General features: G+C 40.7%; 1 protein-coding gene across 7 annotated transcripts; it reads right to left on the reverse strand.

Moving 5' to 3' along the window:
- Nucleotides 1-30,431: 30,431 nt before the first annotated feature.
- ASB7 (ankyrin repeat and SOCS box containing 7) lies at nt 30,432-60,634 on the reverse strand. Of its 7 annotated transcripts, none has more exons than XR_015259906.1 (6): nt 60,538-60,634; nt 55,013-55,109; nt 51,564-51,824; nt 44,490-45,095; nt 33,934-34,190; nt 30,432-30,788 (listed from the first exon to the last, which is right to left on the reverse strand). XR_015259906.1 is itself a non-coding variant. In XM_086757363.1 (5 exons), the coding sequence occupies exons 3-5, from the start codon at nt 51,772-51,774 to the stop codon at nt 34,051-34,053; spliced, it is 957 nt and encodes a 318-aa protein (XP_086613489.1). In that variant the 5' UTR covers nt 51,775-51,824; nt 55,013-55,109; nt 60,538-60,634; the 3' UTR covers nt 32,391-34,050. The 7 variants fall into 7 exon arrangements, 5 of the variants coding, with proteins under 5 accessions (XP_086613489.1, XP_086613491.1, XP_086613490.1 ...); XR_015259905.1 differs by having other exon boundaries at nt 33,930-34,190; XM_086757363.1 differs by lacking the exon at nt 30,432-30,788 and having other exon boundaries at nt 32,391-34,190.
- Nucleotides 60,635-61,213: the final 579 nt, after the last annotated feature.

Consider the following 61,213-nt stretch of genomic DNA (forward strand, 5'->3'; position numbering starts at 1 on the left):
AAGCACTTTTCATGCTTGAGTTTTAGGTTTTCAGAGGGATTTTTAATTTTTTCTTTTAAGAAAAAAAAAAAAAAAAAAAAAGATTTTTTTGAAAGAAGATCAACGACTTAATGAAAAAAGTCTGAGATGCAAGAGCAAGGCTATCGCTTCAAGAGTGCTTCCAGATTTACATAAATAACATTCCTGCTGCATAAACATCTTGGCAGAGGCAGAGCATCTATCCCCCTCCTACTCTATTGGCCTCCACTACATTCTGCATAATATTAAAACCCCTTGATGGTAACATGTTCTCGGCCAGAAACAAATCATTAGTTTGGATGAGGGCATCAAACTGCATCTGCTCTGTTCCCTGAAGCTCCAAGTGCAAGAGATTTAGTAGGGAGGGGAGAGGATTTCTTTGATAGAGGGATTTAGAAAAACGGCAATTGATATAATTTTAAAGCAGATACAGATATGAGGGGACGTGTCTTCTACAGACAAGGACACATGGGAATGGTCTGGTATAATTAAAAGTGGAGATGGGTTCAAGCTGCGGAGTTTGGAGGTGGAGCCGAATGCTCAAGTTTTTTGGGTCAGAGCTTTTGTTCTGCCCGCTATGCACGGCTAAGACAGTCCATAGATCAACTTTATCAAGAGTAAGGGGGTAAATCCAGGCTCATCTCTAAGCAAAAAGAAGAAAAATATTGTAAAAAGAGGGAAGTTATGGACAACTGCAGGAGATCCTACTTGGCTGGAAGAAAGCTGCAGTGAGGGAGCTGCCCTCCACACCACGGGGCCAGTTCAGCCCTTGGCATCGAGCTCACGGAGCTTCAAGAGCACACCACCACGCTGCAATACAAGGCTCTTATGGTCATGGCTGCTCCCATCATTGCCAAAACACCCTGCAAGAAGGCAGTGAAGAGGAGCGGTATGGATGAAGCCATTGCCTGTTTTTAATTCACCTCTAGGTTTTCTTGCACAGAAAGAATTATTTTGGGGTGAGTTCTACTCTTTCTAGAAAGCACCACATGGCCAAAGCCACCCAAAGCAACTCCTACCCACCAGAGCAGTAAGTGATTGATCCTACGAGAGGAGAAAATCTCTTTTACCAGGAAAATCAGGGAGAGATGAGGGTCTTTTTCCTTTTCAATCCAGTCTGTATCTCTCAGGCTTCTTTCCCCTCCAGAAACGGCTAGCTTTCTGCTTCCTCACCAGTTCTCCTTTAAGCCCAGGAGAACATCCTGAGTGGATCTGCAGGGACAAATGATTTCTTGAAACATACTGGTCTTAATCAAATGTAATCTTTCATGACAGGACAGAACAGCCCGGACAGCTATTAGATTTAGCACAGCTACTCTGAGCAGCACTGTTATGTCAAAATTATGCAACCATGGCTTTGATAGGCTTTGGGGATTTTCTCAATGGTTCCTTATGAGCCTGTTGGTGCCCCTCACATTTCAATGACCACAGTATGAACATTAAATGTATTTCCTTTCCCACAGCTGGATACTGTCCCATCTGTTCCGAGACAGCCAAAGTGTCAAGCAAGCCAGACAAGGCAGACAATTTTTCATGCAAATCTGTTGACTTTAGGATTTTTAAATGTATGTCTTTTTAATAACTCACAGATTATCTCACAAAAAACCCAGGTCATTTGCAAGAGTTCCTCCAGCAGTCCTTGGCATCGTTAGCTCACATTGCAACGCACATATATTATTCTCAGAAGAAAACCTGGCAAAAGGACAGAAAGAAATGCCATGTATAGTCAAACTAATGGTTTAGCCTGGGATGTTGTATCTGACAGCACTCGGTCTGGATGCTTGAGAGGGATGCACACAACCCCCTAAACAGCTGCACCCTCCAACCGCGCTCCAGCTGTGCAGCACAGGTGGAAGGGAGAAAACCAGCTTCAAAGCATTGTACCAAGCCCAGGTAGGGGGATCAGGATCTTGTCACAGGCATGGGCTTGTTCCCTGGAGAAGAGAAGGGTCCAGGGTGACTTTATAGCAGCCTTCCAGTACCTAAAGGGGACTTACAGGAAAGATATAGAGAAACTCTTTAGCAGGGCCTGTTGTGACAGGACAAGTGGTGATGGTTTTAAAATAACAGGGAGGTAGATTCAGACTGAACATAGGGAAAAATATTTTTTACAGTGACAGTGGTGAAACACTGGCCCAGGTTGCCCAGAGAGGTGGTGGATGCCCCGTCCCTGGAAACATTCAAGGCCAGGTTGGACTGGGCTCTGAGCAACCTGATCTTGCAGAGGGCTGGACTGGATGGGCTTTAAAAGTCCCTTCCAACCCAAACCATTCTGCGATTCTGTGATTCCCTGGCACCTTCACCCATGCCCTCCTGTGCTAGGGTGGCCAACTCAAGACAACTCTACAGATAATATTGCATGGCATGGGGAGCAGTAGCATCCAAAGAATCACATCTCAAAATAATTTAAACAAAGCCAAGGAAATAATCTGTTAAATCAGCCAATATTATGGGCACCCAGCTCAGTATAAGCGTAGATCTCACAGTTAATTTAATCCCAAAAAGCAGCCAATCTCACAGCCCAAGACCAGCCTCTGCTCAGCACTGACTGTGACTCATTTACTCATCAGATCTCTTGAAGCAAGGTAGGGATTTGAACAAATGAAGTGCCTCGTGACTATGAAACACCGCACCACAATGACACAGAAGAGCCTTTCTCGCCTCTTGATTTTCAACCCACCATTTAAATCCCCTTGCTTTTTAAAGAGATGCTTCACAATAAAACAAACTGGAAGAAGAAGCTGGCACAGCATCCTGTGATGGAAACCAAAGATGTTAATTGCTTTCCTCTCATACTTTAGATGATAACTTTGCCATGAGGGATGCAAGACCCCCACCTGACAGGAGAGGTTGTCCACACTAGCTTCCAGCACCTGCATTTTGTGACCTTTTCCCAGCAAAACCTGCTCTGGTTGGCACCCAGACCAACGGGTCTTACCCCGGGTCTGGTGAAGGACCAAACCAAGGAGAAACAGATACCTAATTCAGACAGACACGTACCTCCCATACATTTGTCCAATTCCCTCCTTAAAAAAAAGAAACCCCCCCCCAACAGCTTATTTGCCGAAACTCTTCTTTAAAGAGAGTTTCTGCATCTGCGTGATGCAGAACAGCTGACTTTATGTAACAGTTGTGATGAGAAACAGTTCATTGCCGAACCGCGATTTCATGAGATGCCCCTCGTTCAGAGCTCAGGCATCTGCCCCACGTACGTGCACGACAGCCTGGCTGAGAAGCGCAGGGTTCGCTTCCTTTAAACGCCTGGGGCAGATCCTGACTCAGAGATTCCCTCCACGTTATTTTCCACAGGAGAAAGCAGGAGTTATTTTGCAGAGGGTCTGAACAGACTAAATGCCAGCTTCTTGCTGGTAAATACCACTTCCAACCTCACTTGCAGTCTCCAACAGATGTTTCTGCTTTTCAGAGAAATGGAAATTTTATGGACCAGTTTCTCCTCCTCTTGTTCTCTAGCAGGGAGCAGCAGACCCAAAATGCCCTCAGGAACAGTGGTCTCCTCCTAAAACGCACTTCAGAGTAGTGTCCCTAGCCGACCAGGGGGACAGAGTCAAACCAGTCAGTTGTGGATTGGGTTCAGCTGGAGAACCAGACATCATCTGCAACCAGAGTTGCATAAAGGTTTCACTTGTCCAACAGCTTTCACTGGAGAATCTTAAAATGCCTCTCCAAGGGTGAGCCAGCGGCTGCCAAGCTGGGTAGGGAGCCCAGGGCTTCACACAAAAGATTTGAGAACTGCTGCATTGTTTTTACGCCCTTGTTTTCGGCTGGCATTCATTACAGTTGGAGAAACTGAGGCAGGTGAAGTCATTTGCTGGAGGATGCACTGAACCAGGGCAGAGCTGGGACCACGTCCACTGGTGCGCTCATCGTGAGACAGCGCTTCCTCAGCGAGAGGAGCCAAAACGCAGAGCGTGCGATGGGACCGAGACAGGGAAAACCTTTGCCAATGTAGACAAAAGTACGGAATAAAAGGGTCTGACGCGCATCCTGAGAATCCACACTTTCCCCTCGCCAGACCCTCATGTCTCCGGGCTCACCCAGCCGGCATCTCCCCAGACTGCTCAAATGAACCGTGCGCGCCGTAATGCTCCTTCGGCAAGAGCCAAACAAAAGTTGGGGAATCCCATTGACTCACACCTGTTTTAATTATTATTTTTTTAAAAAAGGCCCAGGACTTAGTGAATGAGAATATTATCCCATGGGGATTGAGAACACAATGGAAACAGGAAACTTTTTTTAAAAGCATTTCTGTGGAGATATTATCTCACTGCTGTAGGACACAAGATTTACTTAATTGCAGCCAAGGAAGTTTTAGATTACGCTTTGCAATGTCTGCAGGAGAGTCTCAGCTATCACAGGGAAGGCTCCTTGCGTGGCCGTTTCTTTCAAGAAATGTGCCTTTCCCTGAACATGTTAACTGGAGGGGATTTGGTGATAATGCCAGCAGGTTCAGAATAGTTCAAAGCCTTAAATTAGATTCAGGGCATCACAACCCATGATAAAGAATATAAAATTCCTTTTTTTTTAACAGATGACATCCTGCTTTCTCTCAGTGAAACACAAGCCTCTATTCAATGCCTCTGAGAAGTCTGAGAGGCTAACAATCCTGTTTCTGCTTCTTTTTGTGTGCATAAATATGACCAAGACAGGGGCAATGCCTCCAGGCACCTCCCCAGCAAAATCCCTCTTCATTTTCCATGCCAATTGTCCCTAGGAGGACTCAAATCCGTAAGAAGCCAAATCTCTCGTCACATTAATAAACTTATAACAGTAAGTCTCCAATCCTTTTACGTGACACACATCGTGACTTTCAAAGATGGTCTAACTCCCCATTATCTATGCTTGATTAAGTCCACTTACTGCAAACGGCTATCCTGCCAACTGCTTCATCTTCTGCAGGGTCCCCCGGTACTTGAGACTTTAATACAGTACTTGAATCTAATCCCCACTTCCCATCCCCCCTAAAAAATGCACAAGCTGGAGAAAATTGAGCAAAATACTCAGCAGTTTTATATAGCCCTAGATGGGACCAATTTCATCCTAATTGGAATCTAAGAATCCAGGTTCCCCGTACTGCAGGAATGATGGAAATGGATTCACTACAGGCCTGTGTCCTAGTGTCCCCATTTTTTACATCTTACACTTCATATTACTACTCCCATGGCCTCCAGTGTTCTTGGACCACACCGGCCACCACCGTGGTTGGTGTGAGCCAACCATCTCCAGCATCTCAAGGTGATCAGCATTTGATGGTTGAAGTGACCATCTATGACCACTTCAGCTCCTCCAACCTTGGCTGTGATGGAAATACTACAGCTAGGTCCCCATTATTCACTCAGTTGCCAATTCTACTGAAACCTGCTAAGGACGTAGCAGGTCCTCTATCCCTTTCTTACGTTGTTGAACTGGGTTACTGGGTCCAAATAAACAAGGAGGAACTGATGGGTAGAAACATGAAAATTGGTTTCATTTTAAGAGAAAACTCAGATAGTTTCCTCAGTTCTGCATGGGAACAGCAATCGGCTGTTTTCTGTTTCAGCCCAACTCCTTGTTACCACCGTGCAGCCCCAAGGAAATCAGACCAACGACAGGATCATTCTCCAAGTGTCCTGGCAAGTGACAGTGGTGAAGGACAACAATGAATGACCAACCAGGTCTCTGCGTACCAGGGGCTTCTCCAGTGGACCATGGAAATACGGGTCATACCTCCAGCAAAACTGTGGTGAAAGGTGTTCAAAGTAATTGTCAAAACTGTACATTAGTTTGCCACAATGGAAGAATTGATTTAACACTGAAAGGTATCAACTCCAGCCTTTGGAGCCTAGACACACTGTTAACTGAACAAGCTCAAACTAAGCAACCCAACTTCCTCGGATTTCTGTTCATTTAGGAAGGATGCAAGGTTATCGAAATAGCAACGAGATGACGGGTTCAACAGCACAAACCCTATGCACACGTAGGTTGTCTATTACTATGTTCCATATAAAATAGGTCAATAGGTCACAAGCATAAGCTCCCAAAATCCCCAGGTTATGCCCAAGGAATCATTCCACTTCTCTAAACACAATGATTTAAAAAATCATTTGAAATTCAGAACTTAAGAAAAAAAAAAAGATTACTAATTTACAAGAAAGAAAGTGAAGAGATGTTTGTGTTTACTTTGTTTTGAAGAAGAAAGCAAAACTTAGATCCAGAAGCACTCACTGGATATGAATGCCATTATTACATCTGTTCTATCCGAGCTGCCTGCAACAGTTGCTCTTATTTCCCCGACACAATAAAAACCATGAACTGCATGCCAAGTGGCGAGTGTCCCATGACCTGCTAGAGCTGCTGAGTTTGAAGCTACCGAGAGGTTTCAACAGCTACTATGAAATGATGCAACCAATTATTTCCATGTATCAAGGTATCCATGTATACCATGTATTTCAAGGTATCAAAAGAAGAACTATCTTTCAAGTAACATAAGAAGAGTAAATAAGGATTAATATTTACAGCCTCATCACTTCTTTCCTGATGCTGGAATCGCAAACTAAAGTGTTTCTACAGCTTCTTCTGTAGACTTCTGTAAGCTGCTGTGCCCTTGAACGTATCCCCACAGCACAGTGAGGCTTTGATGCTCCCACAGGGACAGGTCTGTTTGACCCCGACCCTGACCATCACCAAAGTTCCCTACCAGAGGTTTATCCAGAGCAATGCAACAGCAGTCCAGATGTTCAGCTGTGTCCGAAAAGGTGCCCTTCCAAGGGGTTGGAGCTCTGACCTTCCTTTTGAGAGGTAGCATCACCAGACCCCAGCACTGTTGGTTCTGCTTCTGAATAGCCCTTTAAATACATCTCTGAACAGCCAGAGAGACAGGTTCCTCTTTTCTTTTTTTTTTTTTAGGACACAGTCCAGCAGGTTGACTGTTGTTGACTTTCACTGGCACTACAGTGAGAGTCCCATGTTCATTTTAAGCTTGTCTAAGCGTTGCCTGCTGACAACCGAGGCTGATCTATCTGCTCCTGGCCTCTCGTCCTCCCTCCCTCCCTTCAGCCAGCACCAGGTTTTGCACAGTTAGTAAAAAAAAAAAAAAAAAAAATTAGGCAAATCAAGCCTCATATCTACTAGCCTTCTGATGACCACACGGGTATATGGGTTTTAGTGCTGGCATGAGAGGGTGGGTGGAAATCCATGACTGGGATGAAGAGGGAAATTGAAACTTGGCCTTTTGGCAGCATCTTCCCTTTTTATCAACTTGAACTGCCCACGAAATACCACCTGACTGAAGTCACTGGCTGCTTTTTGCAAACTCAACCTTCTGCAAAGTTATGCAAACAAGAGAGGAGTTTGAATGGAGGTGTAAGCAGCAAGTTCATTTTTCCAAGCCCCAAAATAAACAAGAAAATATTTATTTTTGTTCACGTTCCAAATCAAGATTCAAAAAGGATCCTCTTTCATCCAGTTAATTCTTCCTTGTGGCCAATATGAGGAGATACGTCCTATGGGAAAGGCTGCCCTCCATCAGCATGTGCAGCCATTTTAACAATGTAATTTTTTTTTTTTTTTTAAACCCCCAAAACACTAAATCAGAACTACCTGGGCGTTCCTATGGTGACCTGGCTCATGGCTGCACGGCTTCTGTCAAAATTCCCAGTGTCTTTACTTTAGACCAGAAAGACGACACAAAGCTCTTCCCCCTCACTACTGTCTACCACTGATCAAAAGTCAACGGCTTATTTAGCACCGAGAAAGCCAATTCTTGTTTCAGTGGATAACAATCCTCTTCAGTTTCTGCATCAACATCATGTAAGTTTGCTCTTAAAAACAAAGGATTTTTTTATACTGATTGAAATATATCAACACTTGAGCTTTCAACATCAAATTTATTATTAATATAATCTTAATTTAGTGCTACAATCACAAGTGGTAAAGAAAACATATCAGAGTCATCGTTTGTCTGCAAGTCATATGTATTTTTCAAAAATAAATGAAGTGAACTCTGCTCTCTCCCTCTCAGTTTCCCCTGCCACAACCCCCACAAGCACCCTCAAGCAGGGAAGAACAAGCCATAAAGCAGAACAAAAACCAAAATAAAATTGAAACCTGATAAGGCCACATTCTCAGGGAGAAGCCATGTGTGAGATATTTTTGCTTAATTATTTCAAGAAACGTATGGCCCCTTGGCTGTCACCAAGGTTGGCTTTGTCGGGCTCCTATCATGCCAAACGGTTGTGCAGACCATCGCTAGATACTTCAAGTATTTGAGACCCAGTTTCATATTCTTCTTCCAACTTTTACACTGAATTAGAGCCTTTACTCGCTTGCATCAAGCCCTTTTTCTGCTCTTGTAGGTGTTAGAGACGTCCCCTTGCAGAGATGTGACACTTGGCCGGTTCACATGCACACACTTACGCTGTGGCTGTCACCGGTTCCAAAGCAAGTTCTCCTCATGTTTTTCAGTCTCACCAGGCCTACAGAAAACACCGTACAAAGTCTGATTGCAGATAAGTAATGACTGTAGATTATGGCTAAAGAAATACCTCGGCAGGAGGGCATTCCAGTGCCCGGGTGTCACCAGTCATGCCTCAGTGCCTTGTACATCTGGTTGAGAAGACAGGTGCTTTCAGCCCTAAATTATACAGGATATTGAAAAAGCACCCACTGATGATATTAGAAAGGGAGCTGCTTGCTTTCCAAAGAGATCGTCATGGAGCTGAACTAGCTTTTAATATCTAGTGGGAATAATGACTTGATTTTTTCCTCCATTACACCAGCAATAACAAAAAAACCCTTATCCCAAGTTTGAGCTCATTAATTAGCTTTAATATTTCTAAGTGAAGCAAATTAGAAGCACAGGGGTAGGGGAAGGCATAGCATTACTGAATGAAACAGCAGAAAATATTTTCTTATTAAGTGAGACTTTGCCGTTCAGGCACCCATGTTTCGAGTGAAGAGCACTTACCTCTCAGCGAGTCTGGCAAGTGTCATTGAGTGCTGGAAATCCAAGACTTGAGATTCAAAAACCAAGTTAAATTACAGCTTTAGAGTTTATAAAGCCATTCAGGAACACGCTTGCTCTGCAGAGGATCAAAAATTCTGCAGTAGGACAAGATGGACTACCACAGAAGGACTGCTGAAAGCCAATCTAACAACACTACAAATGCCTTAAAAAGTCTGGTTTCCAGCCACTGACCCACATGGCTGAATGGGGCAGAAACCCCTCCACCGGCAGCAGCACACCCATAAACTGGATTATGGCATACAGACTCCCTCACCAGAAGCAAGGGGAGGTTATCACGTAGAGCAGTAACAGCACAGAGATGCCAGCACAGCTCGCTCTTCGGTTCAAACCTGCCGGGGACCCCGGCCTGTACGACTGCTCGCTCACCATACACAGTACTGGCTACGGGACTCATCCGTAAACCCGCACCCAGATTTACTCTGGTAGCAGAGACCGTTATGCGACACTGATTTTTATTTTCTTGGCTCTCACAGCATCGCTGTCACAATAACTGCCTGAACTTCTGGGTCGAGAAGCCAGGTAAAACCTAGTTTGTAGCACACACAGCAACAGGAGAAAGAAAGGCATGAACAGCTCTTCTCATAAATAGGCAGAAACCACCACAATACTCGTTTAAACCTTATCCCATGACAAAAAATAATTACTAGGTGACAGCTCGAGTTAGGGAAAATACGCTTAAAAACTACAAACATCTGCTAAGCTGGCAAAACAAAGCCATTTGGGGGGAAACAGGAACTAGAAATCCAAATTTGGTTAAGAACGAAAACAAAAGCAGTAGCTTGGATATTTTCTCACTCTTGTAATCACTGTAGACTTTCTTACCAGTTATCGTTTTATACTTTAGAGGTAACTGTTGCTGGTGAAGTCAAAGGTGGCACAGTTCATTAAATTAAGATGCTGAAGTTCAGCAGAAAGGCAGTAACGATACCTCTGTACTGCTGCATCTTTTTCACAGTAAGTGATAACAGAATACACTTGCATTTGTGAGAAGGGTACGATAAAGTAAGCTGCATCACAATAAAATACTTCTATCACAACAATAAAAGGACACAACCACTGTGCTGTCAGACGTAACGCCCTAACGCCCCGATGGGTTGCTATGCTGAGGTCAATATTAGTCCTGAGCAGCGCAACACAGGAAAAAACCATGTTAGAGCAAACAAGGCAAAACGCACAGGGTAAGAGCAAAAATGAGATCCCACAAGGAAAAATGAGAAGGTTCGGGTGAGCAGAGAAATCTAACGGCACTTTTAGATGGAAAAATATACCAGCAAAATGAAGTTTCAGATGGGACAAAGAAAAAAGGAAAAAGAAAAGAAACCCAGAGCGGCTTGCTCTGCGAAAGCTTGTTCCAGACAGTCCATTTTGGGAGAAAACATGCCTTGGCGAGGGGAAGCAGGGCAGGCCGCAGTGTTTACAAACAGTATGTGAGGAGGTAGCTTGTAACCGGAGCGGTGCGGAATGTCCCTTGAGGAGAGGAAGGGGGGAAATAAATGAAGAAATATGGTAAGTTAATTTCCTGGAATAATGCTTCTTAAATCTTTCTTAACAAGGCATAGATTATGCCTTGTGAAATGTGAAAATAATGCCTCTGACAGGAAAAGGAATAGGAATTCTTCATAGGAAAGACTCATTCTTCCTATGAAGCGCTCACTGCTACACGGCAGCTCCCTGTAGAGCCGCACGCGCTAGGAAAACAAAGCCAAACACAGCTGCCCTGGGTAAAATCTGCATCCTGTGTTGGATTTTCAAACCAAACACTTTAAGAGGTTGCAGTTTTGTGGATGTATTTCATTTTCTTTGCACCACAGTAGCCATACTGGCATTCCCAACCAATACAAACACGAGCATCCTTAAGGTAAAAGTTCACATGCAAAAGGAATATCCTCCATTACACACTGGAAAACTCAAGATATTCAACACTCAGTCTGTTTTCTTTCCACTACAAAGTCTAAAATTCTTCTGTGATGAATCTACTTGCCTATTCTTACTACTACGGGCTGCAATAGGGATACGATGGTTACTTTTTTGGTTCTTTTTTTTTAGATTTCTTCATCCCTTAAGTTGGGACTTTCAAACTTAAAATCACACAAACACTCCCATTTAAATGTTTATCCAAGAGAAAGATTGATCAGTTGTTCCTTCACTTTGTTTTTGAGGTTTCTTTAAGCTACACAGGCTCTTGTCTACCACTACGCTCTCAGCTCAAGTGGCCATCCTGAAACTGGACTGGACATCCAGGCACTTACAATCCAAACTTCACTCCTCCTTACACGTCCAAGCACTTATCTTGTTTATATCTCAAAAGATGAATTTCCACCCCAACGTACATTTAGTTTATGAGAAACTGCTTCAGTCCGCATGACTTTCCTCGTAGAAGCGAAGGGGTCCTGCCCTCCCATACGGCCTGCTGAACCGCGAGGGGTTAGAGATGAAATCATCCAAACCCTTCCCATGAAACTCTGAAGTGACTCAAAACAAAACAGCCCACTGGAACAGAGGCAACAGGGCTTGAAGGAGCTGGTGGAGCCCCTGGATTCCAGAGAATAGCTTAACCTCATAATTTTAGTGGCTGACTCTAGCTGAACCAGGGAAAAAACCAAACACAAAGAGCGAGGCGTATTCATCACCAGAAGAGCCCGTCGCCAGTAGCTGATCATGGATGTACAAAAAAACGCCTGTAATAAAAATTTATGATACTGTGAATTTCATCTACCACAACAGTAACACAAGCAATGTAACGCACATGGAGACAACCACTACTGATGGTGGTGACCAAATCAGCTGTCACCACTAAGGAAAGAATTCTTGCCATTATAGGGAGTAATACTTCAAAAACATCAGCACAACGTTCAACAGCCATGACGAATGCAGACAGAATAGAGAATCCAGCAAAATAAGTGCTGCTATTCTGTTTAGTAAATGCACAGCTCACCCATGCCCCAAGCGTGGTATTCAGCTCTAGAGTCGCCCTTCCCTACACCTCAGGAGATTGTAGTAAAATGGGAAAAGTGATAAAAAAGACAGGCTGTGGGCAAATAGAAGAGTACGTGACTGATGACTGGAACGGGAGGTGAAGCATGAGGGCAGCTGTGTCACATGAATTGAATGGAAAAGATGAAGCAGTAATGATTCACTTTTTTTTTTCCTCATAACATGTAAAAAAATTAGGGGAAAACCAATGAAATAATCAGGCAGAAAAGGAAAGTATGTTTTTGTACACAACAGTCGATTGTGGAACTCATTGTCATGGATGTTTTGGATGCCAGATTATAAGGGGATTTGAAAAGAGCAGAGGAAGTGAGGGCACACGATGTGGTGAGGGCTGTTCAAATGCAGGGATGGAGATGCAACGAATGAACAAGAACCACGAGAAGGGATCGGAGAGCTGACACATGCCCTCTTCTTACTTTTCTCTAGTAACAATCACTAGCTACTGTCAAAGTGAAATGGGTCTGTTGCAAGTGAAAACAATAAATTATTAAGGAAGGAGCTTCTGAGAAGGAAGCAGGATATCCATGTCCCCTCCATGTGATCCCAGCCGGCTGCAAAAGCTCAACGGCGCTCAGGGGCCTCTGACTCCTACAGCCACCGCCTCCACCTCCCTTCCCATAAGAAAAAAAATCAAAATTGCTGTCTATTTTTCAAAGCTCTCAGGAGATTCAGTCCCTGTGTTGTCCTGATCAGCCCAAAAGGGGCTGCTGCCTATTCTAGACTCACTTTTTTTAATGAGCCAACTTAAAAAAAGATATAAAAATAAAAATCAAGGAGGATTTTCACAGGACATGGCTTTTCCGTCAGTATTTTGCTATTACACATACTTGCAGTCTGAAATAGGCCCAGACTAACCCACTCAACCTTCTGACACATTTTGTTTCATTTATTTTAATAATGTGTAAGAATTCAAAACAACTCTGTTTTAAAAACTATTAGCCACATAATCTGGTAGTCTGGTTCTTGGTTTTCTACTTAACAATATTTTAGAAAACAACACAAATTGAAATCTGGATTTTAAGTACCACATACAGCCCTCAACTGCTTTTCAAGAGAGTTTCAAAACATAATTTAGACTTTTTTTTTCCCATTACAAGGGCATTAAACTATTAAGCCATTGTCTGACATGAAGGATTACAGTTTTAGAGTTTGGCAAAAGACTGATTTTCAACTCCTAAAAATCAAGGGACAGCATCCTTGCCACACTTTGGACACTGCCAGAAACCACCCGTGCTGCCGGTGCACGGGCATTATTCACCTTGGCTTTCTTCAAGGCTTTTGCCGTATCTCGTTGCTTCTTCTCAGTGTTGCTCTGCTCCCACCTCCATTCCTGCCTCCGCCTTGTGTAACAAGAACGTTCTATCATTTAATACTTCTGGGTTCTGGTGAAAGAAGTCCACCTACTCTAAGACCCTACATGACAGTACAGCTAATTTACTGGTAACGAAGACAACACACATGAGGAAGGAGAGGGCCAGGAGGTGCTATCTGCCAGGCAACTACCCTGACTGGTGAACAGCTGCTGGTTGGAAAGGAAGCTTTGGAAGTTTTACAAGGATCCATTTTCTTTATGTCTGGAACACCGAGATAGTCCCATACATAACCAGAAGCAGAACTCATTGCGTGTACCTGCCATCCCCAGACAAGCTGGGAGCCCACTTTTAAATACATCACTGTGGTTCTCCTACGTGGAGATCCCTGTCCTTTGGGATCAATTTCCTTTGATATTTAGAAGACCCCAGTGTACAATATGGATCATGAGGCATCACTTTCACAAAGTTTTCAGTTTCCCAGTGAAGAGAATATGACTTGTACTCAGCCCCAACCACCCCTCTCTCCTCCCTGGCCCCCCTCCAGCCACACTCAAAGCCTCCTCACAGGAGACAATCTGTAAACACTATGTCAAACTAGTCAATACTAAGATAATTAGACACTCACTGCTGGCCAACTGGTCTTGGAAAGGTGAGAAAAGATTAGCCCACATTTGCCAGATGTGCTAAGCCAGAATATTATTAGTATGAGACATTTCCCTGAGGGGGGCAGGGAGGATCTTTTTAAAGAGCCTCCTAAGCACAATTATCTATTAGCAGGTTCTATCATAAAGTACCAGCACCTTGATTTCAGCAGTTGGATGAAGCACGTGCAGCCCTGGTTTCTTTTTATAGTTCTGAGGATTGTGATGGAAAGATGTTGGATAAACAAAGGTTCACCTGGAATTCTCTTCATTTATGTTGACATGGTCTATTCTTTTTACTTCTATAATTCCTTTTTTTTTTTTTTTTCTTGTCTTTTTCAGTAGGAACTCCAAACAGCTTCCCCTTACGGGAGTACCTGCTTCAACAAGGGTGATCCTGAAGGAACCTGAAGGTGCACAAGTCCATGGGTCCTGATGAGATCCATCCGCGGGTCCTGAGGGAACTGGCGGATGAAGTTGCCGAGCCACTGGCCATCATATTTGAGAAGTCGTGGCGGTCTGGTGAGGTCCCCGATGACTGGAAGAGGGGGAACATAACCCCAATTTTTAAAAAGGGGAATAAGGAAGACCCAGGTAACTATAGGCCGGTCAGCCTCACCTCTGTGCCTGGCAAGGTCATGGAGCAGATTCTCCTGGAAAACATGCTAAGGCACATGGAGAGCAAGGAGGTGGTTGGTGACAGCCAACATGGCTTCACCAAGGGCAGATCGTGCCTGACCAATTTGATGGCCTTCTATGACGGGGTGACGGCATCGGTGGACAAGGGACGAGCAACTGACATCATCTACCTGGACTTGTGCAAAGCTTTTGACACTGTCCCACACGACATCCTTCTCTCTAAACTAGAGAGACATGGGTTTGATGGACGGACCACTCGGTGGATAAGGAGTTGGCTGGATGGCCGCACTCAGAGAGTGGTGGTCAACGGCTCAATGTCCAGGTGGAGACTGGTCACGAGTGGCGTCCCTCAGGGGTCCGTGCTGGGCCCGGCCCTGTTCAACATCTTTGTTGGCGACATGGACAGTGGGATAGAGTGCACCCTCAGCAAGTTTGCCGACGACACCAAGTTGTGTGGTGCCGTCGACACGCTGGAAGGGAGGGATGCCATCCAGAGGGACCTTGACAGGCTGGAGAGGTGGGCCTGTGCCAACCTCATGAAGTTCAACCAGGCCAAGTGCAAGGTCCTGCACCTGGGTCATGGCAATCCCAGGCACAAATACAGGCTGGGCGGGGAATGGATTGAGAGCAGCCCTGAGGAGAAGGACTTGGGAGTGCTGGTGGATGAGAAGCTTAACATGAGCAGGCAATGCGCCCTTGCGGCCCAGAAGGCCAACCGCATCCTGGGCTGCATCAAGAGGAGCGTGGCCAGCAGGTCGAGGGAGGTGATTCTCCCCCTCTACTCTGCCCTGGTGAGACCCCGCCTGGAGTACTGTGTCCAGTTCTGGAGCCCCCAGCACAAGAAGGACATGGACCAGTTGGAGAAGGTCCAGAGGAGGGCCACAAAGATGATAAAAGGGCTGGAGCACCTCTCTTACGAGGACAGGCTGAGAGAGTTGGGGCTGTTCAGCCTGGAGAAAAGGAGGCTCCGGGGAGACCTGATAGCGGTCTTCCAGTACCTCAAGGGGGCCTACAAGAAAGATGGGGAAAGGCTGTTTAGTAGGGGCTGTTGCGATAAGATGAGAGGTAATGGTTTTAAAATAGAGGGGGGTAGATTTAGATTAGAAATTAGGAAAAAATTTTTTACGATGCGGGTTATAGAACACTGGAAGAGGTTGCCCAGAAAGGTGGTGGAGGCCCCATCTCTAGAAGCGTTCAAGGCCAGGCTGGATGAGGCTCTGAGCAACCTGACCTAGTCAGGGATGTCCCTGCTCCTTGCAGGGGGTTGGACTAGATGACCTTTGAAGGTCCCTTCCAACCCTAACCATTCTATGATTCTATGATTCTATGATCCAGGTGTGTCTGCTCATGAGAGCCCTTATCTCAGTGCCAGAACAGTTCCTGTCCTCCCATCCCAAGGTATCAAACCTCGTGCATTTTTCTTACATTTACCACCAGTGAAGTAGATGTACAAATTCCCTGTCCAGTTTTTGCTTCATTTAAAGTTTGAAATCAAGTAAATGGCAAGTAAAATCTCTCTTGGTCTTTTGAGTTGTCTAAAATATCCAGAAAATCTTTTCCCCACATCTCAATTACAGCTCTCAGTCCCCCTCACTTTCCTTGCCTGTAATTCTTACTGTTACCTAGAGAAAAGTTACCAGAAATCTTGATCTTGAGTCCTATCTTGCTGTTACTCATCCTTCACCATGTTACACCTGGACTACTGAAATATCTGTTTAAATTATTCCAGGAACTCTCCAGCTCACTTAAACACTTGGAGTCTGGAATGCTTTGGCCAGAAACATCTCATTTTCCAGGAAATGGATGATATCATCCCATTATCTGTCAGCTGCACTGCACTGCCCATCATCCCCAGCTTCACAGCCCTCTGCTGATGTACTCTCTCATCCACCCACTGGACTCCACTGTGAGCAGACGCAAGAAATTACAACAGTATAGATAAAATTCTGCCATTTTCAGGTATTTAGCTGAAGCCATCAAAATGTACCCCCCTACACATTCTCTTTGCTTTCCCTGGAGCAGAGGAAGGGTGAGCATTGACCTCCTTGGGGACACTGGAAGGTTGTGTGCCCCCAATATAAGTGTTTGAGCAAAACTACCCACATTAGAATTTCAATTGATTAATTGCAACATGAGCTTCTTGCATGAACAGCTGCTCATCCCAGTCACAGTTCTGCTGAGATGACTTCAGGCAAGACTGGGGAGAAAAGTAATAATTTGGGGACTGTTTCTTCCCCTCAAAACTGTTTAAGCCAAACTAATAGGACGAATCCCTTTCCCTACAAATGTTGCCTTGCTGAAATGCTCAGAATATCATGGCTGTGACCATACCGCACCAAATGTGGTTCAGTGCCTCTACAGCAAGAGACCTGGGAGATGCAATGAAAAGCCCGTAACACCCTCAGCAGACCTCTCTTAGTGACTGTGCATCTTGAAAAGTTCACTTTTCCACCCCACCACGGCCGGGACAGCGAGTGGCTGATAGCAGTCGCGGGCATTTTCCAGCACGCAAACTCTCTGCAGGGCTGATGCTTCCAAGAAGGGCTTTGCAAAGGCACAACTCACTTCCGAAAATCCAGTTCTGAGAAAGGCAAGGACATGGGAACAGATCAGTGAGAGCAGGAAATGGGTTTCAAACTTCTTATCTCACAGGGTTATGGCTTTTTGGGAATAAATAACTAAATTGAGTTTATGTATACTAAATTCAGAACAAGTACATCATGGTATTACTCACAAGCAAGCCAAGTGTTCCGAGCTTTCCTTACCTTGTAATAGCAGCAGCATCTGGATTCTTGCAAATACACAAAATGACAGGGAATAGAGGGGAAGCCTTTAATCTTTTTTTCCATTCGTGGTGGTTTTTTTTCCCCTACAGAAGTGTGTGTGTACAGGAAAGCACACCCTTTGATTAAGAAAGCACTGCATGCTCAGGCAACAGAACAGATCCTGAAGTCTGGTTTTAGCAGGACTAGAGATTAAATTAAAATACAGCACAATATCACTGGAGCGATGAGGAGAACGGAAGCATCACAGGCAACCAAACTGGGCCAGCGGGGCTGCTGCACCTATCCCAGAGCGGCTACCCAAGACCAGAGAAAAACCTCGGGAAAGCCTGGGGAAGGACTAGAATGGGATAATTCATTCAAAACCATACACTGCGAGCACACAGCGATGAAGTGTACCGAGTTACCCCTGACAGCAAACCACATGGACCAGAAACATCTCCAGCGCACAGCTACACACAGCAAGGAGATCACAAGACCATTTCCTCAAATGTCCTCGTTAAGACAACTGCACAACCGCCATCAACATGTCGCAGACTATCACCGTGCTCACACCACACTTAAGGCTCACGTTAGGACAATTTGCCCAGCAGCTGTTTTGAGGAGAGCTCGTCTGAATAATTATTTATGGGTGTATTGCATCCTTCAGTCTTTTATTTCACCCTTTTGGAACAAATTCCTTATGTATGCTCCTACTGTCCACAGCTTATCTGGAAAGCTCCCCTGCCACTTGCAGCCAGCTGGTGTGACTGAGCAAAACACCATGACTCCTCTTCTGGATCAGCTTTTACAGTCCCACCCTGGAGGTCTTTCTCCTTTATCTCCAACTCTTCCTTACTTCTTTTCAACATCTGGGTAGCTCTCCCGAGGCTCCAGAGATACGCGCGCACATCCTGTTCCTCCACCTCCCATGACACATTGTAGTGAATACCGAAAACACATGCTCCAGTATAATTTGTTATCTCATGCAGAGCCATTAGCATCGGCTTCCTTCCCTAGACGGAGTCAAGTCAAGCTCACAGACAAATTTTCCAGGTTGCACATGCCACATGTCTCCTTGCTCCTCCCATGAGGGACTATCCTTCCTGCTTATCAACCTCAAGGAAAGAGAGCCAAGCTTAGGGGATCTCTCGAGATACTGATCTGCCTGTCCTGTAACGCAAAGCAGCTTATTAGAGTCATCCGGACAACTCCAAAGCCATATAAAACCAACACAGATTGCACGCATTCCCCCCAGCACCGCCGCACCTTGCAATTCCTAGTAATAAAAAGGTAACAGCGCCGATGGGACATAGTTTGGAAGCTCTCCAGCCTGTCTCAGCTGAAGAACTACCCAGGGCTCTCGTAGCTTACACCAGACGCCGCAGGCACAAGGGATGGGGGAGAAGGATGGAAATCACCTACTCTGCAAACCCAAGGGAGGGTTCACTGTGAACCCAACAGATTCATATACTCTACATGAGGAAACAGAGCTTTGACGCACTGGTCAACATGCATCCTGTCCTTTTTTTTTTTTTTTTTTTGCCAGAAGCAACAAAAAACTGTTAATCTCTTCCAGTTCCAGCTAGAGTGGCTGGCTCTTTCACACAGGCTCAGCGTCTGCAGCTCTTGAGGACACAAGATCAAGGCAGTGGCTGCCGCAGATGACAATGCAAGAGTTTCCCAAGCTGGGCTATTCTTTGGCTCTGTTGAGTTGGTTTTATCCACAACACAGAAAAAGCTTTCTGAATACAGGGAAGACCCTGGTGAAATCAGAGGGGCTGGTAACATCTCGCTTCTCTCCTGTCCCAGACCCAAGCTAGAAGCCCACCAGTGGCAATGGGAAGACCCACTGACTTCACCCGGCTGTGGCATAAAGCCTCAGTACAGAGAGCTGACGGGGATGAAGTTCTGGAAGCACGGAGGTAGCTGACATCCCAGAGCATGACAAGGCACTTACGGTATTTGCATACAAATGCTATTTGCTTGCTTATTGCTTCATTTGCTGCTCATAAGTCTTTTTAACACGCCCTTTAATTCTGTTATTACAAAAAGAGTGCACGCCAATAGCTGCCTGAAGCGAAGTCAAGCAGGGAAGAACCCATTAACCACTCTCCTTAGATTTAAAAAGAAAAAAAAAAAAGTTAGAAACCCTCAATAAGAAACGGTGGTTTGAGGTGAAAACCCTTAGGATTGAAGCAACCGTTGTAAATACACAGCCCTGAGTTACAGGAGCCGGAAGGCAGAGTTCAGAATGTAAACCTTAAAATTAAAATGGACTGCTAATTAAGAGCAAGCTTCGTTATAGAGATTATACATCTTTAAAGACTCTTACTACGCATGCACATTTTCATCCCCATGCACAAACCAGCAAGCTATAGCAAAATGCCCGCAGTCTGAACCCATTCGTTCCTCGTCCTTCCCGACCCTAATGATCATTATATATCTCTTCTGTTTAGTCTAGAAAATTCAGGGTCAGCCTTTGCGGGGGAGCCATGAGAAAGGAAGAGCCATGGCAGTGCCAAAATGACACCATGCCCTGTCCCGGGCGCAGGCGGCTGCCAGCAGTGGTCCAGCACCGATTCCCAGGCCTCAATGAGCCTCCTCGTTCCACTGAGCAGTATGAGAGCTGCAAAAACAACCTACTCAAAAACTGCGAAGTGACCTTGTCTAAAGATTATCTGTCAAATCTCCTCCTCTCCCTGTATTTTTAATGAAAATAAATATTTTCTATAGTAGAAATATCATGTTTTCGGACAGATAAACAAGCTGGAGTGTTGAGTTTCATGGATGCAGACTGGCACATAATTAGACACAAGTATGGAAGTAACTTGTCAGATTTTAATTCTTGAGAAAAACTCAAGTGTTGAGATAAGAAAAAAAGAAGTATTTCTCAAGTCATGGCCTCCTATTACTCCCATTATTCGCCCTCCTATTGCCACCTGTTATTTTGAGAAGTCTTTAAATACAAGAAACACATAACCACGTCTTATATAAAGCAGACCTATCATCTATGACGTTATTTCGCTACTACTAAAAAAGTATTTTTAAAATGTACAGTTAGTCCAGTGTACAGAAACTTGATTTACTAAAACAACTTGACAGCCTGAACTCAGATTTTTCCAAGCTTCAGATAATTACCTTGCTGTTGGAAATTGCCCCTCAGACCTCTACAACTCACATCCAAAGCCAGGCAGACATCTTTTATAACGACATTAGGCTGCTCTTTAAAACTTCTCTTTCAACACAAGACAATCAAAAAGGACAAAATAAAGGCCTGACGCATCATCCCGGGTTGTATTACCTGAAGGAAAACTGTTGGTATCAGCTATGGTTCAGCAGAATGAGTTATGGAGAACAAAGTTAGCGTAACACATGCAATCCGTAAGGAGCCGGGCAGCCTGTCTGGTGCAGCAGCAGCACACAAACACTAGCACTGAAATATGCAGCTCACTGTCACAGCTAACCAGGGAAACGTTATTTATTTAAAAATTTTATCTTGCCCAGCCTACCAATTGTAGTCTTCTGCACCGAATCCTTCAGGAGCAAGCACAGCCCGAGCCTACTTCTAATCTCATCTCAGTCTTAATTATTACTTAACATGTAGGACTCTGTTTGATACACCAATATTTTTTAACCTTCTAGAGGCCTCCAGTTACTCTACAGAAGATGAAAAATGCAAAAACGGCTTTTCATTTCTAGCCTTCAAGAGGAAGTCTTTGCTTTTGGATGGGAAGGGTGAAGAAGCAAGCAGGCCTCAAACCTCACCAGGCCGCGCACACGCAAACCCCGCGCTGCGAAGAGGCATCCCCCTGCACATGCTTTTCATGAGTCACTGAACAACTTAAGAAAAAAAATACAGTTGGATTTAAAGCCTTACATTAAGGAAAACAAAGATTTTTCAGCTGAAGGAGCCAGTATCTTTGCTCAACAACTTCTATTTCCTTGCACGGTAAAAAGAAGTTCTGATAACTGAGTTTAGACAACGTATCTCTGATTTACACTGAATTCCAAACAATGCTTGCAAATCTGATGGTAGCTTAGATGTTAACTTTTGACAAGGGCAACTGTAACTTATTTTGGCATAAAAAGCCCAATGATGCAATCAGTGACAGTTTTATTCACTCAGGCACACCTATTCTATATTCCTAATGTAGCTATAAAACTGCTGCTCTTGTTTTCCGCGCCGTGCGCCTTTTCCACATCGTGCTGAGAACAGAGAGCAACCATTTTGCTCCTGAAACACATGCAGCATGGGACTGAGAACATAGACATTTTCATCTCTATCTGCTGGAGACTTTTTGTTCTTCTGAGTTATGCTGTCTCAAAGGAGGCAGGGAAAGGAAAAAAAAAAAAGTCTTCCTCTTGAGTACATATGATCACCATTCAACACACTATCAAAAATTAAGGACTCAGATCACAAAGCATACACCCAAGAATGAGTAATGGTCTCATTTTCCATCTGTGATACAGTGCAAGAGCCAAGGGCAAACCATTGACGCTGGAGTGTTTGGACCAGTTTAGGTTTTGCCTTCTGCTCTTGTGAAAGGCCTCCCGTTGAAAGCCTCTAAACAGAACTTTATAAAAGCGGCTTTTCAAGGTTCAATAGAAATTCAAATGAACTTAATTCCTTTGTGATGGATTTCTGAGTCAACTTTTCCAAGGAAAGGGAGAGAAATATAATCAGAAAAGGAGGTTATTTCTATTCTGAAAGAGACCAGATCTCCACTAGTCATCCTTTATCTTGTCATCTTCCTGACCACAGTGTTGTGAAAAGCCCATAAGCAGAAGCAGGAACAAACATCAATGAAGTACTGTGATCTTTACATTGCTACGTCCCATAATGAGGAAGGGAAACCACAGCATCTTTCAATCCTGCCTCTGTTACTCACACCAGGCCTTTGACAGTACACAAAACATTATGCAAAACCAAGTAATTCTTGGTAGCTTAGGAAGATGCATTCATTATAAGGCAGAAAACTTTCATTTCAGTGTCTTCTTGTTGACTGAGCTGACAAAACCCGAAAGAATGCGCCACAGGACCACAGCTGCCCTATGGTGGGAGGAACGTTACATGGGGCATCAAACAGTCCTGCTACCCCCTCTTCACTGGGGTACACCATAGCTCCCAAGACCAGAAAGTTGGATGCACGGGGAGATAGGTGGTGGGGATGAGGGAGGGTTGTACCCAGTCCTTAGTCCTACCAACATGCCATTGGCATGCAGCTCGGGTAAAGTCACAACCTCCAAGACTCAGTGGTGCCAGTCTGCAACAGGTGACAATGCTGCTCTGTTACCTTGACAGCTTTTGAACTCTACCCTTTAAGACACATTTTCTGGGAATCTGCCTATCTAGGAGCTGGCCATCATCACATGAGATACTGCAAAAGCACAGTGCTTTCTAGTGAAAGTTTAAAACAAAAAAATATTATCTCAGTAACTGAAAGAAAGGCTGATTTGAATTTCTAGTCTGCACATTTCCTTTACTTTCCAGCTAAAAGAAAGAGTATTTAGAAACAAGGGTGTTGAGCAATATGAATCATCTTTAAAGTATTCAGTTTAATTAGACAAGGATAAAGAGGTTTAAACAATGTCACTGAAATCTAATTCTCCATATTAACCTCTGTCATAAAGCAGAAGAGTGAAATCAGTAAAAGTGAAAAAGTGACGGTTTAGCTAAGCTTATTTGTTACAGCCACTGCTCTTGAACAAAGTGATTTTTATGGCCATGAACCTCCGTAAGAGCAGAAGTCAAGGTCACGATAGCAATACATCATTCCCGGGGAAGAACTGTACTGTAGCCTCCCATCTGCGTACTGCAGGAACAAAAGGCAGCTGTGACTAGCTACTTTGAGAATAAAAGCTACTTAAAAAACATGATGTATCTATGCTGCTGTAGGTTCTGCTCAGACAGGTGAGTCAAGGGAACTTCACCGAGTGTCAGGTCATCTCCTATCTTTAGGAGATGTCACACTACACAGAGATCAACAGCAACCTGTATCCAGATTTAATTTACACTTTATAATAAAAACCCAAGTTTCTTCATAGTATACAAACCCGATATTTAGGATTTCAATTCAAAGTAGATTTTTTTCTTGCAGAATAGTTGACTTTGCTGATGCTACAATGTGTTTGGGAAAGAGATGGGAGAGGACATGGACGAGGACAGGAAACAAGAGAGATGAGTCTTCAAAAAACGAGTTGTACATTTTCTTCCGCATGGACAGAAAAAGATAGCACTTAAATGCTATTTCAATTCAAGATCAGCACAGCTTTATGCTTCAGTGAGAGTGTTTCTTCCAGCACCAGCTCTGAGCATACACAAGAAAATATTTTATGGGTGAGCAAGTAGAGCAGCATCTGAGGTTTCTGCCTATGGGGACACTTTTGCTTGGAGGACTTCAGGTTCTCTTGACCTAGCAGATAGGTTGGAGGGGGAGAAAAAAACACCCAAACACCCTAAACCAAAATCCATGCATTTTTAATGTTCTTCTCTAGGCAACCAAGTAGCATTGCTTCTTCAATACGTCACAAACAAGTGAATCCTCCCATGAAGGTTTGGTTTTGTAGTGCCTTGTCAGAATCAAACAACCTCAGTAAAGTGGTGGCTCTGTACCATGCAAATATTCGATAAAGAGCATGGCATAAGAGATGACAGCAACAAAGTCTCATTAAAAGTCTTCATAAAGTCTCATTTTAAAGAGGAAGTCTGAACGGTAATAATTTACTACTCTCATAATTATACAAGAGAATGGTATCATCAGCAAGATGAAAGACTGTACAGAAAGACAGCAACATTCATTACTTCCCAGCTGAAATCTGAAAGACCCAACCTGGAAACAAAAGCTTCAGCTCTCTGCAGCAGGGTAATTAAACACAGAAGTGGTTGAACAGTACAGGCTTTTGATTTGCCATCACATGGACCTTAAAGGTGCAACCAAATGTCTTTCCTGATGATAAACCTTCATCCAGTTATCAGGATAGATTATTTTGCTCAAGTAGATAGAAGTCTGACTTTTCCTTCTGGTCTCCCATGACCCACTGAAGAAAGGAGACCTGTCCACACAGAGCTCAACGCTCCCGTAATACTTTTGGCTGTCTATTAAGAGTCAAGGCCATACCACCTTTGGAACTTTAAAGCAGCGTTCTTATCCGTACAACGGCTCTGTTCACAGCAGAAAGGCCTGGGGAGGTTAAGCATGGCGCTTTTGCTAGAGGAAAGAGCTACTCCTAGTTGCTGGCGAGGTACGGTTTCTGACTCCAAGCCATGGGCTTTGTAGTGCAAAGGACAAAGGATGATACAGTCCAGATGTAGCTCAATGACAACCAAATTCTCACCAGAGGGATAGAGTTCTGCATGGCACAATTCACTACAAGTGAAAACTATGCAAGCCAAGAGAAAGACATAATCTAATTATTTCTGGTTTCTCAGGACTGCGGGAGAGAGGGAAATTTAAAAGCAAACAATGTCGTGTTGCTCAACAGAGTGCTGCAATATAAAGAAGTGAAAATTAAAGCACTGCAAAAACCATGTCAATTTTCAATAGATATGGCGCTAACATACATTAATATTTCTGACAAGCCAAGAATGCCAGATCTCTAAGCACAATATGAATCACATTAGAATTAAGAACAGCTGAGCCTGCACAACAGATTCTGTAAGTATTTCCGAAGCACAGGAAATACTCAAAGCCAGCAAGTTCAGCTGTATATACGACCGTAACTAATAACTGCTACACTACATGTAGCTGATAAAAAGCCACTTTATTGACAAGATAACCACAAATTAACAAATTACTAGATAAGACATTGAACATCTGGGCAAAATGTAGGGGCCATTAAAAATGCCCTTTAAAACAAGGGCTCTGCTCTCATTAAAAGCTGTTCTCTTACCAAGACAGAAGGAAGGCCAGCGAATTGCGAAAGCAATTCAAGTTCAGCAGAGTTTTTCTTTGCTCAGCATGGCAGATTTCAAAAATTTTGGCAAAATGTCTTAAGGGGAAAAATAATCAGTGTTGTACCCAGGCTTGGGAAGAAGAAAGCACAAAACTAAAGACTCAATTAGCAGCAGAGGTTGTGTGAAGCTATTTACCAGGTAAGATTGAAATTGCCCGTATCTGGATAACCTTTCAAAGAAGTCTTATTTGGAACAGTTTAAAGTGTTTTCTAATATCAGTTGATAACAACTGATGAGATGCTTAAAGAAAGCCACCTAATTTAAAGTACTTGGACATGAACAAATTAAAAGCAGAGTTACAGGACATGGTACTAATAATGCAGATATGTGACTGCAAGATTTTGTTGTGCCCTTAGTCAGCTTGATCCATTAAAAAAGTAACCGGTTGTGATGACCAAGAAGTTTATCAAGTGTTTTTGAGTCTTAACACAAGATAAATCTGGGATGAAACATTGTCACCAAAGTCAATGAAAAAGCAGGGTAAGATACTTTCGTTTTCTAAAAAAGTATGGATCTAGCCAAGCAAGTAGATTAAAATTAAAAAACTCCAAAGTATATAGGAATCCTGAACAGTAACAGAAAAACTTAGCACCACATTAGATTTTTCTCGCAGATTAATAACAGCTCAATAGCAAACTCACCTACACTGTGACAAAGGTGTGATCTTGCCCCCCAACCACCGCATAAGGCACGCATTACAATTATCACTGCCACCTTAATTGTCATCACCACAGTCTTCTCTTCCTCACTACCTTTTCCTTTACTCACTCTGCCTTCGTTCTGTGAGGAAATGGTGCAGAACAGGCTGACACAGTAGGAAACTCATGCCCCTGAGCCAGGCAAAGGACAGAGGGGACTGACACCCCACACTGCAATATCCCAAAGTTGTGGTGCTGGCACATTCCTCTGCTGGAAGAACAGGAGGTGTAAGCTCCCAGACATTTCCAAATGACAACAGAAAAAATGTACTTCAGACAATATCCTACCTCCCCTCAGTTCCGCTCTATGCAATTCAGTTAACATCTGCTTTGTATCTGCTTTCACAGCATCCCATTTTCCTAACCGCACAACCTTGAGTCCATGCTCCTGGATGCCAGCTCAGCTTCCTGCCCTACTTACACACTCAACTTACACAAATAAATATATACGCATTGTTTTCCTACTCAGTCTAAATATCCTTCCATATGCTTCACCCAGACTCCTTCCCTCGTTCACATGCCTGCAGAGATCACTTCGTCCTCAGTGCTTCTGAGCCCTGCCAAGCACTTGATCTGGGATGGGTGAATGTAACTGCTATGCGATGTCCAGAATCCCACCATTCTATTCATCTGCTAGGATGGTTTCCTTCGGAGCAAGGAAAGTCTCATTCCCTGCCCTCCTCAGTGACCTGGCGTGGAGGGGAGGTTGTGAAGAAGAAAAGGTCAGCACTGATATCTGAGACTAAAGCTGGAAGAAGGTGGGTGCCCATAAAAACAAACACCACCAGAGCTCAAGGAAAGGTGCTCAGAGAACCAGAAGAGGTCTGAATTATTTTTTCCAGATAGGTCACAGGTAAGTAGGGAAAACAAAAACAAAGACAAAACAAACCAACAGAAACTCCATGAGCACGAGTCCTTTGTTCACACATGCAAGAGGTAAGGGTAAGCTCCATCCCGCTGGGTATCTGCTTTGAATGACTTTTCAGGGTCAGCCTCTGAGATTGTGTAAGAGTTTTGTTATAATTTCTCTCTCCGTGGCACAGTTTTACAACCCTGTAATCACAGCATTAAAAGGTGGGAACACTAGTGCAAATCCCCATCCTTAATTGCTTTGCCTGGTTCGAGTGAGAACTTGAATTCAAGTCTTCCACTCAACAGGAGGGTGCCTGAACCCTCAGAACACAGTGATATTTTTCTGGCTCACTAGCTATTAAATAGTTCACACAAAGCAGAAAAGGAACAGACTCAAATAGTTATGCAGATTATTTTATATTAAGGACATTCAAACTTCTGAGCCCAACAATCCACATACCAAACATTTCTGTAAGATCAAAAGCCACATTTTCTGCTCTCTCTCACACACAATCCCACATCTCAGCTTCATTCTCCTACCAAACATCCCACTCACTTTATTTTCAGACTGACTGCTCTCTAAAAATTATTCAGGTTTGCTTCCTAAAACCCATTATAAGATGAGCAATACCCAGATAGCTGCAGGATGGATCTCAAGTTGAGCTGCTTGAGATGGGCAAACGTGACTTGCTGTTCAAGCCACAAGCTGAAGCTGAATCTAAATTTCTATTATCCCATGCAAGTACTATACTGTCATAATAACAGATAAGAGCCTAAAAGTCACACAGAATTGGCTTGTAGCTGAAGAGGACAGACAGGTAACTTTTCCCTGCCTCACTTTAGGCTTAGATGTATCAGCAACAAGTGCAGCTCTGCTTCAGCCAACACAACACTGCTCAAATTTGCATGGTAGCATTTTAAACACACCATGAATGCATGCTGCTGGCTGCAAGCGAGCAGGCATTCAGCAGAAGAACCTGCTCTTACACTGATGTACATAAAATTTAATATGTAATGGCTTTAAAATTAAGCCTTTAAAATAAAATGAGTTTACATTTCATTGTAGATCTACTTAACTAATCTGCGGTATTAGAGAATAAGCAAATACGTCAAGTTTCTCAGGATACAAAATGGACAAACTGAAATGTCTCTCACCAACTCAAGACTAGATATCAAAGCATTTAACCAACTCTATCAAAACAGGCCATGTTTTCAGGCATTGGTTGCTCACAGATTTGGCCTCAACTACAGACTCTCTCTTAGGGCTCTTTCACAAACTGTTTTGTAAATACTTTCCAAAAATACTCTCCTCATTAAGCCATAAAGCAAGAAGCAGGACTGCAATCTGGCCATACAAATCAATTATTTGCTCTTTCACACCAGATTAAATGTCGAGTAACCACCACCTTCAGTGGAGTTACAATGGTCTAAGTCAGAAACGAGGACAGAATTCAGTACAGTACTTCCATTAACTTAGTTACTTGTGACAGAACAGGAGGAAATGATCTTTTGATATACTTGGAGAGTACAAAGACTGTAAATAAACTCTATTTTTGCAAGTCAGAACAGAAGAGTTATGGCCAATTTTGTGGTCTTTAAAAAGAATAGACGCTCTTGGCTGTGTATCTGTTGTTTACAGGCTTAATTTTTCTCCTAAAAGCATTTCCCCTTCTATAACCTACTGTCCGTAAGCTTGTGTTTCATTCACCTTTCCCAGACCTTTTAGGAATATTTCATGGATGCTGAGGGATCTGCAAAACACTGCAACAGATCAAGTCGAAGTCTGGGAAATACTCTCCGCAGCATCAGTCTCCCTCAAACACATCTGCTATAAGACTACACAAACTCCATTATACGGGAAAACCTGGCAAGTTCAGAGAAGGCAGAGAGATGCTTTCAGATCCTTTACAAATACTCCGTAGATGCGTCAAACATCTGTCTCACACACATGAAGACAAATCTTAACAATGTTCAAAACTTACCTGGGACCTCACAAACAGCAGTCAGCAGCACTAGAGATCCCAGATGTGGAGGAAACAGCTGGAGTTCCGATTTCTTCACTAGACAGCTGGAGATTTCCCAATAAAAGTCAACACAGCTTTCGATCCCAACTTTTTGCCGTTCCAGCTGGACATTGTGGATCCCTGGGGAACGCACTGGCTGAGGAATTCCTGGTAGCATGGTCTCATAAGGCAATGCATAGATCTGGTTTGTTTCTTATTGTCATGAGATTAAATCACATGTTGAGCTTTACTTTGGCTAATAACATAAGTCAAGAAGTAGAATCACACAGAAGAGATTCAATGGCAGCGATACAGGAAAACAACGAACTTTACCCTTTCATCCAGTTTCAAGGAACAGTACAAAACCTTTGAGGTGACGGTACCCCAACCAAAACTCAGGGGAGAGACTACAGCAAAGAACTGAAATGCTTCAGTTCAGGCTCTTTGGGGAAAGACATGGCAGAGCCTGTTCTTTGCTCATGTTCATCAGGTCCATTACTTTTGCCTTCAAAGGTACAAAAGTTTTGCATCACACTGCGGTTAAAAAAAAAAAAAAAAAAAAAAAGAAAAAAAAAGAAAAAAAGGAAGTTTTTGCTATATAAAATAAGTACACTTCCTTATCACACACTTATACTAATGTATGGAAAGATTGTATATTCTAAACACATCATTTGTCAACAGCTTGTAAATCAGTTTTTTTTAAACTAGCACTGTTAGTCATTAATTGTTTTAAACTTAACAAGTGAACACTCAAACAGGAAATAGGATACATAAACAGGAACAAAGTCTTCAACACAGCATTCAGTAAATACACCAAGGTCTGGCCAGCCTGTTAGTAACCACCATCAACAGCTCCAAACACAACTCTTGGTTGGACAGTGTACTTACTCCCAGTGATGACTGTAGAATTTGCTACTGAGCAATGGAAAACTTTTTTTTCCTACTACCCTTTCGCAGTGATGTCTTTAAGTCCGGTCTCCTTCCTCCCCGAATTTTTAGGGTCCAGAGCCTTACTGCAGCTTTCGGTTGTACAATACTCTCATGACTGAAACCAAATGCTTCCAGTTCCCATTTGTGTGCCAGGAATATTCACATACATCCCCCTTATTCAATTTTTATTGGTAGTAAATGGACAGAAAACAGATTCAACTGCAAAATATGACCTCTGTTTGGCCCATTTGTGTATCTCAGTACAGGAACTTGAAGAGGAAAGGTGAAACCTTTCAACAAACCCTGAAGTGGCTGTTTGTTCAGAAAACCCTTAAGTGATGAGTTTGTTCCCCTTTCTGAAGCCCAGCTCTAGAGTGAGTTTTATGCTTCTATTTACTGGAAAAAAAATCACATTACAATTCATGAGGCATCTGAACTCCTACTTGTGGGGGCAAATTTGAGTACCAAACCCATTAGCGGAATCACGTGCACAGAGAAGGGAAAAGGAGCAGAAGAGACAGACAAACATTGCGAGAAAATGTGTAAAGTGGTATTATGTTATTAAAACATTACATTAGAAATAAACAGAACATAAACAAATAAAAGGTTTTAACCAGGTTTAACTTTTTTCTTTTTTTTTTTTTTAAATTCAAATTGACCCAAAGCAAAAAACTTACATTGCAAAGGAAGAACAAAATACATTATGATATTGGTAACACAGCGTCGCATGGAAGCTAGACCTGCGGGCAGGCTGCGAGTTGCTCTTGTCACAACGTCACTGGGGGCTCTTGACAGACTTAACTGAGAAAGTTAGGACCCAATTTTTTCATCTAGCGCAGGTCCACCCTGGTAAACACGCTACATTATTCTCTTTTGCCTCTGGGTATTTATCTGATGAGTTTGTCCAGATGTGTTCTCCTAACATTGCCAACTAGAGCCAGAAAACTGAATTTTCCACGCTATTCCGAGGAAGTCAGAGTTATTCCAAGCATGAGTGACAATGAATTTAAAAAAAAAAAAAAAAAAAAAAGAAGAAAAACACTCAAGAGCTTTTCAAACTAACAAGTATTGTCTATAATGTAAATAGTTTAGAAATATGGTAATTAAATAATCTAAAAAACACTCTTACTCTGCTGTACATTTATAAACATAAATATTTACAAAAACTTTCTGCTTTGTTTAAAGGATGAGGTTTGCAGTTTGTTAATGATCAGAGTCTTTTACTCATATTGATTCTTTGGTGTACTTGCCAATTTTTTAAGGTTTATTAAAAGTGTTCAACCGTGAATTTTAAGGTAGTGGAACCAGGCTACATAACCAGTCTGTATTATGCACTTCTCCTTCCACATTCTCGTCCAAATGAAAAACAAAGTTCAGTTTGTCCTTCAGAGTGTTCGTGCACAATATTTAAAATAATAATTAAAAACACCAGATTCCCAATTATTGAAATTTGGGTAGGATTAACAATGCACACGCATGCGCTGCGGTGCTTCGCCGAACCAAGGTCAGAGAAACCAGCTACGAGAGATGGCTTAGCTCTGTAAGAAAGGGTGAGGGCTTCCCTCCACCTTGAGGAGGGGAGGGAAGATAGGGTGAAAATGAATTTAAAAGACTTTTTACTGGCCTGAAATGTAGGTGTGTTCCCTTTAGATGTCAGTTACTTAAAAGAAATAACCAAAAAACAAACCTCAAACAATAAATAATGGAATTACACATTTCTTCATTAAATAGCATTCTTTTTACCAACAAAGTCTTCCATAATTTTCTTCAGTCACAGCAACAGACAGAACAAATAATTTGCCTTAATATAGATTGCAACTAAAATATACTCTAGATTACCTTAGAAAATATTACTGTAAAAATTCAGTGGGGAAGGACATTGGTTTAGACCAACTTACAAACATAGCGAACAATACTAAGTATTTAAAAAAAAAAAAAAAAAAAGCAATTTTAAGGTTCTGATCTTGTGTCACAAAACTGAAGATTCATGCTCGAAACCTGCCAGCCAATTCTTTAAAACTCTCCTACCGAGCACTGGAGAGCTCAAGGATCACAATGGTTGATCTTTCTAGATTCAATGGGAGCCGACAGACACCACCACACACACGAGCTCAGACACACACCCCACCCATGCGCTCAGGTTGTCCCTGCTACAACATCACCACCGTTACACACAACCTGGAGGAAGCACTACAAAGCTCTACTACAGCTCTACACTCTGCGTGGCGTTAAGGGTGGACATCCTTGCTCCTCATGCTGCTGAGACATGAACTTTTGGTCACTGCTCACAAGCAGGCTGGACTTGAACCAATACAAGTTGGAGATAAAAAGGTTCAACAATCCCATTACCAATCCTCTGAGCCATGAACCTCCAAAATCACTTATTGTTTGGAAACCTGATGCAATGCCAGGCACAATAGGGACAGATAATCCTTGCTTGCCACAGTTCCGGTGCATGCGTTATCAGTGATAAGGTTCATGCTCAAGGAACTGCAGTCCAGGGTTTTAAGGTATTGAAAGGAACTAGCACAGTTAAAGAATATGAGTATACCTGCTTCAGCTTGCTTTTCATATTTTTAATATTAAATATTTGGAAAGTGACAGTGTTAAACTCAAAAGCCACCACCGTTCCTTTCATCTCCCGGCCTCCATTGGTCTAACTGGTACGAAAGCACTCCTGATACTAGAGAGGCTCTTTTGGAGCCAGTAGGATGGCAAAACAAAAGTAGAGGACACCGGCAAGAACCTTAGGATGACTCTGTAATTCCTTGAAAATAAAGAGAGGGAAACAACTGCACATTTTGGCCCAATCTTTTTTGACAACTTTTTTTTTTTTTTTAAAGAAACAAAACTCTTAAACAGATCTTTTTAAATACCTAGTATGAAAAACACATTCAGTGGCCGAATTTCAGTACTCCTTTCAGTTGCTGCTTTCAGATTAATTGGAAACCACTTAATGTTTGCAAAATTTAAACTTTCAATATGAATGGGGCTTTTCTTGTTAGTGCACGTGTAAAATGCATCTTAACTTATGTGCACTTCCCACTCTCTAACTTGAAACAAACTGAATTTCACATCAACCGAAAAATAAGAATATGCATCACTGCATTTAAAATAAAAGGGTTTGGCCAATTTCTTTTCTTTTTTTTTTTTTTTTCAGTGGACATAATTTGTCTAAGAACCCGTAGATAAAATTTCAACTGAAAGTGAAATAAAGCAGGTTATACATTCATGAAATTCAGGGAGTAATAATGAACAGCAACTGCCGCATCACTTCAGTAACGTCACATCAACGCTCCGGCGAGGCAGCAGCTCCTATTCTCACAAATAATGCACTGAGACTAAATGAGGAATAGTGTGTGGGGGGAATCACACATAAAGGGAAAATACATCAGAAAGATTATTGCACAGGAGGCACTGTATGAGAAACAGAATACATTGGCTTCAAAAAAAACCTAAATTTGTTTACTCTTAAGTTAATGTAAAAAATACAGAGGCTATGCCTCTTTGTAGTGTACTGTCACCGTTAAAAAGAGACTTACAAACTGCCGCCCATTTTACAGGGAATGTCAGGAACGAAGAGGGCCTGAAATTTATGAGCATGCCAACTACAGGAATTAGGAAAATAATAATAAAAAAGAGCCAATGTATAGACCCTCAAATTGAACGGGGTAACTGCATTTTTTTTTTTTTAATTTCCAAATGATATTCATACAGTACCCTAGGACATGTTGATTATCAACTCTTCCCTTGATCCTGCAAAAACATACACCCTGGCAGAGACAAGAGTCCCAAAAGACAACAGGGCTCTGAAGGTATTCCTATCAGTATCCTTTTGCAGGACTGGTGCCTTGATTTCCAAACTTTGTTTTCTTGAATAATTGCTCAGCATGCCAATTCAAACCAATCACTCCCCTTGAGAGGCTACCTTCCATCTTCACTGCAAGTCTGCACACTTAATGTGAAAACAAACAAAAAACCAACAGCAATTCTTAAAATGTAATATTGTATAGAAAGCTTGGACCTTGTAAACTTGGACCAAGAAACCAAAAATTAAGACCTTCTAGCATGTGGTATAAAAAACCCAAGGAAGTGTATACCTGCCTTCTGACTTCACAGAAAAATCAGAATTTGCATAGGATATACTTTGTGCAAGGCAACAAGCCTCTTCAGTATCTGGAATAGAACTAATCTTGCTCAGAGTTCTTCTCTTCATGGATATCAGATATCATCAAATTTGTGTTTTAAGTAGTCTTTCATGACCTTGGCAATGGGTAGTTCATCAAGTAGTTTTAGGTTTTGAAGGCCTATACACTGACGGATTTTAATTCGGCATAGATCTTGCAAGTTTCTGGGCTGTCCTGAAAAGACAAAAGGAACACATAAAAGTAAAATGTTCACATTTTAAACATACTTTAAGAGATCATTTACTCAGTAAAATCACAGATGTTTGCTGTTTTCTAAGAGGAAGAAGGAAAGGGCACAGGCAGAGGGAAGGGAAAAATCACAAGAGAAAAAAGGTGGAAGTTAATATCTTTCTGATCAATAATAATTCAAAGAAATCAAGAGATGAATCCTAAAAAACCACTTCTACATGCATGTAATTTTACTGATGACAGTGTAAAGTGATATTATCCATGTGAGGATTCCCACAAGGTGGCAACACATGCTTAAGCACTGTAGAGCAGCATAACTCCTCCGTTTAACTTCTTGTGCATTTTTTTTTCCATCCTTGTAACACCTGGGGAAGAAAAGCCCTCAGCCCCACTTCTTTTCAAACATTAAGACAAAAACTTGCACATTCAACTGTAACAGGTCTAGGCAGTCTTAGAGAGAGAGGCTTTATAAGAGTTATTCAAGGATCACGTGGCAAAGTTAAAGATTGTTTTTTCCCTTCCAATGAAAAGACGAAGCCTTTAGGCTTTGGATGCAGCCACAACCTCGTCAAACAGAAAGAGATGAAAATACCGGTTAACCACTGTCCACAAAGGAAAAGCTTTACTGACATCCCATGAACTCCAGAATTTCTGGTGAGGATTTTCCAAAATAACCAGTTCCTTTTCAAACTCATTCTTAACAAGAAACTCTTCAAAGTCAAACACGTTGAAAAATGGTCCCCCACGCAACATACCGTAAGAAAGATAAATCTAGCCTTGAATCTGAAAGCACCCAGCAATGGATCCCAAGGAATAAGGAAATAAAGAAAGAGCAGAACAACAGACATTGAGAAATCCTGTCCCAATATACCCTTCAAGCTTTCAGCACCGCTGCCTTTGGGCCTTCCTAAACCAGAGATTGCACACAGATCTACGTCTTTAATAACTGCGAACGGCCTGCCCTTTGTAAAGCTGTCTAACATTTTTTGAACCCATTCATACTTTCAGTATCCAAAACATCCTGTGGCAACAAATTTCACAATATAATTAGGCGTTGGCTGGAAAACTACAAAGTGCTTTTATTTATTTTAGATCTGCTTCCTGATCACTTTGTTGCATGCCTACCATTCTTTGAGTTATAAAAAAAAAAAAACCAACAAACCCACAAACAAAACCAAATAATTGTTCTCGCACCAGTCATGACTTTACATACCTTTATATTATTCTCCATCCTCCACTCAAGCTTCGTACCTCTTTCCAAAGCTGAAGACATTTGTTCTATTTAATAACCTCCCACCATAGGAACCACTCGAAACCTCTGACCAAACTAGCTGTCTGCCTTTGTATTTGTTCCTCATTCTGCTGTATCTTTTTTTAAATTACCCTAATGACGTATTGAGGGTGTGCTAGTCAATCTTTTGATCATTGACTAACTATCTCATGGCCTAAAAGGAGAAGAAAAAAAAAAAAAAAAGGAAAAAAAAAAAGGAAAAAGAGGTTTACACAGTTATGGCATGCGATGGCTGTCCAAGTCATAATACTCAGCACCACCACGAATGACCTAGGTGCTTATGCCGGTATCAAGATAATGTGGCACCAACAGAGCAACTTACTGCAGTTTTTTATTACCTGTATAATCGTTACTGGTAGAAGACAGTGCTCACTTTTGCTAAGAAAGGCATGGCGATTTTATTGAGCTGACTGCTTGAATCAATCATTTCTTTAAAAAGCAGTACAAAACAAAAGCGACTTTAAATAACTTCAATGAATGTTTCCAATTAGCTTTCCTGAGGTGCCACCAATTAAGCAGGACGTTTTTGAAAGAGGAAATGCCTTCCGTACGGGGCTGTGACATGGGCAGGCTTTATGGTGGGCAGCAGGATGCTGTCAGCTCACGGAGCGCAAACCTGTTCGGAGATGGGAGAGCTTTTCCTGCTCAAACCAGGCCCAGAGCTGGCCCTGGAGCCCATCCCCTCTTCCATCCTCCTCCTAGTTAAGCAACAAACCTTCTATCAGCTAAATAGACACTGACATTATGAGTTTATTAGACTTTCCTGGTAAGCACAGAGTAAAGAAATTATGAAACTCTTTCCTGTTTCCCTCTTTGGGCATTTTGTACGTGGTTTCAGTTACCCTTTATAGCAAGTTCTCCCTTTTTCCCCCTGCGTGGGTTTTTCTATAGAAATGGGGTGACAGACGGTATACACTGGGTTTTATCTCAAGCACTAAAATTATCCAAGGTAAGCTAGCAGAAGTAATGCATGAAAATAGTCTCAGTCTGTTTTTAAAGACATTAGATTTGACATTAAAGAGCATGAAAATTTGCATTTCCTTCATATCAGTTTCAAATGCTTTTATTATACTTATCACCACAGTATCTAAATGTCAATTTATTTTTAATTATGTCTTTCAGCATTGACTAGGAATACAGATCATTAGTAACTTTGATCACTAGTTGTTTCTTCTCAGTAATTTATTTTTTTTTTCCCACATGAAGGAATTAATTTATACAACTCAGACAACAGCTGAATGCTCAAGCTTCAGGAAAAGAAAAGTTACTTTTGGTAAGAAACCAAGCAGAGGAATCTTTATGGTGATAAAGAATATTTCTAAGGCTTTAAATGTCAATGTAAACTGGGTTCAGAACGTATGCGCCTTTCCAAAAGTTAACCGCAAACGGCAGCGTTAGAGGCTACAGAGGACTACAGATCTGTATGTGTACTTTCCGTAGTGGAGTACACAATAATACAGCTGTGAGACACCGATTTCTACTTTCAGAAATTAATGCCTTTTAATTAATATCCTACAGGGTTTTTTTTTCAGAACAAAATCAAATAGACAACTTAAAATACCCAGACAAAATTGGTCATCAGCTAATTCAAAAAGACGTGATTATCAAATGCATGACACTTTCCCCTGATAAGCCTAAAAATATTTCCAGGGAATCTGTTAACAATGGACATTTCCAGTGTTAAGCACCAGTTGCTACATCTAGTGGCTGTTGGTGTCTTAGGTCACGCCTTGCAAATTCCAGGGTTATTAATGCATTTGGGAGTTATTAGAAACGGTGTCTAGAACACTTACTCATTCTTGGTTGCATCTGAATGAAAAAGAAAAAAAATAAAGGATTACAGAGCGATGTCAGTGAACCTTGGTTTGGCAAATGAAAAAATGTTATTAGTAATTTGGCAAAGTAAGACAAGTTAAATGATGAATAAAGTTCTGTTTAAAAACGATTAGGAAGTAGCAACTTTGGTTATATCCCGCATCACAAGTCTGGGAAGTTATTTATGCAAATAAGCTAGAAAGGAAGAAAATTAAAAAGAAAAAAAACCAAACAAAACAAAACATAAAAGGTAAGATTGAACTAATTATCACCATCACGCAAAACAGTGCTATAAAACTACTGATCACCTTAAAAAAAAAAACCCCAACAGCTCCTCGATCGGGTCTCAGAGGGACACCTGGATGTTATTCTGGAGCAGGCGGGTTATTGTTAGGCTGTTACACAACCCACGTTCCCAGCGGGGCAGCAAAACCTGCCGCTGCTGTGGAGCTGAAGGTTTGCTGACATGTTCACCGGAACAAGTTAGATACTTCAGGCAATTTATTTTGCAAGCTTTAGAGTGAGAATAAAATAAGTTATTAATTACAGGACAAAGAGATGTATAGTTCATCTTTTGTCTGCCACAGCTTGTGCTACGTGCTGTAACAGAAAGTAGAAATCCCCAATGTCGCACTTCTTGTGTGTATAGTTCCCAAACATCACAAAATTTTCTTCCAAACAGAAAAAAGTAAAATACAGTGTTATAACATAAAGAGGATCTGCCTTTCAATTTTTTCCTCTCTACTTCAGTATGTATAACAGTTAACCATTTACCTAATTTAGCTCTTCAGCTGCTAACAAAGTAAGTGCCTGAGCTTTTTTTCTCCCTCCTTAAATAATTAAAAATTATTTTACTTAAATAATGAAATAAGCCTTTACAATTATTATTAACTGATTGGCCTTCCATGATAAAGCAAGGGCAAAATGCATCTTTTAACAGCAACAAATTATGACAGGTAAACCTGAATTTCCACTTAATACTCCATTCCTTTCTTTTTTACAGTTTCAAAGTTTTTCTGCTATTTCATCTGGGAGTTTGCTGTTCTGTCCCAGAGACAGACAAAACTCACATTCAGGATTTACTACCTGTACAAAGAATCATATGTCATCGTCACAACTGCTCAGCAGCTTATGCATTTAGACCTGTGCCTACCCATTTTTTCTAGGCAGAGCATGATCCCCACAAATAAAACACTAACTCATGTAACAGGTCTATATTTAAGGACCAGGTGTAATATTAGACCTAGTACCTCTGACAACACTGGTTCCTAAGGACTCTCCTTCAGTTTTAAGCAAAAGCGTTGTAAAGGTGGAAAGGGGGAATCCCTACCAGTTTCCTCCACTGAAGATACAAGAACCCCCGTGCAAAGTGAAAATCATGAAGTGACCTGTTCTGTTACCCAAGAGAAAACTTAGAAGTAACTGAAATTAATACGCTTGTAGGGTACAAGAAGATCCTCTCTGATGTATTGTTCTACCTACTAAAAAAAACCAAAACAAAACAAAAAAAAAACCCCACAAAACTACAAAAAAACCCAACATACTTTTAAAAGCAAACAATCAGTGTCATTAATTTGAAGCAGATAGGCAGTTTCTGAAGAAGTTAAAAAATTAAAAATAACACCAGTGACATATTTCAGAAGCCACCCACAGTCTTCTCTGCAATATTAATACATTCCTCCAGAAAAAAAAACCTTGCAGCGCTATTTCTCTAACTGCGCCTCTGCCTTCCCTGGGAATTGTGAAAGGCTGAAAACAGTAGCAAGAAACTATTTGGTAGTTTCCTTTTAGCTAGAAAGGAAACTTAAAAATAAAAGTTTTGTGAAACATTAAATAAAAAAAAAAAAAGTTGAAACCAGGCTGACGTACAGTGGCAGCAGCTCAGTTCCTCCGGAGCATCGGAATAAGTATTTCTGTCTACAGCTAACTATTAAATCCATCTCTTATTCCACAGCTGTGAAGGAACTCAGATACTGCTGGCAATTAAATTTAGTTAAGATTTTGTTGGCTTGCCGGGGGTGGTGGGGAATTTAAAAAAAAAAAAAAAAAATAAAGAAGATAACTGAACTTATCAACTGGAAAAACTCACAGCCACCAGCCAGGAAACGCGCTGATGAGGATGCACAAGCAAACAGGCTCACGCTGAAAGGACGCGATCACCTAGCAAATGGTGAACGGGAGCTGAAGGGGAATTCAGTCACTCACTGCAAGAGGATGAGGTCGCTGAACAGTTTAGGAAATGCGGTATCTTGTATTCAAGTGTAAAAAAACAACAGCGAAATATTTAGAGAGGATATTTGGGTTTCCAGCATTCAAAATGCCACAAAAAGCCAGTATCGAGCACCTACAGGTCTGAAACGCACATTCGTGTATGATGTCAGGGAATGCTGAAGACAAGAACGACAGAAAGAGAGCGCGGTCACCGAGAAAGTGAACAAACCCCTTGAACCACTATCGAGTGCAACAGGACAAAGTCAGCTTTTCATTCTTTTTAACGGGATATTATACAAGTTATTTTAAAAGTTTACTTTAATTTTGTGTTCCGTGTGCCTGTTAGAATATTGGAAGTATATTTTTGTTGCTCTTTGAAAAATAATTCTGCACAATGAGTTTTAGATATCTATTAAATTGCAATATTTCTGGCACAGGAAATATGTTCCAAGGAGGAGCGTATTTTGGACTGAAAAATTTATATATGGAAAAGCAGAATGCCAGTAAAGCTCAATGTTAAGTATAACAGGTGTATTTAGCAATTAAATTAAGATTTGGATAAGCTTATATAAGATTTTTTTAAAAAAAAAATTTTGTAACATTTCCATAAATTCAGTCTTACTGAAATTGCTATGGAATTCAGCTAAGAATTTCAATACCATAATGTTTACCTACTGTCTCCTAAAAATAAAGTGCTGTGAACATAAAGACAGGCTGAGGATGTATTGTTACACTATTTTGACGTTATAACAGAGTACAGCATCAGTATGCGAATGGGAGTGGGGGGTGGCTGTACCTTACACGCCACACGTAAAAGTTTCTTCTTTCTTTTTTTTTTTTTTTTTAAACATAGGCCTCTTCAAAAAACCTCTTCCAAAGTACACATCTGTACATAGATATATAAAAATGATTCAACTGCTTAATAAAAACTGCACTCTGAGTTAGCGTACTGGTCTTTAACAAACAGGTACCTGCAATCTGCAGAAAGTAATCCTGAATCAGATGGTAGTTGTTTGTCACTGATCCAGCTAAAATGAAAACTCTAAAATAACCCTCTTACCCTGCTTCCCTGGGTAACTCTGGATGACAAAGCAAACCACATTCATTAGTGTAAGATTTCCAGCAGCACCCAAGGAAGCAGTCAAACCTTGCAACTCCAGTAAAGTTGTTCTATGTTATAACAAACGTGAAGATACTGTTTCCTTTGCAATCATCCACATAACAAAATATGTGGAAATCAACTTAATTCACTATGACACTTCTGTATTCATAAAAGTTTAAACTAGGCAGAGACTCTTTTTAAAATGTTTTTCCAGTTAAAAAAAAATCCTAGTGAAACGTTATCTTTGTTTAGCAAAGAGATAGAGACAAAGAATGTATAAGGATTTGCCCAATGGGACTTTTATCTAAATTTTTCTGCACATTTACAGTGCTATATAAATCTAAATACAAAATTACACTCTCTGGTCAAAGCCAAAGATTTGCTATTTTTTTTTTTAAAAAACCAAACCAAACCAAACAAACAATAAAAAAGGAATGCAGATGAAGTATTTGTAGTTTAATTCATTCGGTAACCTTTAGATCTTGTTCCAGATCTGAAATTAGTGCTTTGATGCCTGTTAACATACATGCCCTATTACACTACCGTGGCCATATCCGTTTCCTTACCTATCTGCCTCAACACACACCAGCAACTCACACAGCGAGTCAGAGACTCTCTTGTCCTCTACGGTATCTGCACAGCGATTTAATTAAATGAGAGCGATGGGGAAGGGTTCAAGCTTTTATATTCCCCATTTTGAGATCATAATTGCACTTCTAGTATCTTTAAGTTTATTTAAACCTTTAAGTATTTTCTAATACTTGCATTTTTTCCTATTCCAGCATTCTCTTCATAAGTTTTAATAATCTTAAATCTCATTCAACTCCAGCTTCAACATAAATCATTCAATTCAGAACTGTAACTGCACGTTAATTCTGTAGACATATATACTCCCAAAAAAATAAACAGTAAATGTCTGTATTTAGGTCTGTCTTCATATATATTATATATATATGCATTTCTATTTTAATTTCGCATTGGTGTATTCCAAGCTTAACCCATTGACACTCCTGAAGAGCCAGGTTCAGATCTCATGAAACTGAAGCACTGTACTGAAATGCTCCAAAGCAGCTCTATCAGATTATCTCAGGTACTACAATGGTTCCCAATAAATTTTTTTTGGAATAGGAAACTGTAATACGGATAAGGAAAAGGAACACGATTAATAACATCATTGAGCAATTTTAATTGTCAATATTGTTTTTTCACAGGGAGGCTTTATTCATTTTTGTATTGTAAAAAATAAAGAGGGGAAAAAAAAAAAAGACATGAGTGACTGTCTAAACACTAAGTCAACAGCAGACTCATGATGAAAAACTTTGCTGTTCATAACTTCCAGCTTCATGTTAAATACTGAGACACAACTACAGAATAACTTCCTCTTGGAATTATTCTAGGAGCAAAGGAATCTCTACCTGTAACTAGGAGGAATATCAGACCTTCAGGGTCAAAACCCAAAATCCAATATCTTCTTGCAGACTCTCAGGGACAACACTGAGTATTTCTGAGAGCTTGGTTTCTTGCCTGATATTCACAACCAGGGACCTGGGCTAAAGGCTGTGATTATTAGCAATTACAATACCTACCAAAACAAAAAGAAATGCACAAATGATATTTTCAGAGGAATTGAAACAGTATAAATATGTTTTCCCAGTATTAAGAAAAAAAAAAGCTACTTACATGTAGACTGCTAAATAGCATCCCATTTATCTGAAGTATGCAACCGCTTTCACTTGAAGACATAGATGGGTTTGATAATTTTCATAATTCATATAAATTAATCTTTAAGCTTAAATATTTTAATCTAGTGCAAAAGTAAAAACTAATTTCTGTGTTACTATTAAATACACTCTTCAAAACTTCAGATACACATACAAAACTTACAGCTAGAGGCTTCTATATCAAGCACTTAGTATAACGTTCAAATAAACAAACCAGAAATTCCCATTAAGCCCTCTGACCAAGGCACTGTCACCAACCACAAGAGAGAATTTCTGGAAGACATCCACTAGAAGAATTCTTTTAAAATTTTGTACATTTTTAAATACAAATTGCAATAGGCTCAGAAACAAGATTCCTCCCCAAAGTGCTACAGCGTGAGACCTCAGCAATTCCCTGTGCACAGCCTGACCTAACAGGGAACTCTGCTACCAAAACCCCAGCTCACTCGTTATCCATTTCATCGCTCCTACACCATCTTATTGAAGTGATTACTCATGAAAACCATGGAAGACAGTGTTTGGATATTTATAACAAGGGCAGCAGAGTGTTTATAGCTGTTTGTAAACATGTATTAATAATAATTTTGCTCACAAGTACAAAGCTGGATTGGTTTTGTCAGCACTAGTCCTTCCTGCTTTCCCAGTTCTCCCTCTATCAGCACAAAACCAGGATAGTTCCCACACTGTTACACTGGCCACAAATTTAAGCTACTTTTTGTGTAGCAAACTTTACTTCTCAGTTAACATTAAACCCTCAAGGTTTGGAATCTGCAACCTAAAAGTCAGTTACGGTACCGGTTTCCAGCTTTCTGACTCAGTCTCTAGACACTGAGGAAACAAGCAGTCTAAGCCTTCATACTTACCAGCATGTCCCGAGACTGTTAGAAATTACAAGTCTGGATATTATATTATCTACTAATAACTCTGACAGTGCTACTACATAGTGAGGGGCTTCCAAAAAGGAAACCAGAAAGAAAACTGTTTTAATAAGGAGTAGGCGAATTAAAACAAAATCTATTAGTTGTTTCTATTTCTTATTATCAACTTCCACCTTTCCAAAAACTCTTTAGATTTCAGATAAAAGCAAAAATAACACCACAGATAATGAATATAAAAATTAAATTCCAAATGCTTGTTTGTGTCAGCTACTAATTACAGATCTCAGCTGATTCACCCGCAGCCCACACTAAATTTCAGTTTCTATACGGAGTATATAGAGTGCTTAATTCTCATTAAAAACCATCACATCCAAACAAATAAAAGGAACTGTAGGGGAAAAAGAAGGATATGTGAAATACTCCATCCTCTGTAGTGCATCCTAGAAGCATGACAATTTATCAGGCCATCTTAACATGTGGGAATTAGCAAACTCCTGCTAATTGCTAATCAGTAATCCCTAAATGCTTTAGGCAATACTGTAATTACGAAACACTCTTACAGCATTCCACGTTGAATGACAGAGGAAGCGCAGACTTTCCGTAGATCCAGTACACCAAAAACATATAATCAAAAGTGACCAGAATATTGAAAGCCTAATACTCTTTTTAAATATCAGAAGTCACGACGAGTTAAAATCTCTTTCATATTTCAAAGACATCAATAAAATCAAATCAAAGCTCCACAGCACACGGAACCCCTCCAAGCTGCACGGATGCACTACGGCATTTTGTTGCTGGTGCAGGGGAGGGAAGGAGAGAAAACGCAGGAGAACACGAAGCAGCAAAAGCTCTTTCTGCCCTGGTTGTAGTGTCAGACGAAAAAGCCAGCAACTGCAGAGTATTTGCACGGCAATTTAAAAAAAGGCAAAAGACACTAAAAATCTAAACAAACAACAAAACAAAACCCCAAACATCTTACGTGCTAAGGCCACCAATAAAATGATATTTTACAGTTCACTTTTTAGAAATTAACGCTTCCTGTAGATATTTAAACAAAACTAATTTAAACGAAGTATACTTAACATCAGCACCTTTGCAGAGTAAGAGATTCCCAGTACCACAATCCCTTTACCTTCCCAGAAACTTTCTATTGCATTTAAATAGCATCAAGGGGCAGAGAGCAAGCATTTTTTTTCCTGGGGCTAAATTCAAAGAAGGCTTTTAGAGGACACTTTGTCCCATGATTAACTTCTCTTACATACATACTTGTCACTTCTTGTAAGAAATCCAGACAGGGTCGGCTACTTCCAGAAATACTTATTGAAACAGCCAGTGGGGTCTGTCCTTCATAGTTCCTTGTGTTAGTGTCCGCTCCGTAATTATACAACATTTGTGCACAAAGCACATCATCTCTAAGAGCAGACAAGTGTAAGGGTGTCTGTCCGTCTTCCAAGCGACCCAAGTTTGTATCCGCCCCTCTCTGAAGGAACATTCGGCAGTAAGAGTGATTGCTTTTGATCACAGCGTATCGTAACAGGAAACCATTTTGAATGTCGATGTTGGCATTGTGATCCAGCAGGATTTTCACACAGCTTGACCTCTCTCGGATAATGGCCAGCTGAAGCGGTGTAGTACCTTTATCACTGAGCGGATCAACCTCAGCCTTGAACTCCAACAGGAGCCTGACAAATGAGTCTCTGCCATAGTGGGCTGCTACATGGAGGGGAGTCCAACCATCGTTGCTTTTTGCATTAATAATGTCACTTCTATATTCAGATTCCAACATCAAGCGTGCAATCCTCGCTCGGCCATGCATGGCTGCATAATGCAGAGCAGTGAAGCCTCCAATTAAGTCCTTAACTGTGGGATCAGCTGAAGTTAAAATAAAATTAAAAAATAATTAGAAGGCATTACAGTAATGCAGAGCTGCGGAAAAAAAAAAAAAAAATCAAATGGTTGAATGTTAGTCTTTTCAGGCATAGCACGACAGGATTTTTTGTACTTCAAACTAATTCTTGCTTTCATGAACATTCTATTTGTAAGGAAAAGTTAAATTGTATTTAAGAAAAAGTTACACCAAAAAAAAAAAAAAAAAAAAAAGACTTTCTTTCATATACATATGTTTCCATTTGACAAATATTTTTCCACATCTTCCTAGCACTCTTGGGCTAATTACTCAAATCTCTCTGTCCATCCAGTTTTCCTCCAGCTCTATGATATTACATTTCTTTCTCAATGTTCAAGTTTTTATGTTCCCTTGTGTTGCTTCTTGGGCTTAAAAAGAAGCATGTGTAGAAACATCTGCTGTCCCAAATTGCGGATGTTTTGTGGTCTGGCAGCATTGTATTGTTTTTAGGGTGTAATACTGCTTTAGGTAAAATGTTTCTCTGTGGTCTGCAGGATTTCCAAAGCATGTAGGATATATGTTATTTTAGATTATCTTGATAAAGTTTGTTTTTATAGATGATGAATCTGTTCTGAATTTATAGTTTTTAAAAAAATTTAAGATTTTACAAGAATGTAAGCATCCACTTATAGAAAAAGTTAGGAAAAATGTTAGTGTGGAGTACAAACGATCACACAGATTGTATATTTTCCCCCCAGCACAGAACAGAAACTCGGTCTGATTTATGAATTTAAAAATTAAAATAAACAAACTAAATTTACTTAATTTCCTCAATACACCCAAGACTTCTAAAGTAAGTGACTATTTCCATGTACCAAATTAATTACCAAAGGAAAGACACCTGCCTCGTTACCATTTCTCAGCTAGAGAACAAGCCAGGCTGCGAAGTCTCTCCTTCCGCCATCCGTAGATGTCGCCTGTTGGACGCTAAAAGGTGCAAACTACAGTCTGGAAGTTTGAGGCACTTTCCTAACCTAAGTCTCCCAGCTGGTAAAGAGAGATACTACCTGCACAGGACGCCAGCCTGAAGTGGACATGTTTTCAATATGGACCTGCTGTGACCATACCCAGACAACTGAGACAGACATCATACCAAAATAAAAGGACTGCCAAGAAAGAGTACAGAATACACCTACAAAGGCGATCCAGCAAATTTAAGGATTTTTTTTTTAAATTTAAAGTGAAGACTAAGGGGAGGAAAAACAAACATTAAAAATCCAACACAAACTAACGCAGCCTGACTGCACAGAGAAACAAAATGTGAGAACTGTCTCCAGTGTACAGAATAGGAACCTAGAAATAACGAGAAAAAGATTAAGGAAAGTTTAGTCACTTAGTAGTAACAGCTTTCCTAGTCTTCTGTGAAAAGCAGAAGTTTCAGCACCCTGTAAAGTGACACTAACCTGAGTTAAAGTCATTGCTGAAAGTCACAGGCTGGTAGGAAAATGCACTCAGTGACTGAATAGGTGGTTCCTAACTTGCACTACGATGATGTCCAAAATATAGCAAAGGATCAGTACAACTCACAAAGTCATTAAAGACAAAGATAATATTTCAAAGTGATGTTTGCTGCTGCCAGGGTCTCTTTCTTCACACTGCTCAGACTGTTCTGAATTATCTCCTGACGGGTGATAAACAAAATGAGTAGCACAAGCATGAGAATTAAGATGCAGAGGGATGCTATATTCTGAGAGGCAGAATTAGGGAGAAAGACGGACATAAAGCAAAAGAGACAGCAGCAGCCAGGGCCATTTGCCACCAAAAAAATAAGCTTTTTAGAAAAAGAAACAACCTTTCATGTTGTGTCTTCTCTCTTCCACGCTGCACAGGGTACGCAAGTCAGTCATTTCTAGCCCCAGCTGCGGTGCAGGATACTGCCGCTAGCCTGTTTGGTCTATGCTATTTCCAAATTCAATCAGATTTGCCCCAACTTTTGTGCGTGCATGTATATGCATTTTTATACAAATTGTTGTCATTCAAACCAAACAATTTACTTGCAAAATAAGGATGTCCTTTACCTATAGTTTTAAGTACCTTTCCGTGCCTTCCCTACTCCCAAAATTTCATTGCTTTTGACCACTAAAGTGAACCAAAAAACCCACTTAAGTCATGTAAGAGATGTGTCTCAACAGGAATAGGAAAAAAAGCCTCTCAGTTGGGTAAGGAAGCAATACAAACAACTAACCTTCCAAAAGTAAACCTGGTAGCAAACCTCATGATAAAAATATTGTAATTCCTGTTAAGATTATGGGCTTCTTGTGAGCTAATAGTACCAGTCTCCTCTTTGATTAGGGAAACAATTTTAACAAGACCAGAACAGTGTCTTGCTATTCAGTCAATGTTTTGCCGCCATCTCCTGGGAAACTTTTGAACTTCAGAAGGGCTTTTAGCAGAAGTTCGACCTGCATTATGCTGCATCTGATTTCCATCCGTTCAGTTCCTCTGTTATTAAAAGCAATGCTACAAAGTTGATGTTGCCTTAAGAACTCGGGTTGGTTTAGGGTTTTTTTTTGTTTGTTTGTTTGTTAAAATGCTTCAGTATTGGTATCATGCTGTAAAGTAACTCCCTCCCCCTAGAACACAAACAAGGTAAAATGAATTGGGAAAGAATTCTCTTAGCTTACCTTTCAGAATCTGCAGAAAGGTTAAAAAAAAAAAAAAAAGGTACCTGGTACAAGTATATTTAACTAGGAAGGGATGAAGCCAGCACTTTATCTTGCCTCCATCCTGACTGTCAAACAATTACAGTTATTTCTTTTCAAGCTTCCCATTAATTTGGGGAGAGCAGAATCTAGAAATACGAACGGCTGCATATGGTCACTTCTAATGTTCATAAGTACAAGGCATAATACAGTGATGTAAATCTTGGACCATCTTGTCAAGGGTACCAAATTATTGTAATTAATTTCACTTGAGACTGAAAATCTGCCACACAATGACATTCAGATTATTTTATTTCATGTTGTGAAGTCATTTGAACCCTACCGTTGCTGAGACTTTTCTAACACTGTAATCTAGAGGATAGATAGATTACTAAACAAGAGTCTAATATTTTAGAGTTTCAATTTACAATTCAGTGGAATAGTTTCCCTTCTCTCATGACACCTTCAGTAGATAACTCTAACGCACTCTGATTTGGGAAGCCAAGAAAGCAATGCTTCTGGCTTCATAAAGTAATTCTATTATTTCAAGCTTGCTTCTCCCAACTTTATTCTGACCGCAAAGTTTAGACACATGGCTACATATAGCGCCTGTTTTTAATTTTCTACGGCAACATTGATACAAAAGACCTCCAGGAAAGCATTACTGTTCAGAGACAGAAACACTTTATGAGCTCGTTTAGGGGGATGAGCATTTGGCACTCTCTGGTTTCTCCGGGATTCTGCCTGACCTTACTAAAAACTTAGATACCTTGCAGCCAAGACTAAAAATAAATACATACATCTGTTTGGCTGCTTTCTTCTATTACTCTTCAATTTCTAGGAGCTTTAGCGAATAATTTCTTCACTTTAATACGAGTAACCAGAAACTGTCCTGCTCAGTTAGTATGGAGAAGATATTGCCAAGGGACAGCTAACAACTAGGTCCTTTCAAGACTTCAGCTGATTGTGACGTTAACAGTAGTGGCTAGGGATTAATATAACACAGTTCTTGTCCAGTATTGGATTGTCTGTCATTGCGAAAATAAAAAAAAAGCGCACTAAAGGAGGAAAAAGGTTTGTTACGCAAAAAACCATGACTACTAAAAACTACACTCCGTATTTTTGTGTTGCTTTCCTGTTGAGCTTCGTGACTCTAGATCATTTCTATGGATGGAAGGAGTTGGCTTCATGGAATCTTCACGTTATTAAAGTGGGACAAATACACTAAGAAAGTAAAATTCACTATTTTTCATGAAGACTAAATTTCTCCATGGTTCTGATCAACTTTCTGCATTTCATCACTTGCTAAAGAATATTTATTATCTGACCTATTACCTCTGTATCTAGCTGGCATTTCTGCTGGCTTCATCCTGTAGTCTAGACTGATTTTTAATGCATTTTCCCCATCTATCTGTGTCTCCTTGCTCAGCAAATAATAAAAAACTCTCTCTTGTTCCACCACCTCCACTCAAAATCAGCCAATCTACAGACATTACCCTGACCCCTGGCTCTTTTTGCTGGTGAGCAATGATGGAAGAGAAGAAAAAAAAGTGCAAAAGCAACAGGTGACCAGGTCATACCTCCCACAAGAAGTTACCTTTTCTTTCCAGGTCAGTGACCAGATTCCTTCTCAGCCTTTATTAGCCAAACTCCAGCTCCATCCCACTATCGTCCAAGGCTGTCAGTGGTCTTCCAGCATCTCAGATCCGAGGCACAGCACTCTACCCTCACCAACAGCCCAGCATGGTTTTCTAATTCCTGTACTATGAAAATATTTTCAGCTCTGCTAAGCTTCATCATCCCTTTAGACAGCCACAACTATCACCAGTTGTCCCTTCCTTCCCACTAACATCTCAGTTCCTTCTATCCTCCAGAACTCCATCCACTCCTTCTCACCATCTTCTTCACTATTACTACACATAGTCAGTTCCATACTCTGTTTACCATAAGATTCACACCAGAAAATTACTTTTTCCTTTACCCCAATATCATCTTGGTACACAGGGATTAAGCTCCAACATCAAAATAATCCACTTCTTGAGAAGGAGGAAGGTGGAGACTGTGTGAAGAAAGGTAGACACAAACCTCTCACTAACAAGGCAGGCATGATTAACTCAGCTTTCAGGAGTCAGCTCATTCACTGCTTAATAGCTCATTTGTGACATTATTATGTTTTAAATACTTATTATCTTTTATGCCTCTGTTTTGAGGGGAAACAAGGCAAGGCGCAAAACAGGGCCGATTTTCTGAAGCGAGGCTCAGCTACAGGAAAGCTGCCGTAGATGACTAACCCTCACGCTATTTGTTACTCAACTTTCTGGTCCTGGTGATTAAATGCTATACTGCTTCCAGAACAAGGATGTTTCCTTACAAGCAGTTTTCACAAGGCATCAGATTCAACTGGCACTTCACAGAGGAAAGAGCAACAACAAAAATAAAAACAAAACACTGCATCAGCAGCTATTTAATATCAAAGCCTATAAAATGAAAATACATAGAAATACGTAAGGATATGGTTTTTTCAGATAATTTTTAAATTTACAGAGTTAAAACCAACATATTTCAAGACTTACAGCCTAAAAATTTTGAATTCTCAAACTGAAGGCTTGAGATTATCCATATATATTACACTTAAAAAGTAGAACTTAAAGTTATTTATTACTGCAACTTAGTAGCTTTTTTCCCCAGTTCCAGTAAGGACATAAGGGTTTGCCTATATTATATGGTTACAGTCTGTAGTAGGTTAATCAGAGTCCAGTTGTTCAGGCTGTATTTCACTACTGCTTGTCAGGAACAGAGCACTAATTGTGCAAACACCACAGCCTATTAAGTGCCATTTCGTTTTAAGGGTGATCCATACATCTGACAAATACTGTGATGCACATAAGGGGCCCATATGGCCTCAAACATAAAGCATCAAGAAAATAATTTCAGTTTCCTCGGGACTCAAACCACCTTAGTTCTTAATTCATCTGATAAGGACAGTGCTAGAATAGAGGATGCTGTTCTTTAAGAGCACTAACCAGAATGTGGAGAACATCTACTGATTTTTATTTTTTCCATCCCCGGAATCACATTAAAAGATTAAGACTATCCATTTCCAAAACTTTAGGAGGCCTTGAAAGAAGATACAGCAAAAAGAAATTCTGACTGTAACATTTGAAGGGTAATAACCATCACCCAAGCAAGTATATCTATCACTTAAACCAACGAAACTCAGTTGGTTCTTGAAATAAACCAGATGGATGCAGCAGAGGTGTAAACTCTGCTGGACTAGCTGACGCTAAAGTCCTTGCACACAGAGTACCATTTTCATAACGTTTAGCAGACTGTGTTAAAGCCTACAAGAAAATTTAGTCTTCAACGTGACTTGTTAACTTGCTTGTGAATTACGAAGCAAACTTCCCTAGGATTTCAAACCAAGGGCCTGCCTTCCTCTCATAATACTCCCTAACAGAAAAGAAAAGCCTACAGTGAGCGCTGTGAGTGCATTCAATTTATAATGAGCCCTTCTGCCCTATTTTCATAATGCTTATTCATTCTTTTAACAATTCCTAGGCAAGTCTGAAAAAAAAAAAAGTAGTAAGGTATTAAGATATAAAGCTAATCTATTACCTCATTCACAGAGTATGCATCAGAAGGAGAGGGAGATGAAGGAGTACTTCAAAGAAAGAAAGAAAAAAAAAAATCAGAAGTAGTCTGATACCTAACTGGTGCTGGAAAGCCCTACAACGGAAATTGGGATAGGAAGCTGGGAGATGGGCGTCAAGATTTTCCCTCTAGGCAACTCACCTCCATGTTCAAGAAAAACACGGACGCATCTCTCTTTCCCTCTTGCTGCAGAGAAATGAAGCAAGGTCCAGCCATTGGCATCTCGACCATTAGGAGAATATCCTTGCTCCAGCATCTTGCGCACGGTGTGAACATCGCCAGCAGCAACTGCAGCCTGAATCTGCAACTCTTCCTGTAGCTCAGGGTTTCTCCGACAGTGATGGTGTAACATCCTAGCTGAATCTGGCTTTTACAGAAGTGTCATGAGGTCACACTAGTCACCTTGAATCAATAAAAAGCATGAATAAATTAGGATTGGGACCAGGAAACATATCTAGAAAAAAAAAGTCAGTACTAATGAAAAGCAATGCTAAGATTTACTCTATATGCCAAGTCATCTTATACATAGCATAAAAAACTAAGAATCTCACTGCTGTGAGCAAAATCATTGTATGTGCTTCACATCATGGAATTACAAAAGAAAAGGACACTTATACATTATAAATTCCAAACATTTCCTTCAGAAATAACAGCAAACAACAGTCCAGAATTAAAGCAGATAAGCAATAGGCAAAATATCTCCAGAACCCAACATTCATTCAAAAACCACAACATGGTTAATAACACAAATTCCAAAGAAACTACTTAAATAGATGATCTAAACTGCTGCACGAAACAGCACTGCAGTGCTACAGCAATTGAACTATGATATATTTTTTTTCTAGAAATGTATCACTTCTCAGCTTCAGTGGAAATATTTTCATCTTACTAATATAAGCTTTTCCCGTGACCTACTGCACATGAATATTAGTAACACTAATGTTCAGACTGAAAACTTAAATTTTCTTTTTGTCCCTTCCTCCTTTTTTTTTTTTTTTTTTTTTTTTCCAAGAGTTAGAGTCTACTGTCTGTATTCTGGCTTGTGGACTTCTTTATTAGTACATAAAGATATACTCCAAAAATCAAACACAAAGATGATAACATATGATACCTTAAAACATGTAAGCGCAGTTAACGTAGCCCTGTCAGACACCACGACAACATACACCAGACCAGTTCCATTTATAATTACCTTGACACAGCATATGAGAGAGCTGGGCCAAAAGGCTATCAGAATAGCCACTGTGAAAGAGCCCAGCTACAAGCACGCACTGGGAAAGAAAGTACTATACTCCATGCTCTGTTTGAAAAGTACTCAGCTGTAGCTCAACTTGCTACCCAGCTGGGGATAAGAAAAAAAATACAGGTATTCAGGGATTCTTCCACAGTACATGAAGTCTGTTAAGTGTTTACGTTTTCATGTACATTGTGTATCATATCCCATTAACAGGTACGCCTAGAATGGAAAGGCATATCAGAAGAAAGATAATAAAAGCAGGCTATTAGAAAGGTAATGCTGAGGCTGAGCAACAGGAGTCACAGAAAATATTTAAAACCTGTTGCAGTGGATATCACTAAGAAGATTTAAAAAAAGATTTTTTTTTAAAGTATTTAGATTCCTGTGAAGTTAATCAAGATTAAAGTATAAGGAAAAGTTCCAAAAACTATAATGAACTTTAAGCAAAACTTAAAATTCACAGCAACATGGTTTTATTATGATGTCAACCCACATCACCACCTAAACCTTCTTTTACGTGAATATCATATGGATTTCCAGATCCTCAGGATTCATAGGGCATTCAAAAGACACCGTGATCAGCTCCCCAAACCCCACCGGGCACCTGTTTTGCTGTGATCAGATACACATGCAGATAAGAGAAAAGTGAAAACCTCACCCATTGCCATCCTTCCAGAGACAGGCATAGCTATCTACTCACTCTTTGAGAACCTAGTTGTGCCCATTGCAGAGAAGTTACTTATCTGCTTCTTGGAGAGATACAAACTCATAATTAACAGGTAGCTACAACGACCCTACTTACACTGCAAATACGGAACTTACATACAGCAAATGCCTGTCTTTGACATTTATAAATGCTTCAACTTACCATCTATGGCAACAATCACTATTTCAGCACAGGGTTATGAAAGGTGACTTTTTAGCTCAATAGGTCATACATGGCTTAGGTACTGCCTTTGTTTTGTTTTATAGTATGAATTCCGTTGTCTGACACTGGAAGAAAAGGGGATTTACAAACCAGCAACTGCTAACTCAATAGCTCAGCTTTTGCAGCATATTCCAAAAATCAAACTGTTAATCTGATGACAATGGAAGTATTTCTATTGACTCTAATAAGCTTTTGCTAAGCTCTTTTCTAAACTCCAATTAGCACTTCGGAACACGCTCACCTATAAGACAGTGAGCTCACATTCCAGATCACACCACTAATAGTGCTGTTAATGAAATTCCAACTACACAAACAGTATCTTTCTTTGGATTTACAGGTGAAAACTGATAGTAGAACCTGACTAATAATGAGTCGGGGAAGATCCTAAACAAAAGCAAAAACCAAACCAAAACAAAAACCCCACCCACAGTGTGCCCCTTTAGCCCTACTTTCTGAATGTGTACAAAAACAAGATCTGAAAACTTTTCTCTCAAACTGAGAATATCTGATTGAAAATCAATATAAACAAACTTTCTACTGCCATTTTTACAGTCTCTTCTTGCAAAGGACGAATATTTGCAAGATCTCACGTGATCCTGAAAATTAAGGTCAAATGAGTTGCTCAAAATGCTACAGAAAGAGATAGGATGACTAAACAGATAAAGAGAAATGGGATTTCTCATTTAAGGGGACAGCAGTATCCCCCCCACAAATATCGATGAAGACAGTTGGTTAAGAAAAAGCAAAGCTCTGGATATCACACTTCTCAGCTGGTGGGTATATTTGTAATGCAGCATTATAAAAAGTTGGCACTGGCCCCATATGTTGCATGTGACTAACAGAGCTTATTCAAATGAGCTAGTACTAAAGTACATAAGCACTAAAACATACAAAGCAGAAGACAGTCAGGCATAAGCAGCTATTTTATCACTTGTGCAGTTTCTGTAAATATCTGCTTTTCTATCTCACCCCTATGGCAAGCAATGAAATTCAAATTACAAGAATACTTAACTGTAACATTAAAGGTTTCAGGATAGTTCTAGGTACATACCAGCTTTGAAAACATTTTCACTTCTGCTCCGCAGATAATTTAAAATTCCTGTCTGCAAATTCCCATTTACACCATCAATCTTTGGAGAAGGAAAGGAAGACTACTGGAAGTTATTAGCCATTTGGCACTCAATATCTAATGTTTTGCAACTGTAATCAATCTCATTCAGAACACAGTATGCATTTGTATTGCTACATATTGGCTTTCTCCATGCAGGCAAAAAAAAAAAAAAAAAAAAGAAATTAAGTAGGGGGGGGAAGTATCTATACATTCTTGGTTATAATGATTGTATAGTGCCATGAAAATGGAGGACAACAACTACTTAATTGATTTTGCAAGTACAATGGGATAAATTCAATGTGTTCCTGAATTACCTTACAAGAGGTTGTCACTCTTTGATGGATGTCCCACTCTTCATTCTCTTCATTATTCATAATCTTGCGTGCCCATGTGTGTCAAAACCTGCCACCCCTTAAAAAAATAATATTTCTTATTAGTTGCAAAGAGTAAAAGTGAGAGGTCTACTTACTTTTACTTTGTACCTGTGCTAGAATGCTACATTTCAATGCCGTTATAACTTTTCTGAAGCGTGTTTTATTATCAGACAGTTCTCCACAGTTTGAGGTGGGGAGAGTTTGCTTCTCCCAAACGAGGAAAAGGCTACAGAGAATATTTTATGAAAGAGAAGAGAAACGAGAGATGTGCTTTCTCTCTGGAGTAAACCTTGAAGAAATGGTCTAAACTCTTCTCTAAGAATTACATATATCCGCTCCTGCCACGGAACAAGAATGGACGCAAAGGTTACAGTAGGTATTTCTGCCTGACTGCTCAACATCTCCCTGTGGGAACCAGATGCAAGGACTCAGGATCCATTTAGTTCCTCACAACACATTTTTGTGGGGGTTTTTTATTGTTTGGTTTTTTTTGTTACTTTTTTTGTTTGTTTTTAAATCTCCATCCCATCTATGCTTCCCTATCTAAAGAATAAAACCTGACAACACAGAGCACTGACTTCTTTGTCCTTCAACTGGACTTCTACCACCACCAGATAGTTGTCGCTCCCTCACAAGGCAGATCAGGCTAACACGCGTTGTGTTTCACATACAGGTAAAGACACATTCACAATACGTGCAATACCACCACCTCAAAAATGTTTACTATTTTCTTCATAAATAAAAACTATCCTTTTAGTATCAAGGTTTACTGAATGCCAGTTACAATTCCTACCCAGTTTCCTTCTTCAGACTAGCCCTCCTTACCCTCCCTCCTCGTCATCTGCAGCTAACAGGATCAGCCCCAACATTTGACTATTTCTCACAGCGCTCTGGAGAGCTCATACTCATCAGTGTTATTTCATTAATTCTTTGTACACCTCTGTCTGACCGTTCGTTTACTTTGACTGCACGCTTCCCCCGACAGGACCCCTTATCATGTGTGAGCAGTGCAATAATATAATAAATAATACAAGCATTAATTACTTCATTGTATAGCAGATCACACAAACCCAACTGTGACTTGTTTTTTTTCTGCAAATGAGTTGCACCAGAACAATTATATGAACTGTGCAGCTTTTAGCTTCAGTTAAAATTTCTGTCACCTTAATGTAACAGAAAATCTTTCTTTCCCAATGACAGCTCAGAAAAGGAGGATGAAAAAAAGCTCTCTTCATCCCTCTTATGCACATTTTCCAAAAGCTTTGCTTCCCAAGATAAAACATACAAGGTCTGCAGATACACTCGCAGCCCTGCACAAAACTGCACTGCCATGACCCAATTTGATCACATTTCTAGCCTTGTTTTTTTTGCATAGATGATCAGTCGTTAGCTCACCTTTTTTTTTTTATTTTTTGCATGATTTTCACTTTAAAACCCACACATTTTTTATTAGCTGATGCAAATTAGAATTGCACTGACTTCACAGACTACAGACAAGGTAACAGATTGCTCCACTAAAAAAGTAACAAGCTTTTTTCCCCCCAAAGGAAAATTAGCTGCATATGGCAAGAGTAGGATCTGCAACTTTAATAAAAAAGTCACATTTAGTGAAAGTAAAGCTCACTTACTCAATGACTTAACAAAGTTTGCTTAAAATACTAATAACTGTAGCAGAAGTAGCACACACACACACAAAAGACAAACATCTTCATTATCTATTGATAATGCCTCATGTTGTCAAAGAGATCTTAGACTCTTCTACATCAATGTGTCACTTCATTAAAGTCATTGCAAACATCATGCGGAAAATTAATTCCAACATATGCATACACTTACTTTAAAGAAAGTTCAAGGTTGGTACTAAAAGCAAGACCTTGTAATACAGTATTTTGTTCATTCAGATGGCCCAACAGACAGACCTGATTCCTAAGCCCTAAGATTACATGCCCAAGAGCAGAATAAGGACCATAACTTACCGATGTTCGCCTAACTCTACACAACAAGGAAAGTGTACCATCACACATTTAATATCTAGCATAGACCTAATCAGTATAGATCCTAGTTGTCTCTGAAGTATTCTAAGACACTCAAATCAAATAATTAAAAAAAAAGAAAAAAAGAAAGCCCTGTGGAATAAGGATAATCACATTAGCATTCATTATTCTCACAACTCATTTCTCCCACCCATTGCAAAACTCAAACAAGCTAAATGTGTTCTCACTCAAATGGCATTTTAAAAATGGCCAGTGTGTGTTCGACAAAAAATAAACGCGACTATCGTCTTCATATGTCACTCAGCTTCCTATTTCAGGAGCTCTGCAGACAAGACAGTAAGGCAAACAATCATGTTCTTATTTGTATTCTCATATCACAATCGTAAAGTTTGCAAATAACATGTGAAATATGAAAATTTCACAGAGCCTTATAATCCTAAATATATTTTCTGCTAGATGTTCTACGCAACATCCCAGACAGGCATCAAGCAAGCTATCCAAGTGGTTGAGATGAAAATCACCAAGCAACACATGCGAATTGCTGGGTCTGAAAGCAATGAGTTAACAGGGCATGAATCCAAAACATCACAGAGGAACTGCTACTTCAAAGGAAACAAGCCTTCACTCTTGGTAAGCGGTCATTATAAGTTACACATTTCTCATCAGAACTTCTGTAATACCTTCTTGTAGCTTGGACATACTAAATTTAAAATAACTAAAGGAGTTAATCTCAAAGTCCTCCATCAACTTCAGGTGTTTACAGCGCTGTATGATGCTGACCGGTGGTGTTATACACTAACAAGCAGCTGTGGTGCTGTTACATTCTGCAGGTGGCTGAAAATGAAGTACAGAGGTATTATTTTACCAACTATTATCCACTTCACACAGAGATTGTGAGGTCTGACTTTTGGGCTTGACGGAGAATTAGTGAAAGCACCCAGCTCAAGTAATTTCAGGTCGGCAACGTGGAAAGCAAAAGAGGAGACCTCACCTTCAGAAAGCACTGGTAACGCATCAGTTATTAACCATCCTGAAAATTCCCACCCATATCCTGCAAAATCCTTCCAAGTCAAGGACCTCAACGCTAGCGCTAAAGCAAGGCCTTCGGGATCTTTTTCAGTAGAGAGTTCTGCATGAGGTTCACACAGCCACAACTCTCCTCCTTCAAGACGCGCGCTGACAAACTGCAGGGAGCTTGTGCTCTGCAGCACGCTTGGAGATCCTCTTGTACCAAGCATAAAACACAATCTCTCTTCTAACATACAGCGGTGCTGTTCCTAAGCTGTAAACAGTAAAAGTCAGACGAAAGCTTATCCTTAAAAGTAATAATTTGTAGGAAGTGTTAACATGTAAGATTTTAATTAAAGTAACATTATAATGTATTTTAACCTGACTTGCTATCATTAAAGAATTCAAACACCCATATTTCATGGGATGACAGAAGCAAAAAACAATGGCTAGTTCAAACCACATTAAAGCGGTTACTTCAGCCCTAATACTCGTAGCACTGCCGATGAACAAAATGAGTGCCGCTTATAGAGTTCATTTCATTCAACAATCTCTGGAAGACTTGTATTTGCTCTGTATTTCTTTCCAATATAGCCTAAAAGAATCCAAGAGGACAAAATCTGTTGGATGACTTCAGCGGATAAAGCAAGTTTTTCAGTGCGATAGCATCGTTCTGTAAGCCAATGCTGGAACAACGGAGAACAGCCTCTCAGACAGCACATTTCTTTTAAGGGTTTAGAATTCACAATAAGGCAAAACAAAAGCAAAATGAATATACAGCCTGCAGATTACAAAACAATAAAAAAAAGATGTGCATCTTTATCTAAAGGGGTAGCTATACTTGCAATATGCTGCATTTCTTCTAGAGATGAAGAGCAGGACTTCAACATATAATTAATCTCTGTTCCTTGTTTTGACCACATGCAAATCTTTGCCAGAAGCTAATTCCCTGATTCCCGTGAACTCAATTCCAGTCTCTGCATCTGAATCAAACTTTGCTGCACTGGCATTCCACATTAGGAAGGAGCTTCACAAATCAAATGAAAACTTACATTTCCTTCCGTGAATAAATCCCAAAGATCTTATGACTTATTGGCACCAAGAGGAGATGCGCTGGATGGGTTGTAAAGAGGGGGTCAGAATAAACCAACTTTGGATGAAACAGGTGTCCCATAGTTGCACTGGTAAGTTTGTACTAATGCACATCTGCCTTATCTATCAGCATAAAAATCCCTCCTGCAATCACACTGGGCACGTCCACATGTTTACTATTCCTCCTGGTTTTGCAGTATGCTATGGAAGTAACATGGAATATTTCTCCCCTGTACTTTCAAAATCCACCTCAGAATCTGTTGCACCTGTGTTTCAGGTGTTTTAATGTGCAGCAGCTACTTTTTCTGATATGCCTAAGACACCCATATGAGAAAAACGATCCAACCTTGACCAAGATTGTTGGCAACAGGTACTGTCCCTTCCCCTGCAACTAATGCTGGAAAAATAATTTATTGCTGACAAGGAAAAACATTCCGGTGCAGTCAGTTACATCTCTGAAAACACGACAAGGAGCAGAGGGACCTATATAGGGGATATATTTGCCAAAATAACACAAACTCATCTACACTTGAAACAGATTAGAATGGATTCAAGATAGACTTTGCATTAAAAGAATGCGCAGAAACTCCATTATTTGGAGCACACTAACAGTAGGATGCAGAAAAAGGCTGACTGACATCATTCACCCCCCCACTCTCTCTCCTTCTAGAACTCATCTCTTCATCCTACCACGTAAAACAAGCAATTCTCCCTAAAAACCGCTCTCCCTCTGAAACCAAACCTTCCTCCTACCAGCAGGATTCAGTTTTTGATGACTCCTTTCAATTTTTCCCTTAAGCACCTAACAGCATTATCGCCTCCTGTGATCTCAACCCAAAAAGTAAGTACTTGTAAACAAACACCACCCAATTAAACAAATTCAATTTTCGCAGCTCTGTTACAATACAAAAAGTCCTATTCAGGCAAAAGTTAGGTAAGACTAAACCAACATCATGCAATTACCATGACCTACTCCAATAAAGATTTTAGAATCAGAGCAGAAACAAATCCAGTGTCGCACCCATAAATCTGTGAAAAGGCTTTAAGAAAAGACCTTTTTAACTACCGAGACTGAAGTAATTTTAAATGACATTCCTGAGATGAGACAAAAAACCATTAAGTAGCAATTCATAATCAAAATAATGTTTGCAGATTAAATTTAGAAAATTACAAAGCGTTACAAGAAAACGAACTGTACTTCAAAAGGGCTTCAGAGCTTTCAAATTTCTAAAGCTCAATAGCAAGCAGATTTTAAGAGAACAAAGAAATCTGATGCTACCTACTCAAATCCATCAAAAACGTAACAAGAGGCCCCAATCTCAGCCAAACCATGTGTCAAGGATGATTCTGACAGTCTACAGGAATTATCACCTTTCTGGAGGTTTTTTGAGTGCTGTTTTCTCTCGTCTGTCTTATTTTGCTCTTTGGAGTCACAATTTTAAATTCTCCTTTAAGGCAGCTTAAACCTAAAAAAGAAAAGTAGGAGCTGAGCCGCACAACGACATGGAAGGGAGAAATGGAGAACAAAAATGGTTAACATCGAAGCAATAGCAGGTCGAAATAGGAAGAGCCTTCAAAAATTAGGAAGGAAAGGGTGATTTAACTAAATCAGGATCTTGGCTCAAAAAGAAGGGCACTCTCTTGGGACGGAGTCAGAGAGACAGTAGCAGCGGGACCGCTACCTTGTCAAGCCAGCTCCTCCAGAGAATGGAAGTAAAACATAAGTACTGAAGAATGGGACAGGAAGTAACCCAGAAAGCAGAGCTGCTGGGAAATCAAAATCACTCCCTTGCAGGAGTTCATGCTTCAGGAACCGTCAAGCTCATACTAAAAAAAAAAAAAATTAAAAAAAAAAATAATAAAAAAAAAAAGAGTCGGCGCATAGTTTAAGGCCCGGCGTCGGGGAAGGCAAACCGGGGCGCTGCCGGGGGCCGGGGACGCGCTCCGGAGGGGCCCGAGGCTCCTCGCCGCCCCGGGAGCTCCCCTCGGCCGGCTGCCCCGGGCGGCGGGCCCTGTGGCCCGGGGCCTGTGCCTGCCTAACCCCGCA

The sequence above is a fragment of the Chlamydotis macqueenii genome, chromosome 12, assembly GCF_036417535.1.
Source record: "Chlamydotis macqueenii isolate bChlMac1 chromosome 12, bChlMac1.mat, whole genome shotgun sequence".
In the NCBI taxonomy this organism is placed as follows: Eukaryota; Metazoa; Chordata; class Aves; order Otidiformes; family Otididae; genus Chlamydotis; species Chlamydotis macqueenii.

What these genes read in the sequence shown, in the direction of transcription:
- ASB7 (XM_086757363.1), bottom strand. Translation starts at nt 51,774, where the DNA reads ATGTTACACCATCACTGTCGGAGAAACCCTGAGCTACAGGAAGAGTTG. An exon ending in TGTTTTTCTTGAACATGGAG is followed by an intron (nt 45,096 to 51,563) that starts GTGAGTTGCCTA and finishes TTTTAACTTCAG; the next exon opens with CTGATCCCACAGTTAAGGAC. An exon ending in TTTCTTACAAGAAGTGACAA is followed by an intron (nt 34,191 to 44,489) that starts GTATGTATGTAA and finishes TTGTCTTTTCAG; the next exon opens with GACAGCCCAGAAACTTGCAA.